The sequence below is a fragment of the Neofelis nebulosa genome, chromosome 1 (assembly GCF_028018385.1).
Source record: "Neofelis nebulosa isolate mNeoNeb1 chromosome 1, mNeoNeb1.pri, whole genome shotgun sequence".
In the NCBI taxonomy this organism is placed as follows: Eukaryota; Metazoa; Chordata; class Mammalia; order Carnivora; family Felidae; genus Neofelis; species Neofelis nebulosa.
This window is the reverse complement of record NC_080782.1, coordinates 14,388,084-14,460,172: the sequence shown is the minus strand read 5'-3', so window position 1 is coordinate 14,460,172 and position 72,089 is coordinate 14,388,084. Positions and strand designations below refer to the sequence as shown.

The window sequence follows — 72,089 nt, the reverse complement described above, 5'->3', positions numbered from 1 at the left end:
AATATATGCACACACACACACACACACACACACACACATGCACATACTCAATGGAGTTTAAATGAATTAGACATTGCCCAAGAAAAGATTAGTGTGCTTCAAGATATAGCGGTTGACACTGTCCAAGATGAAACAGAAACACTCAAAGCAGAGATAAACAGACACTAGAAAGCTGGGGCCTGAGAGATGTGTACCTTAACTTCTCAGAAGAGAGGAGCAAAAAGAAAGGCATACGGATATAAATTAGCACAAAGAAGGATGCCAATATCCGTAGACATTAGGGAAATGCAAAGTAAAACCCCACTAAGGTACGGCTACACACCTAGGGGAATGGCCAAAAGTGCAATGACTGGCTCTTTACCAAGTCCCAGCATGGTTGCGGAGCAAGTGGAATTCTCAGATGCTGCTGTTGGGAATATAAAATGGCACAACCACTTTGGAAAACCGTCGTTACTTCTTATGAAGTTAAACATACCTACATGACCTGGTCATACCACTTTTAGATATTGACCCAGGAGGCATGAAAGCATAGATGCCTGTAAAAAGTCGTATATAAGTGTTCATAGCACTGTTCTTCATCGTCCCCTGACACTGAAACAACCCAAATGAATGGTCATCCTCAGGTGAGTGTATTAACAGAGTGTGGTATAATCCATATGATGGAATCCTATTCGGTAATAGCAAGGAATGGATTATTGATACATACAATATGGATCAATCTCAAAACAAATATGTTGAGTGAAAGAATTCCCCCAACCACCATCGCACATAAAAAAGGTACATAATATGATTCCATACATATAAAGTTAGAAATTGAAACTAATATATAGAGACATAAAAATATCAGTGTTTGCCTATAGATGAAGGGGTAGGGGAACAGGTAGAGGTGGGAAAAAGTATCATGGGGCATGAGGATATTTTTTGTGTGAAAGATGCATTCACTATCTTAATTGTGGTAATGATGTAACGTGGATATACACACGACAAAACCTTATCAACATGTCCACTGTAATAAACTATGAGTAGTTTATTATATGTCTATTATGTTTTAAAAGGCTGTTTACAGTTAAACGGGAATAATAATAAGGAATAAAGTAAGGAATTAATATCCAGAATATGGAAAGAACTTCTACAATTCAACAACAAAGCAAACAACCTGATTTCAAAATGGGTAAAGGACCTGAATAGACATTTCTCCAAAGAAGGCATACAAATGGCAATAAAGACATAAAAAAGATGTTGAACATCGATAATCATTAGGGAAATGCAAATCAAGCCATAAGATACGGCTTCACGTCTACTGTTAATAAAAAAAGAAAAAAGAAAAAAAAAAACAAACGTTACAAGGATATGGAGAAATTGGAACCATGCATTGAAGCGGGGTATGTAAACTATTGCAGAACGGTGGCTCCTCAAAACATGAAACAGAAATACCATAAGGTCTAGCAATCACCCTTCTGGGTACATACTCAAAAGAATTGAAATCAGGGATATGAAGAGCAATCCGCAATTGCTAAACTGTGGAAGCAACCCAAGTGTCCACTGATGACTGAATGAATAAACGTGGTACATACATATAATGGAATCTTAAGCAGCCTTCAAAGAGAATGAGATGCTGACATGCTACGACATGGATGAGCCTTGAAAACATTCTGCTAAATGAAATAAGCCAGTTAATGAAGAAAAAATACCAGTGTTTGAGTCCAGTGAGTTTGACCTCTGTGAGTCGTCAAATTCACAGAGAGAAAGTAGACACCAGAGGCTGGAGGGAGCAGGGGAATGAAGAATTATTGTTGAAAAAGTACAGAATTTCAGTTTTGCAAGATGAAGAACGTTCTGGATGTGGAATTGGTGATGGTTGTCCAACAGCGTGTATGTCCTTAATGTCCTCAACTATACACTTAAAAATGGTTGCAGTGGTGAATTTTATGTTATGTATATTTTACCACAATTTTTTAAAAGCTGTTTAGGGAGAGGAGTCAACATGGCAGAGAAGTAGGGAGACCCAAAGTTCCCTCATCCCTTAAACACAGCAGTATTGAGGCCAGAAGACTTGGAATTCCAGGAGTCCGGGCTGTAAAGTGACAGAAACATCTCCTGGGGCCCACGGGGACAACTTTGTAGTGCCATAGGTGTGTGATTATGAACTGGGAGAGATAAAATGGGCATTGTAGGCATGGAGGGGAGGGGAGTCCCTACCCTTCTCAAGCTGTTCCAAAAATTAAAAATGGAAGGAAAGCTTCTGGACTCATTCTATGAAGCCAGCATCACCTTGATTCCCAAACCAGAGACCCCACGAAAAAGGAGAAGTACAGGCCAATATCCCTGATGAACATGGATGCAAAATTTCTCAACAAGATATTAGCAAATCGGATTCAACAGTACGTCCAAAGAATAATTCACCACGATCAAGTGGGATTCATTCCTGGGCTGCAGGGCTGGTTCAATATTTGCAAATGTAATACATCACATTAATAGAAGAAAGGATAAGAACCATACGAACCTGTCAATAGATGCAGAAAAAAGCATTTGACAAAATACACAATCCTTTCTTAATAAAAACCCTCAAGAAAGTAGGGATAGAAGGAACATACCTTAACATCATAAAAGCCATATATGAGAAAACCATCTAACTCCTAGAAGTAAGTTGCAGTAAAAACTACATTTGAGGGGCGCCTGAGTGGCTCAGTTGGTTGAATGTCCAACTCTTGATCTCAGCTCAGGTCATGATCTCACAGGTCATGAGATCAAGCTCCACATTGGGCTCTGCACTCACAGAGCAGAGCCTGCTTAGGATTTTCTTTCTCCTTCTCTCTCTGCCCCTACCCCGCTCACTTGCTCTCTGTCTCTTTCTTTCAAAATAAACAAATAAACTTAAAAAAAAAAAAGCCATATATGAAAAGCCCACAGCTAATATCATCCTCAATGGGGAAAAACTGAGAGCTTTCCTCCTGAGATCAGGAACAGGACAGGGGATTTCTACTGTCACTACTGTTGTTTAACATAGTGTTGGAAGTCCTAGCCTCAGCAATCAGAAAACAAAATGAAATAAAGGCATCCGCATTGGCAAAGAAGAAGTCAAACTTTCACTTTTCACAGATGACATGATAATCTACATGGGAAACCCGAAAGACTCCACCAAAAAGCTCCTAGAACTGATACATGAATTCAGCAAAGTTGCAGGATACAAAATCAATGTACAGAAATCGGTTGCATTTTTACACACCAATAATGAAGCAACAGCAAGCGAAATAAAGAAACTGAGCCCATTCACAACTGCGCCAAGAATCATAAAATACCTAGGAATAAACCTAACCAAAGATGTGAAAGATCTGGATGCTGAAAACTATAGAAAACTTATGAAGGAAATTGAAGAAGACACAAAGAAATGGAAAAACATTCCATGCTCATGGACTGGAAGAACAAATATTGTTAAAATGTCAATACTACCCAAAGCAATCTACACATTCAATGCAATCCTAATCAAAATTGCACTAACATTCTCAAAGCTGGAACAAACAACCCTAAAATTTGTATGGAACCACAAAAGACCCTGAATAGCCAGAGTTATGTTGAAAAAGAAAACCAAAGATGTAGGCATCACAATCCTGGATTTTAGCCTCTACTACAAAGCTGTAATCATCAAGGCAGTATGGTACTAGCATAATAGACCAATGGAATAGAATAGAGAACCCGTAATTGGACCCACAAATGTATGGCCAACTAATCTTTGAAAAATCTTTTTCCAATGGAAAAAAGACGGTCTTTTTAGCAAATGGTGCTGGGAGAACTGGACAGCAACATGCAGAAGAATGAAACTGGACCACTTTCTTATACAATGCACAAAAATAAAATCAAAATGGATGAAAGACCTAAATGTGAGAGAGGAAGCCATCAAAACCCTAGAGAAGAAAACAGGTAACAACCTCTTTGACCTCAGCTGCAGCAATTTCTTGCTCAACACATCTCCAAAGGCAAAAGAATTAAAAACAAAAATGAATTATTGGGACCTCATCAAGATAAAAAGCTTCTGAACTGCAAAGGAAACAATCAACAAAACTAAATAGCAACCAACAGAATAGGAGGAGATAGTTGCAAATGACATATTGGATAAAAGGTTAGTTTCCAAAATCTATAAAGAACTTACCAAACTCAACACCCAAAAAACAAATAATCCATTGAAGAAATGGGCATAAGACATGAATAGACACTTTTCCAAAGAAGACATCCAGATGGCCAACAGACACGTGAAAAGATGCTCAACATCACTCATCACCAGGGAAATACAAATAAAAACCACACTGAGATACCACCTCACACTGGCCAGAGTGGCTAAAATGAACAACTCAGGAAACTACAGATGCCGGCGAGGATGTGGAGAATAGGGAACCGTCTTGCACTATTGATGGAATGCAAACTGGTGCATCCACTCTGGAAAACAGTGTGGAGGCTCCTCAAAAAAAAAAAAAAAAAAAAAAAAATTAAAAATAAAACTACCCTATGACCCAGCAATAGCACTACTAGGAATTTATCCAAAAGATACAGGATTGCTGAGTCATAGGGACACATGTACCCCAATGTTTATAGCAGCACCTTCAACAATAGCCAAATGATGGAAAGAGCTCAAATGTCCATCAACTGATGAATGGATAAAGAAGATATGGTTTATATACACAACGGAATACTACTTGGCAATGAGAAAGAATGAAATCGTCCCATTTGCAACAACGTGGATGAAACTGGAAGGTATTATGCTGAATGAAATAAGTCAATCAGAGAAAGACAGATATCCTGTTTTCACTCATATGTGCAAACTGAGAAACTTCACAGAAGACCATGGGGGAAGGGAAGGGGAAAAAATAGTTTCAGAGAGGGAGGCAAACCATAAGAGACTCTTAAATACAAAGAACAAACTGAGGGTTGGTGGGGGCGGTGAAGAAGGGGGGAAATGGGTGATGGGCATTGAGGAGGGCACTTGTTGGGATGAGCATTGGGTGGTGTATGTAAGCGATGAATCACGGGAATCTACCCCCAAAACCAAGAGCATCCTGTATACACTGTATGTCAGCAAACTTGACAGTAAATTATATAAAAATTAAAAAAAAAAAAGATAGCACTTTGTCTTAAATAAATAAATAATAAATAACTAGAAAAAGAAAAAAGCCTCCAAAATATACTCTTAAATGAAAAGAACAAAGTTAAGAACAGTGTATATAACATGTCCGCTTGCATTTTTAAAAAGCACAGACGCACACATACACACGCCGATGATTTTCAGCAGTAGCCTCTGGAAGGGCGCACAGTAAACAGCAGCGGTGGTTGTTTCCGGCTGGAAACTTCAGGGACTTGGGGACAGGTGTGGGAAAGAGACTGATGTTTCACTGTACCTACATACTTAGACCCTTTTTGAAACGTCGTGTCATGTGCTTGGATTACCTACTTAAAACAAAGTCAGAATTAAAGAAAAAAAAAAAGGCTGTTCAAAAATAAGGAAGAAAAATACAGTTAGGGCCATTGTCAAGTTGTTACCCATGTCGCTGATATCGTTAAGAATGGGAGAAGGTAGAAGGTGACCCTCAGAAAGAGTCACTGCATGAGGGATGTGAGCCAGTGTTCAGAAGGTAATTGCATCAGAGTGCCGTAGGGAATTCTGTGGTGTATTCTCTCACAACTGCATGGGATTCCAGAAGCAAAGTCATGGCCACCCACAGGCCCAGGAGCAAGGCTGGGAATAAATGTGAAACAAACATTTCCATATTTTTCTCTATTCCCAACAAATCCCGAGATTCTGTTGGTCCTCGGCTGTAGGAAATGTTGACACCAAAGGCAGCAAGAGTGAGATTTATATTATATTTGCTAGTATCTGGGTTCCCACACTATCCAGCTGCACAATGCACATCAAAATAATTTCCTAATGAGCCTTGATCATTTTTGTCTCTCCACGCTGCCTGTTTTCCATAGCCTCTGTCTGAAGCTTCTATGATGACAGATCTGGTCGTGAATTAAAACTCTGGGTAAGACTCACTCTTAGTTCCTCTGTGCTTTTCTGGAAGACGTTTCCGATTTTATTCTGTAAGTTTCTTCGTAGTAAAAATTTGGAAACTAATTAATTTCGGATCTATCAAAAGCATCCAATTTTCAAAGTCACCATATTTATTTTTACCTTCTATGAAAGTTTTATTCCTCCCTAAGGCATCTTTCTTTGAATGATCTCACATCCAACAGAACTTTATTTGTCCCACTTACTGCCTCTTACCTTTCCTCAGAGCCAGTACCCCTCAAAATTTCCCAGGCTTGCCCCCTAAGAGCGCGGACCCTTCTTTTTGCACAGTAGCATTTATGTCATCTTGGAAATTACCAACTCAATGGCTGAAATATCCTCTAGTAATTTTCTTGATGTCTCTTCCTATATCTGTCCAGTTGTATGATTGTTCAGCCAATGAAATCTCTCAATTGTCATTTTGACCTCCTTACCCGCAGCTTTTGGAAGGGGGTTTTTAATGATCTTCATGATTACCAATCAATAACATTTACTGAGTACCCATCATCTGCCAGGCTCTATTCCAAGCACTATGCCTATATTAATTCTATCAATCCACTCAACAATCACCATGGAAATAGATACAATTACTAGCCTCATTTTCTAGGTTAGCATACCGAGAAATAGAGAAGTTAAACACACCAGACTACTCCACAGTTTGGTTCTCATAAGTCCTTTAAAAACATAGTCCTAATAACCAGCAACATATCCCATACCCTCCCTCCCCCTCCCCCACATCCCCTTTAAGCCCCTCTTTTAAAGCAATTAGGGCAAAGGATATATTCTTTTTTGTTATTGTTGTTCCTAGAAATCTCCAAAGGATATCTTTTCTTCACTTACATCCTGGTAATCCTGCAGCGGCTGTCTAACATTTTTAAAGGATTTTTTTAATGTGTTTGTTTGAAACATCTTGTAATCTTTCTTCTGATAGATGGCTTTCCACTGCTGCTCAGACAATGTAATTCCTACAGGAAGAGAACTCTGGTCATTACATGTCTTTAGGGATTTAGGAGAGGAGGCACTCTGAATCTATGATTCATTCTTTCAGAATTTTTCTCTCTCTCTCCATCTAGGTGGTGACCTCAGCATCACCAGGTCCTTTATGCTTGCACGTAAATAAATAAAATGACTCAGGCCCCATAATAAGTGTTGGTCAGAGCTTAAGTTTCTCTTAATTATCTCTAGCTCCAAGCTCTGAGAACTGCCTCTCTTGATTTTGCCAGTTCCCTTTGATCTTTCCTCCAGTAGCCGTACCTTCCCTCTACCCCATGATGACCTAAAGTCATACAGTCTCTTTTCATCTTGATTTCCAGCAAATGCCACCCTCAGAAGGCAATTTTAAGGAACAGGCTTTCATTGAAGATTCAAGAAGTAACACCAGAGTGTTATGTAGAAACCTGAGAGAACCTAAAACTTAAAACTGAGTATTACTTATCTCTTTAACAGCCTCTCAACCATTCCCACTGCGGGGGATTTTTCACTTCCAGAACCGCTACACCTCTAGACCACTCACTCATTCCCTTTCTCAATAACTGCCAAAGTAAGCTCAAATGCTGTCCCTGTGTGTTAGGCAAGGCAACATGTAGTTATCAAAATTTTTGCTAAAATTAATAATGAGAATTTTCGACCTATATAAACTAAAAATCAATGATTACATGTGTGGGGAGAGGGGGATTTTGGCTCAGATAAGGTTGAAAATTGCTTAAAGATACAAAGATCCCTCCCCTGGAAGACGTCTGCCAGCCTTTGCTGTGCCATTGTGAGCTCTGTTCAGTAGGGAGATCTTGTAGGAACAGTACCACTCAGCACGCAATTGGGATACTCTCTTTTTAAGTTTCTTTACCTAGAAGTTTCTTCTAGGTGGTCACTGTGTTTAGATCTTCAGAACTTCAAGGACAATGCCTGATACACGGTGGGTCCTCAATAAATCTTGGATAAATCTAAAAAATATATAATGAATGAATAAATGAATGACAGAAGAATCTGAGTTTCCTGTAACCCACTTCTGTTTTAGATTTATTGGTTCCCTTTAAGAATTATGGATTTTACGCAGGAGAATTATGATTATTGTCTGGTAAGATAACTGGGCCATCACTCTCCAGTTTGAAAAGGAGATGGCCTCTAAAAAAAAAAAAATATATATATATATATATATATATGTGTGTGTATATATATATATATACACACACATATATATATTGCAAAAGCATCATGCTTCCAACTGGCATTATGTGACCCTCCACTTAATGCAAATCTAGGTTGAAATAGAGGATATTTAGTTACAGAAAGGAAAGAATGAAGGATATTTGACTATGGAAGAGAAAGCAATAACTTCCACAAACTGAGACATGGAGAACAAAACAAGCCATCTGACTACACACTTTGCCTCTCAGGTCCTCTTGGGATCGAGGGGCTAAGACTGTTAGTATAAACGCAGGATCCTCAAGCCCAAAGGGAGATTTCTTCTGGTAACGAAGTTAATTGGTAGCGTCTGCCCATGATCGCCGGCCTGCTTACTGATGTATTTACCACAGAACCATGAAGTCATATCCAGATCTGCTTGTTTTTCTCCTCACAAGAGAAACGTATAGATATGCAACCAATTAATTAATGTTATTACACGCAGCTAAGATGAGGGCTTCCTCCTGTATGCATTGACATATGCCAACAAGGTAGATCGGTCTCAGCCCCTTACAAGCTCCCCCTCAGAGAGGGGGAAAAATATTCAAAGTTTCGACCTTATATTTCCTAATCCAAATCACCATAAACACTCACCACGACACTCATCATTTAGGCCAATTGTATATAATAAAATATTTGTTTCGCGAAAGAAAAGAGACTATGGCACGTCGTGAGGACGTTGTGTCTACTTAAGTGTCTGTTGTGGCTAAGTACTACATGTGATCAAATATGTTAATGCCTGAAAGGAATGCACACGACTCCAAGTCCTTCTTCTTCCATTTGATGGAGGACCAGTAGAAGCCAAGGGAGAATGATACTAGACCCAGGGCTAAATCTCAGCTGACTCCATCCAGTGTCTACCGCACACTTTATAGCACAGTGCAAAAACAGCTGTAGAAGAAAGGCAAATTGTAATAGATGCTTAGACAACAATGAGAAAACGCAACATACTAAAAGATTACTAAGACAATAATTTTCCAAAAAGCTTCAGTTTTTCTATGAAGATATTCAAAAAAATTGATGAGGAGTGGAGGTCATGCAAGCATGGATATTGTTTGAGTTTTCTGGGGGTTGAGAGCCCCAGAAACCAACTTCAATGCCAATTACTGCTGAACCCGGTAGGAAATGAAGTTACCAATTTCTTTTAGAAGTCGAAGAAACTAAATGTAGATAGAGAAGGTGAATTGATCACATTTTCCTCGATTGTCATGATAATCCAGATGGACAATACATAAATGTTCAATAGATTTCATTTATTGATTCATTTTGATTGATAGATGGACAGATGGGTAGGTAGATAGATAGATAGATCTCAATGAGAAAATTCAAAAAAAAAAGTGGAAGGTGGATGTTGGCCAACCTAAAGAACAAGATAAAATCATAAAGTAGATTCTTAGAAATGTATGGGACACCTGGGTGGCTCAGTCAGTTAAGTGTCCAACTTCGGCTCAGGTCATGATCTCACAGTTTGTGAGTTTGAGTCCCACATCGGGCTCTGTGCTGACAGTTCAGAGCCTGGAGCCTTCTTTGGATTCTGTGTCTCCCTCTCCCCTGCTCACACCCTGTCTGTCTCTCTCTCTCTCAAAAATAAAAACAGGGGCGCCTGGGTGGCGCAGTCGGTTAAGCGTCCGACTTCAGCCAGGTCACGATCTCGCGGTCCGTGAGTTCGAGCCCCGCGTCGGGCTCTGGGCTGATGGCTCGGAGCCTGGAGCCTGTTTCCGATTCTGTGTCTCCCTCTCTCTGCCCCTCCCCCGTTCATGCTCTGTCTGTCTCTCTCTGTCCCAAAAATAAATAAAAAACGTTGAAAAAAATTTAAAAAAAATAAAATAAAAACAAACATTAAAATTTTTTTAAATAAATTTAATTCATAAAATTGGTTAAACATTGTAAAGTCTTACTTACAATGAACAATCTTGCAGTTTTGATACTGATGTATCACACGTACTGGTATCATTAAAGCTTGGGTGCTTTCTCCCAAATATAGTTTCTTGCTAAAATGAAGTCATTGAGAGACTACGCCAATATATGGAAGATTTTATAAGAACACAAGTGTATCTTTTGTTTGGGGAAATGATTTGGGGGAAAAGTTCTTATCTTATATTCAGGTATACATTACAAATACAAAACTAAACAAAATGCCTTAGCTCCCTATGTTTTGGAGAATATTTTGTTAGGAACCATGATACAAGTGAGCCATATTTCCCAAAGCATTGAAAAGCAAACGGAAGAAGTAATTATGATGTGTTAGGCAACTTGATAAAGTCTGCATTTGAAGGTTTATTGGGTCATAGTCAACACAAATTGGAAGAATTAGAGCCCGAGGGTAGGAAAATCAATTGAAAACCAAATGCACCAGTCCAAGATGAATCCTACAAAAGCCTAAACGAGGAGAGTGAGAAGAAAGAAAAAAAACTAAATGATTAAGTTTAATTCAAAGACTTCAAAGGCAGCAATAATTAGGCAGATAACTTATGCAAAATATGTGAAGAGCAAGGTCTAATATGCATCTGATTATTCTAGCTAGCCCAGGACATTGACAGATTCTGTTTTTAAGAAGAATAGAGAAACTTCTGTAATAACTTATTGCCACCTCTATGAGAGCCAGGAATTGATTGTTGGGATCTGTCACATCCTGGGAAAAATTAGTTTTTTATAGTGAAAACTGGGTAAAGGGGATTTATGGACAGACTCAAAACTTCTCCTTTAAAAGCAGTTGTGGGGGCGCCTGGGTGGCTCAGAGGATTAAGCGACTGACTCTTGATTTTGGCTCAGGTCATGGTCTCATGGTGTGGTTGGGGAGACTGAGCCCAGCAGGGGACTCTGTGCTAACAGCATGGAGCCTGCTTGGGAATCTCTCTCTGTGTCTTTCCCTCCCGTTCTCAAAATAAATAAATAGACATTTGAAAACTAGCCATGTAAAAGTTGAACTCTGAAAGAAATTTTGCGCACGTTTTTCCAGGTCTAATATACATTTAGCGAAGCTCACTGTTTTTCCAAATGTGCCCTGCAAAGAGTTTCGAAGAACATGACGAGTCACATAGTTTCTGATAAAACTGAAATACAGATCATTTCCATTTCTCCAAAAAAGGCCTTTTACATCACTTTTCAATCAGTCCCTTCCCCCATTTTGGCCCTTGGTGACTGACAACGTGATTCTGTCCCTACAGTTTTGGCCTTTTCTAAACTGTCATCTAAATGAAATGACAAGCCATGTAGTTTTGTGCCATTTTTCCTTAGCCTTGGTGATCTCGACCAGCTTCCTGTGGCCGCAGGAATGGTAACTAATCCGTTCAGCAGCTGATAGATATTTGAGCTATTTCCAACTTTTGGCAATTATGAAAAAATCTGCTGTAAACATTCATGTACAGGACTTTTTACAGACGTAGCTTTTCATTTCTTTTGAATAAACACCTAGGACTGAAATTGCTAGATGGATCATATGGTAAAGACATGTTCACCTTACCAGAAACTACAATATATTTTTTCTACATATTGAAATGTTTCATAACCTAATTCTAAAATTATAAAGCCTCTGAAAGTGAAGGTAGGAGAAAGTCTATAGGACTTCAGGTTAAGCAAAGACTTCTTTTAGATAGACGAGGAGAAACACTACCCTTTTGAAAAACATATAAATTGGAGTCAGTCAAAATAGAACTTTCATTCTTTGAAAGACATTGCTAAGAAAATGAAAAGCGCAGCCACAGACTGGGAGAAAATGCTTGCAAAACATCTATCTGATAAGGGATGTGTATCCAAATTATATAAAAAATTCTTATCGCTCAATAATAAGAAGCAGGCCAAATAAAACTTAGGCAGAAGATTTTAATAAACACTCATCGGAGAAAAGATCAGATGGTAAATAAGGACATGAAAAGATGTTCCACATCATTGATCACTAGGGAAATGCAAGTTAAAACCGTGATTAAGTACTGATATACACCTGTTAGAATGCCTAAATTAAAAAAAAAACAAAGTGCAGGTGTAGATAAAAAGCAAATGGAACGTTCATAAAGCTTCTCGGCCTCTTTATATTTTGTCTCTAATGGCAGATTGATTCTTGCGAGAGAAGAATAGTCTTCTTTTGAGAGACAGGGTATTTTCCTCTATAATATTGCTTACGAGTCTTTTGGAATCAAGCAGACAAAATTCTTCCATTTTTAGCAGGCTTGTTTTGCATAAGACACTTCTCTGAAGACCCATTAATTATAATAAGTCTATGTTGGAAATCAAGGTTCTCCTAAGTACTGCTATAATAGATATGTTCAGTTTGAGAGGCAGAGACAGAAAGAGAGGGAAAGAAGAAGGAAGAGAGAGGGAAGGAATAAGGCAGAGAAGGAGGGAAGGAGAAGAAACAGACCGTATTCTAATCCAGAGGTTTTAATAGCACAGAGCTACATGTGCATATTGGGATTTTGAATCTGTGGTTGTGAACCAACCCAATACTACAGGGAAATTTTTAAAATGTTAAACTACTTTACTGCTATAGACGGGCTTATGTTCAGAATAATACCCTTTGACACCTCCTTTTTTTTCCATCTGACTTTTATACAACAAATCTTTGGGCTACAGGTTACATTTTCATTGTATCTCCTCAGTGCACTGGCCAATAAATAAGTACATGCACAAAAAGGCAAAACTAGGGTCCCTTTAATGTGTGGTATATCAGACCCTAAAAGTACCAAAGAGCTCTGATTTAAAAAAAAAATTCTATACACCTAACCCACATCAAAATAGACGTTTCTGCCTGAGTGGAAAATTTGGCGAGAGTTGTTTGGGCATTTATGTAACCTTCCATTTGCTTTACCTACATATGTCCCCACTGATACCTACTGCCGGGCTAAGCAGAATTTAGATCTGGAATTTGCAGAGTCAGTACTAAAGCGCAGAAAGTGAGCAGCAGGTTCAGTTTCTGGTAAAGACCCAGGTCACAAGGGTGGGTGGGGGCAGCCAGGGGTCAAGGAAATTCAGAGCCAAGTGGGGCAGACGCCACGGTCAAGAACTAGAGCCAAGATGTCATCAGGAGCTCAGGATGCATCCACAAGGACACAAGACAGGCAACAGTATCTAGAAAGATCAAATTTTGCAGCGCGCTCTAGGAAACTTTCATAGGTTAACGTGACTGAACGAACTCCTCTAACATCATAAAGATACCATCTTGATGATAAAACCCTAGGCTTGCCGAACATCTTTCCGTTATTGTTTTGGCTGTTTATAATGATTATTATCTCTATCAAGAGCACAACGATACGGCTCATTTTATATCTTCATCACTCCTTTCTTCAACCGGATCCTGGTAAACTCTTGAGATTCAAGTCATATTTACTTTTGCACATCTCGTCTGGGCACGTGGGCACATTACAAGATTAGATAACTGATAAAATACTTGTTGACTGAAACTTTTTTCACTCATAACTAGAAAAGTGATGCTATTTATATGCCGAGGAAGCATAACTACGTGCAAAACATATAGTTTGGATTCTGGCATTTTTCACTAAGTATCTTGGGAATCGCCTACATTTGATGAGCCCCAGTTGCCACATCTGCAAAATACAAACAAACAGTACTTTTCCTCCCTGAACATCAAAACCTAGGCCAAAATGTTATCCGATAGCCACAAAAATGAAACAGACTTCTCGAACACTAGAAGAGATCTACATTAGTTGTTAGGGGAATTGGATTCGAGGTCCTGAACCTTCCACAATGGAGCTGTGTCTCTGTAGAAAATACAGCATGCATTTAAAGGCAATTCCACTGCCAGAGACTGGGGGGGGGGGGGGGGGGAACAGCATCAGAATGGACAGTACCATGAATCCCACCCATTTCAGTGCGATGCCTAACAAATTGCTCTCCATTACTGTGGGGGCCCTAGACCTTGGGCCTCCTTTACCTTAATTCTACAACTTACATGAAAATGGACAAACTGCACTGGTGACATATGAGAGTTTACAATGGCTCAGAAAGAAATTGTTGGAAGAAGGAGCACATATAGAAAGATCAGATTCGTTGGTAAAAGAGACCGATTTCACATTCCACTTTCATGACGACGTGTTGGTCTAAACACATTTCTTCTTCCTAAAGAAATTTCCTTTTGAATCACCAACAAAAGATGGCACGTCAACATGCAAATGGAATGAAATAAAGACATTGCATAGGGACGTGTACTATCCATGGCCAGGAAGGTGAAGAATCTCTGGATGGTACCAAGTGGATATCACTCATCACTAAACTTGAGGCAAGCAAAGTTACCCTAAAGATTAAGTGTAATGTATTTTTTGAATAAAATAGCCCAAAGCTCGGGGTCGATAGAAGAGATGACAAGGACGTCATGTGGAAGATTGCAGAGTAACTTCAAGAATGGTCCCATTCCGCAAACTGGTGCCGCCGCTCTGGAAAACAGCGTGGACGTTCCTCAAAAATTCAAAGCAGAACTACCCTATGACCCAGCCATAGCACTACTAGGAGTTTACCCAAGGGATACAGGAGTGCTGATTCATAGGGGCACAGGTACCACAGTGTTTTAGCCCTTTCGACAGTAGACAAATTATGGAAAGAGCCTACATATCCATCAACTGACGAATGGATAAAGATGTGGTTTATATATGCAATGGAATACTACTCGGCAATGAGAAAGAATGAAATCATGCCATTTGCAGCAACGTGGGTGAAACTGGAAGGTATTATGCTAAGTGAAATAAGTCAGTCAGAAAAGGACAGATATCAGATGTTTTCACTCATATGTGGATCTTGAGAAACTTCACAGAAGTCCATGGGGGAAGGCAAGGGGGCAATAGTTACACACAGAGAGGGAGGGAGGCGAACCACAAGAGACTCTTAAACACAGAGACCTGAGGGTGGGGGAGGGAGGGGAGAGAGGAAAATGGGTGATGGGCATTGAGGGCAGCACTTGTTGGGATGAGCACTGGGTGTTTGTATGTAAGCCAACTGACAATAAATTCTATTTAAACAAAATTATCCCGTTCCCAAATGCACCTGACCAGAGCATTTCCACCAGGCGTGGATGTGGCTTGGGCTGGCCGCTAAGAAAAGTGGGAATTCTGCCAAAGCAGACCTCGGTTATTGGTGTTAGGAGAGAAAGAAAAGATAAACGGTTCTCCAGCTAACTTCCAGCCACAACACACATGCAGGGTAAAATGACTCAGCACAGCAATACCGTCCCCAGAAACGTTCATTTCCAAAGTAAATCCTTCCTTATACTCTTTCCACGGGAAACTAAAATTCTAGCCGGAAGCAAACACCCCTAATATCCTATCATCAGAAGACAAACGTTTGTTTGGTTTAGAGCGTAGACACCAGGAGAAGACTGGTGAAGAACTCTGACGACTGTCCCATAGTCAGGAAAGCAAAATGGCTTCTCCAAGCATTACTGTCTGGTTTTCCTACAGTAAAGAAAAAATATAATGATACTAACAATGGTAATAATAATAGTAATAATAATAATGTTTTAAATAAAAACAAAGAAAACAACACAGACCAAAAAATCCACGTGTTGGTATTGCTAAAACACGCCTCTAGCAAAGCAAATTGATTTCCTACAGAGCTAAGGTAAACATATTCACCTGTTGACACAGGTATATGACTCAGCTCAGAGCTTTTGAAAGAATCCGTGTCAGCTGCAAAATATGGATCCACACCATCAATTCTAAGAATTGGCACTGGTGTTAGATAATGTGACATTGGAGGACATTCGCTATCCTGACAAGAAGCTCAAACAAAGACAATAATCGCCTTTCTGTAATGACACGGTTAACATAGGAAAATAGAAAGAATGTTAGTATTCTCAGTGGAAATTGAAACCATATTGCATCCATAAATCAAGAGCAGAATACTATGACAAATGAATCAAAAAAAAATCAGGGGAATTTTTTAAATGTGACTGCTGACATTTTAAAGCATTCAATCTTAGCCATGGAATACACGGTGGATGCGGACATTTTTTTTTTCTTTCTTTTCCAATAGAAAATGCGTTGCACTGTATTAAAAAATCTACCCACCTGCACGTGCTCTCCTCCCAAGGAAAGTTGGATGACAGTAACAACGAACAAAAAATAAGTTAGTATTTTGAACAAATATAATACATAAAAGCAAACTTTTTTCTTTAAATACTAATACAATTAGAACTTTCTTGCAAACGTTCCCAAGAATAAAGAAATGAATGGAGGAAAAGTAACCATAGAGACAAAAAGGATAAAATGCTGTATGGGAGTAAAGTATAACATTATATTAAGTTTGTGAATACACATTGTTTTTTTTGGAAAATATAAACGACCAACCTCACCTAACAAAAGATTCAGAAAGCCTGAGTCAAAAACAAGGGCACCAGATGCCGTAAGACTTCACCAGTAGGTTTTAGCAAAGCGTCGATTTTGTGTGTGTGTGTGGTTATTCCAGAGCAGATAAACACATGACCCATCAAATTTTTTTTTAAACATTTATTTATTTTTGAGACAGAGAGAAACAGAACATGAATGGCGGAGGGTCAGAGAGAGAGGGAGACACAGAATCTGAAACAGGCTCCAGGCTCTGAGCTGTCAGCACAGAGCCCGACGCGGGGCTCGAACTCACAGACCGCAAGATCATGACCTGAGCTGAAGTCGGCCGCTTAACCGACTGAGCCACCCAGGTGCCCCTCAAATATTTTTTATAAAGTTGCTATGACTCTAATATCCAAGGAACAAAGATGGCATAAAAACTATGACAGATAGAGTCGTCTGTGTGACTCGGTTGAGTGTCCATCTCTTGATTTCGTCCCAGGTCACGACCCCAGGGTTGTAGGATCAAGCCCCACGTCAGGCTCCGTGCTGAGTGTGGAGCCTGCCTGGGATTCTCTCTCCCTCTGCCCTCCTCCCCCCATTTGCAAGCACTTGTGTGCTCTCTCTCTGTCTCTCTAAAAAAATATAATAGATCAATATCACTTGCATATGGATGAGTCATTAATATCCTAAAATTATTAGCTCATAAGTTCCAACAGAAGTAGAAAAATACTTTATCAAGAAAAAGTTGTTCATTTGTTCAAAGAATATAAGGATAGTTCAATATTGAGAAATAGAATGATGTAACTTATTGCACATTAATAGAGAATGCTAAAATAAGGCATTTAATAAAATTAAGCATTCATTACAAACCAACACCTCACACTTATCATTTCTATTGTTAACTAATGTGCTGTAAGTCCTTGTCAATGCAATTTGTTAACAAAAATAGGTTAGATGTGTAAATATTGAAGTGATACACAAAAACTATCTACCTGGAAAGCCAAAAAGCATGAGGTGGAAAATATGAGAACAGCAAGGTTGTACAATGTTGTCAGATTTTTTAAAGAAAATATATAAAAATCAATAGCACTTAAGTAATAATGATCAATTATAGCATATTAAAATTGTTTGTAAATATTATATAAGGTTAGCGCTAACATGAAATACAGCCAAAAGGTAAAAAAAAAAAAAAAAAAAAAAAAGATAAAATAAAATACAAAAGGAGGTTGAATAAGCAAAAGGGTAGATTTTGTACAATGGAAAGACTCAATGTTATAACGATTGAATTTGCCAAGTATTTGTACATATTCAGTGTGGGTTCAATCAAAATCGCTGCTGTATTTTCTGGAAGTATTTTTATCTTTTTTTGTTCTAGAGTTCACCTCCAGTAAGAAATGATTGGCATAAACAATAAAACACTGATTTTTAAAAGTCATTTAAAAGCTCATAGCCAGGGGCACCCGTGTGGCTCAGTCAGTTAAGCATCTGACTCTTGGTTTTGGCTCAGGTCGTGATCTCACGGCTGGTGGATTGGAGGCCAACATCGGGCTCCCTGCTGACGGCACAGAGCCTGCTTGGGATTCTCCCTTTGTCCCTCTCTCTTCCTCTCCTGTGGTTTCTCTCTCTCAAAATAAATAACCAAACTTACAAAAAGAATGTAAAAGCTCCTATCGCATCATGGCACGTCCCTCTTGAAATACTCCAAAGGCTGGTTTTTGTTTAAATCCGTGGTAAAGAAGACCCTAGCTTTCCATCCATCTTCTGCATTTTCATCCCGGTGCTGCTGTGCAGTCACACAACACTGCCATGTGAGCTCCTGTAGGACGCAGAATAATGAGTCCCCAGATATGTTCCTACCCTCATCCCTGGAACCTATCAATGTGTTTGATTATGTGACAAAGGGGATTAAGACTGCAGTTGGAATTTAGGTTGTTAATCAGCTGACCTCTTCCAAAGCGTCCTGTCTAAATCGACAGCCTTTTGACACTCCACCTTATCTCGTTTCCGGAAGTTGGTACAAATTGTGATTGTATTTCATCCTTGTTTGTTATCATCATCCCTCTTCACTAAGTTCCACGTAAGGGCCTTATCTGTCTTGCTCCATGCTATATCCCCGATTCTTCATGCTGTGCTTAAAACATATGTAAAACTGAGTAAATAAATGAATATACAAGGAACACACAGTAGTAAAATCATATGATAATGGCACACAAAAATCTGTAGAAATCCACAGACAAGATAAGAGCCCAGAGGCAGCAGGACAGATTTATGAATCTCCAGGATACAATAAAAATTTTACTTTAAAACTGTGAGTAAAAAATGCACTCGCTAATAATATATTGGGTACAGAATAACTATCCTTTAAAAGTATTATACGCTCTTGCTACGCTCTAGATGGATTTAAGACTTAAATGTAAAAACAAAAGAATACTTTTATAGCTTTAGAATAAAAAAGGCCTTTTTCATTATTTTCTTAACGTTTATTTATTTTTGAGACAGATAGAGAGACAGAGAGACAGAGAGAGAGAGACAGAGTGCGAGCCAGGGAGGGGCAGAGACAGAGGGAGACAGAGTCTGAAGCAGGCTCCAGGCTCTGAGCTGTCAGCACAGAGCCCCACACGGGGCTCAAACTCACAGGCCATGACATCATGACCTGAGCCGAAGTTGGACGCCTAACCGACCGAGCTACCCAGATACCCTTAAAAAATAATCACATGAAACTCAGAAACAATTAAGAGAAAAGGTTAATACATTTGAAAATCTAATAACTTAAATGCTCAAACAGCAAATAGGCCCCTAAGCCAAACTGGCAAATACCAGAAAGAAAATTTAAAAGCAGTGGAAAAATTTTTGCGATGCATTTTACAGACGTTACAATAAGAAAATATTGAAAAAGCCTACAAATTAGTAAATACATGTACTAATAGTCTTAGGTTCAAAAATGGAAAAGAACAGGAGCAAACAATTTATAGACTTTCTAGTAAACCTGAGAAGACAAGGAAAAACAATTCACAGAATTGACCAACAAGGAAATAATAAGATGCTAACCCTTAAACAATAATCAAATAAATGCAGCTAAGAACAAGGAGGTAGTTGTCATGCACCAGACTGACAAATATCAAAATAGTTTATACCCAGTTAAATGTGGGAAAGCCCAAGCCCTCACCACCATGTAAAGAGGGTCATTTCGTACAAAATACTTCACAGTACTTCTCATGCCTTTCAAAAACAAGGAATATTTTTAACCACACTAACACGTTGATTTTTTGCTCTGTGTTGTTTTATTTGTTTTTATTTAAAACACTATTTATTTATTTATTTATTTACTTACTTACTTATTTACTTATTTATTTTTTACCGTGGGAAAACCAGACAGTAATGCTTGGAGAAGCCATTTTGCTTTCCTGACTATGGGACAGTCGTCAGAGTTCTTCACCAGTCCTCTCCTGGTGTCTATGTTCTAAACCAAACAAACGTTTGTCTTCTGATGATAGGATATTAGGGGTGTTTGCTTCCGGCTAGAATTTTAGTTTCCCGTGGAAAGAGTATAAGGAAGGATTTACTTTGGAAATGAACGTTTCTGGGGACGGTATTGCTGTGCTGAGTCATTTTACCCTGCGTGTGTGTTGTGGCTGGAAGTTAGCTGGAGAACCGTTTATCTTTTCTTTCTCTCCTAACACCAATAACCGAGGTCTGCTTTGGCAGAATTCCCACTTTTCTTAGCGGCCAGCCCAAGCCACATCCACGCCTGGTGGAAATGCTCTGGTCAGGTGCATTTGGGAACGGGATAATTTTGTTTAAATAGAATTTATTGTCAGTTGGCTTACATACAAACACCCAGTGCTCATCCCAACAAGTGCTGCCCTCAATGCCCATCACCCATTTTCCTCTCTCCCCTCCCTCCCCCACCCTCAGGTCTCTGTGTTTAAGAGTCTCTTGTGGTTCGCCTCCCTCCCTCTCTGTGTGTAACTATTGCCCCCTTGCCTCCCCCCATGGACTTCTGTGAAGTTTCTCAAGATCCACGTATGAGTGAAAACATCTGATATCTGTCCTTTTCTGACTGACTTATTTCACTTAGCATAATACCTTCCAGTTTCACCCACGTTGCTGCAAATGGCATGATTTCATTCTTTCTCATTGCCGAGTAGTATTCCATTGCATATATAAACCACATCTTCTTTATCCATTCGTCGGTTGATGGATATGTAGGCTCTTTCCATAATTTGTCTACTGTCGAAAGGGCTAAAACACTGTGGTACCTGTGCCCCTATGAATCAGCACTCCTGTATCCCTTGGGTAAACTCCTAGTAGTGCTATGGCTGGGTCATAGGGTAGTTCTGCTTTGAATTTTTGAGGAACGTCCACGCTGTTTTCCAGAGCGGCGGCACCAGTTTGCGGAATGGGACCATTCTTGAAGTTACTCTGCAATCTTCCACATGACGTCCTTGTCATCTCTTCTATCGACCCCGAGCTTTGGGCTATTTTATTCAAAAAATACATTACACTTAATCTTTAGGGTAACTTTGCTTGCCTCAAGTTTAGTGATGAGTGATATCCACTTGGTACCATCCAGAGATTCTTCACCTTCCTGGCCATGGATAGTACACGTCCCTATGCAATGTCTTTATTTCATTCCATTTGCATGTTGACGTGCCATCTTTTGTTGGTGATTCAAAAGGAAATTTCTTTAGGAAGAAGAAATGTGTTTAGACCAACACGTCATCATGAAAGTGGAATGTGAAATCGGTCTCTTTTACCAACGAATCTGATCTTTCTATATGTGCTCCTTCTTCCAACAATTTCTTTCTGAGCCATTGTAAACTCTCATATGTCACCAGTGCAGTTTGTCCATTTTCATGTAAGTTGTAGAATTAAGGTAAAGGAGGCCCAAGGTCTAGGGCCCCCACAGTAATGGAGAGCAATTTGTTAGGCATCGCACTGAAATGGGTGGGATTCATGGTACTGTCCATTCTGATGCTGTCCCCACCCCCTCAGTCTCTGGCAGTGGAATTGCCTTTAAATGCATGCTGTATTTTCTACAGAGACACAGCTCCATTGTGGAAGGTTCAGGACCTCGAATCCAATTCCCCTAACAACTAATGTAGATCTCTTCTAGTGTTCGAGAAGTCTGTTTCATTTTTGTGGCTATCGGATAACATTTTGGCCTAGGTTTTGATGTTCAGGGAGGAAAAGTACTGTTTGTTTGTATTTTGCAGATGTGGCAACTGGGGCTCATCAAATGTAGGCGATTCCCAAGATACTTAGTGAAAAATGCCAGAATCCAAACTATATGTTTTGCACATAGTTGTGCTTCTTCGGCATATATATACCATCACTTTTCTAGTTATGAGTAAAAAAGTTTCAGTCAACAAGTATTTTATCAGTTATCTAATCTTGTAATGTGCCCACGTGTCCAGATGAGATGTGCAAAAGTAAATATGACTTGAATCTCAAGAGTTTACCATGATCCGGTTGAAGAAAGGAGTGATGAAGATATAAAATGAGCCGTATCATTGTGCTCTTGATAGAGATAATAATCATTATAAACAGCCAAAACAATAACGGAAAGATATTCGGCAAGCCTAGGGTTTTATCGTCAAGATGGTATCTTTATGATGTTAGAGGAGTTCCTTCAGGCTTGTTAACCTACATAGATAGATCTCTACTGGTTATAGCTTATAGGATTAGTTTATGAAAATTCTGAAAGAATGTGTAATATTTAGTTTAGAAACCATTAGGAAGAGTATTCTAAGCAAAGATATTAAGGGGGAAAACAGCTCCCAAAGAAATGTTTGTGATTGCAGAAGCAAAAACTCACAGAGCCAGACGTGAGTAATAAAGAGACAATAGTGAACAAGGCTGGCTTGTCCAAGATTGGACTCTGCCTCTTGAAAGTGACAGAGAGGCAATAAGGAATTCCAAGTAGACAAATGACATGGTTGCATTAATCATTTTTGAACATTCTTTCTAACTCAAATTCTATGACTCTATAACCCTATTGTTCTAAATTTCTTAATAATGGAGAGGTTAAATTTGGCATTTGGTTTAAGGTATATAGATTCTACAATAGTGTTAATAACAGTGTATTAAATAAAAAAATGTTAATCATTTGATAATGTAAGATTAATTCCATACACATGATTTCATCAGACCGCTCTGGAGTGCTGTTTTCACTTTCACGTTCCAGGAAAAATGTTGTTAATCTGACAATATTTACAAAGTGTCCAGTGTTATAGGAATGATTTAGTAAACCATATCTGGGGAAGAAAGTACTTTCTGTCTTCAAATTTTAAACAGCTGTCATATGAAAGAAAAAACGACGTAAGGGATGTAACTTTAAAGCCTGTAGATTTAAGATATATTTGTTATGTGTGAGCAACTTATAGGAAGCAAAATTCCAGTTTAGTCTACAAAAACAGAACGCGACAAAACTTAAGATTTTCGGGGGGAGTAAATTACCTTCTGACATACAACCTCAAGCAGAGGTTAAAAATACTCTCTTCTTCAGGAAGTAGTGCTGCCTTCTAGATAAGACATAAAGAAGGAACTTGCCCTCTCCCCATAAAAACAAAACAAAACAACCATGCGCTCTTGTCACAGAAAAATGGAGTCGACATATGAAAAAGTTGAGTTTAGACGCCTATATTTGACTTTTGTATATATATATATATATATGAAAACTTCTTAAAATAATGGAAATAACTCCATTTTTCCAAGCATGTGCTCTTTCATGCTAGTTTTGAAATAAATACAATAAATGCATTGCTGTCAGATAAATTCTCTTTTTATTTATTTTTTTAAGTGTTTATTTTATTTTTGAGAGAGAGAAAGAGAGTGAGTGGGAGTGCATGAGCAGGGGAGGGGCAGAGAGAAAGGGGATTCGAAGCAGACTTTACACTGACAGCAGAAGGCCTGATGTGGGGCTCGAACTCATGGATCCATGAGATCATGACCTGAGCCGAAGTCAGACATTCCACTGACTGAGTCACCCAGGCGCTCCTAATTCTCTTTTTAAACATTTTGCTTGGTGCTTCAGATTCTGTGTCTCCCTCTCTCTCTGGCCCTCCCCCGTTCATGCTCTGTCTCTCTCTGTCTCAAAAATAAATAAATATTAAAAAAATTTTTTAAAATCGGGGCACCTGGGTGGCTTAGTCGGTTAAGCATCCGACCTTGGCTCAGGTCATAGTATCACGGTCTGTGAGTTCGAGCCCCGCGTCGGGCTCTGTGCTGACAGCTCAGAGCCTGGAACCTGCTTCGGATTCTGTGTCTCCCTTTCTCTCTGCCTCTCCTCCGTTCATGTTCTGTCTCTCTCTGTCTCAAAAATAAATAAACATTAAAAAAAATTAAATATTTTGCTTGGAAAACTGCATTGATGTGAATAGAAATAAAATCTACAAATGCTTTGTATTACTAGGAAATAAGGGGAAAGGACCAAGAAATCCAAAATCAATATATTGCATGATTATCAATGGAGGACATGATACTGATGATAACAATTAAATAATTGGTATTACACACTTCCAAATTACTTTAACAATGATAATGAGAGATATCAATAGGTTTTAGAAATTCTACCAAAGTGAGCCTTTGAAACCTTATATTCCTTAATTATGCTTACTGACGTTTTCTTTGCACTTAGAATTTTCACTCACTTCTCAGTTAATTTTTTGTCATGATTCTCTAATGAACCACCTTTTAAGGTGGAGAACAGTGTAACAGGAGAAGAATAACTTACAATTCAATTTATTATACATAATGAGTTACAGTATCATAAATCATTTCCCAAGGCTAATGATACCAAGCTAAACTCTCTTAACCCTAGTTAGACATATTCACAAAATATTCCCATCCCTTTTACATTTCCTGAGTTGCACCAACTATGGATTTTATGCTCTAAGTTGAGAAAGGATTAATAAATACTCAGCACCCACATGGGTTCAAGGTATGTCATATATTTTGATATGGTTTATCTATAAACCAAGAAAATGTATTCAGGTGCACTTTACTTGTATTTATGTAATTCACTTGAAAAATTCTTTTATTTAAGTTTATTTATTTATTTTGAGAGAGAGAGAGAGAGAGAGCAGGTGAGGAGTGGTGGGGCTCATACTCACCAACCATGAGATTGAGACCTGAGCAGAAATCAAGAGTCAGGCACTTAACTAAGCCATCCAGGAACCCCTGTAAATTTCTTATACAGTCCTCACGGAAAAGATGAAGAAATGCTCTAAGAATGGTAATATTGTTGGGCAAATGTAATTACCTACCCAAAGGTAATGATTGATTTAATGTGAAGATAAATTCCTTATGGCTTCTTCTCAGTCATGGCTGTGTATTTTGAAAGATAGCTTTTTTTTTTTGGCAGGGGTGGGGGAGCGTAAGCGGGAGAGGGTCAGATAGAGAGCGATAGAGGATCTGAAGCAGGCTCTGTATTAACAGGCTGACAGCAGCAAGCCCGATGTGGGGCTCGAACTCACAAACTGCAAGATCATGACCTGAGCCGAGGTAGGGCATTCAATCGACTGAGCCACCCAGGCACCCCAAAGATAGCTTTGATTTAAATATTGTTATGCTTATGGAATTCCAAGACGGTGGGAGGTACAAAGAATAGCCAATATAATAGATAGCAAGATGATCTGAATTGATTGAATAACATAAACTTGGAACAGATATAAATACCCATGCCTAGATTTTTGTCTGCATATGACAGGGGTACAGGAATTTGAATTATAAAAAGTGAATGTGCAAAAGTCTCAGTGGATTCAAGTCCCAAAGAGCTTGAAAACTGAATAGCTAAAGTACCCTTGAATTTTATTTAACTGAATCCAAAGTCTTTATTTGATTTTCTACAAGCTCATTATGAATCAACGGAGTGATAGAGCTGACCAAAATGTTAATGTCATCCTGAAATGCATTTGTCAAAACATTGTGCACAGAATACAGGAACCCAGAACAAGTGAAGCCCTCGTCTGCATTGTTCAGATGGTTTGAGATGCTTGTTCTACATGGGTGCCTCTCTTAGAGGAACATTGAGAAACTGGAATGCATCTAGAAGATAAAGATCTGCAAAGCACTACATATGTATTAAGAGACTGATGAACTGAGAACATTTATCTTAAAAGGAAAACACTTGGCATGTCTATTTAAGTCCCCCGAGAACTAGAGTCAAGATGGAATTGCATATACAAGAGATTTATTGGAAAATGTCTATGAAGAATAAAGACGGAGAGACCAGGAATAGGTAGGAAGAGTCTTAAGACTATGATTCAGCCTTGACACCTGGGAAGGACAGAAGAAAGAAACAATTATATAGGAAGAGCCTCAGTACAGCATGCAGTTCTAGAAAGGTCTTGGCCAGACCTATGGGAAGTCCCTAAGGCAAACTTGCCTCTTAACAAATCCTCTATAGGCAGAAGTGGCTTCATTCCAGTATGGCAGGTGTGTTCAGTCATTGGGTAGGAGCAGTCCAGAGAAAGCACGCCCTCTCATCAGTGACCCAGTGAATCCCAAGGTGCGGCCATTGGAGACTGTCAACCAGATAAGATCTTGCAGCAGGTGCTTCAAAGGCACACTTCCATGGCCGCTACACTTGGGAAGGCATAATGGCTATTTTTAGTTTTACCAAAAAGCTTTAAAACGAACAAAGGTCTAGGTTTCTTCTGCATGACATCGAAGCACAGAAGTAGAACAAAGAGATAAATAGGGCACTCAGATGTATACTACATATAGCATATAAAACATAATTTTTAATAATTAGAGCTCAGAAAGGGAATGAACAGTTTCATGAGATAATGAATCAGAAGTTAGACCAGAAGATCTGTTAAGCTCCTTCTCAATCCTGAAGTCTAATAAGATTTAGGAATAAAGACAGTAAGGATAGGAGAAACTCAATTAAGGAGTATGATTTGTTCAAACGAGCCTGGATTCAGAAGCATTGATTTTTTTCTTTTATAATAATGGCACATCTTTCATTTTGGTAGAAAACTGTAAGAAATATACTGAAAATCCACTGCGTCTTATTAGTGTGAACTGATTCTCTCCCTGCATGGGATTAGAACCAGAGAACTGTAAGCTGGGATGTAAATCATAACCCTTCTGATCCCTGATGTTCTGAAAACCATTAATAATATTTGTCTTCCCTTTAGTTATTTCCTAAAAAAACAGTCTACTTTCCTTGTCGATACAGCTTATGTCCCTGCAAAAGAGTTCTCTAGATTTCAGTCACGTGATAGCTTCTGCTTCCTTTGGGGGATAAAAAATTAAAAAGCTTTCGTGCTGTGTATTTTCTCAGCCTAATCGCAGAGTTAAGTAAGCAAGCTACCATAGAGTCCTGAACTTGAGAATTGAAAATCTGGCAACCAGCCCAGAGCCGGTTTCCAAAAAGAAGCAGCTATCCTGGGCCCGTACAAAGGAGATGGTTGCCCCAGCAACAGTTTCTGATAAAAGAAAATATGGCCGACAGGTACACATCCAGATTGCTCCAGAAAGAGGAAAATGGCTTGGCTGCTGCAGCACTCACGAGTAAGGAGTCCTTTAGCAAATCTCGGCTTTTAAAATCGAATCCCTTCATTTCCAATTGCAGACATTTTCCGTGTAACCTAGATCAAGGTCATGATCAATGTATTTCAGAATTCGGCATTTTGTGGTGATTACTGAGAATGAACGTGCCTCCCAACGTAAACGCAGCCACCACAAATGATTGCCAAGACACATCAGCTAACTCAAAAGGCCACTTTCCAAACAGATTTGCTCAAAATAAGCATTGATTTGTTTTTTTATCCAGTCTTTAATTAAATTCTCTGAGTATGCCCTGGTTTCTTTTTTATTATTGCACAGAACTGTGACTTTCATGTGAAACCTTCAAACTGCTCAGAGCTTTCATTATTTTAGTTTACATAATGCTTTGCAATTTATGCTGTCGTATTTTTTTTTATAAAAGACTAAACATTGCTCAGTGTCCTGTTCTTTTCGCTGAATATTTCCTGATAGAATATTTTGCAGAAATAACCTTAGAGATTTTTGTCAGAGGCCCTAAAATGGTTGTGGTCAGTAATACCGTTTCTTTGATTTGATTTTATGTTGTTTTTTTTTTTAAGTTCATTTATTTTGAGAGAGAGGGGAAAAAAAAACACGAGTGGGGGAGGGGCAGAGAAAGGGAGAGACAGAAATCCCAAGTAGGCTCAACACCACCAGTGCAGACCCCGCTGATGTGAGGCTCGATCTCACAAATCGTGAGATCATGACAGGAGCCGAGATCACGAGTCAGATGCTGCACCCACCGAGGCACCCAGCCACCCCTGATTCCTTGATTTTAAAGCATTTTTCCTGAAAAGCCTGCAAAGCTTGCTTACTGGAGAATCAGATTCCCTAAATGTACACTTCAGATTGATCTATGTATAGATTTACTATAATTTCTTAGTATAGACCTGGGTATTCACTCCTATAGCAATCAGAATCTCAGTAAGAAGGGCACACATAAGCCACTGCTCAGTGAACCGGTTTGTAATATATGTCCTTTCGCTCTGCACTCCCTCCCTTAAATAGCCAGTTTTATTTCCAAAGTTCTATGACATAAGGAAAGAGACCCATATTCTTTTAGGACATCCAGGTCCTGGTGCTCATGTTTCTATTAGCTTATGAAATGGCATTAGTAGGGCTCTCAGTCTCTTGACGTTTTGGAGACAGCACGATGCACTCCATGCAAATGACCTCTACAATCCCTGGTTGTGCTGTTCCAGGAAAGTAAGCTCACATTGTACTGTGAGCACAGAACAAGGTTCCATTTGGATCTATCCATTAAATTTTGATTCAGGTTTCTTTATCAAGTTTTCTTTACAATTTTTTTCCTGCATAAACACTCCACCTTTTCCTCAGCAGATTAAATTACGACCAGCTTTAAAATTCTACGTAAACGGTTCATTTTATACACTGAATGAAGAACTCCAGTCGACCCTATTCAGGGGCATTTAATGCTTTTCTATCTGGCTGTTACTTGGATTGGAGTATAAAATCCCTGGGACAAATCTAAAAACGCACAGAAAGAATGTATCGATTGCCTCTTAAAAATGTGGAATAGCAAAGGGTAGGATAGAGCAAAAATAAACATAAATAGTTATTCTTGACAAGGGGGCATACTAGGGTGATTTCAGGGTTTTTCATGACTAACTTGAAGGGTCCTCGAACACAGTGTTTCTAAAATCTGAACAGAAACATTTTAAAGGAAAAAAATATGAATCCATTCACTTGCTATTGATTTGCAATACTTTGATCAGACCATGTTTATAATGTGTAAATGTGTATAAATATAAAACTAGGTATAAACGTCTTATGTTCAGAGGACGTAGTTATAGAAACAAATCTACAATTTCAAGAGGAACCCAAACTAGAAAGCCAATAAAATTAAAATTAATCTTGTTAATTTAATGTGGTGAATCATCTTGTGTAGAAACTTGACGTTTGAAATTTGAATAATGTACTACTATCCTATCATGGTTTTAAAAACATCTGGCATGCTTACGCTACCCTGGCCATCTGCTAATTCAGTTCACCTACCATTTTTCTCTACTCGTGTGAAAACTGTATTTGCGTAGCGCTTCATGACATCACTTGGCCTTTACTTCTGGGAAACCATGGTGTATTTTCATGGCCTATTGTCTTTGGTTTGTTTTTGTTTGTGTTTTTTGTTTTTGGGGGGTTTTTGTGCTGGCTGATGACCATCATAGATGTGATCGGTGCCAGTGCGATCCAAACCTCAACAAAACATGAAGGGCGGTTCTCGAGCAGTCATCCATGTGACCCAACCTATGCTCATATGATCCAACATTAGTTTTTTTTTTTTTCTCTGTAATCATAAAATTAAAAACAGAAAATCTGGAAATCACTGTAGAATATTCACAAAACCCCAGCTGGATAGATAGAAGCCTACTGGGTGATTATGTCCAAAATAAGTTACGCCTTTCTTGGTTTCCAAGGTAAATATTCCCATAACCCAATCTCTTCACATCCTTGCACTGTTGACTGAATCAGCAAGCAGTCCCCCTCTATTCTTCCCTTCTGGCCTCCCCCTGAGGGTCAGAGAAGAGCCAAATTCTCATTTTTGCAGACTCCTAGGTAGGGATAGCAACATGATGCTCTTGTTGACCAATGCAATGGGATTTGGATTTGCTGGGAATGTGTCTTGCTTTCCTGATAGAAGTGATGGATAGGAATGAGAAATTGTTTTTACACCCTCCTCCTCCTTGGTTCTGCCATGATAAGGACTTTTTTAAGGAAAAAATTCCTGGAGATACCCCAGACATCTCATAGCCATGATGGGCCAAGACATGAAGTGTGGCAGAGAAGAAAAATAAAGAGATTCTGTGTCCTTGGTGATTTCTAGGGTTTTTAGATTTCTTGTTAGGCAAACAACATATGCCCATGTGTTTTAAGCCACTGTTAATCTGCAGTTCTATTTCTCACACCCAGAAGCACCTCTGCTCCAGAGATACTAATCATAGGGCATGGTGTTGGAAACCTGATGAAATATACCCTATTTATTCCATGGGGTGTTTCACATGACATTTTATGTTTTATGTTTCAAAAGTTTATGTTGCATTTGCTAGTTTTCTTGGTCCCGATATTACTTACTTGTACTAGTGTATAATGTTGATAGTAACTTGCAGTAGGAAAAATGGCTCTTTTTTGCAGAAGTTGTTGGAATGGTTTGTCATTTGTCCAGTCCCTGCATACACTTCCACCCCAACCCATAGAACTTTCTATTGTATCTTGACACTGTAATTACACAATTGCCTTCTCTCATGTCTTAGGTGTGACAAACTCTCTTCTTCCTGGGCTTTGCATATGCTGTTCCTCTACCTGGAGTGCTCCTTCTGATCCGCTCCTCCTACCCCTCCATCACCTCCAATTTAGCCTTCAGATCTAACCTAAAGATTTACCTTCTCCAGGAACCTTCCCAAAACCCTGCATCTAAACCAGGTCTTTTGGTGTAACTCACAAAAGCCGTGTTCCTTTCCTCCTGAGCACTTGTATCAACACGAAAGTCATATTTGTTACTGTATGTGAGTGTCAGACTCGCCCACCAGACTCTTGACTTGAAACCTGTTGGTTTTTTGCTCGTGAATGCATCACTATCCTCAGTACAGTGTTGGGTACCTGCTAGGCACAGAGGAAGTATTTGTTAAATAAATGTGTAACTCAATGAATGAATAAATAGACAAATGGAAAACCATGGGAGTAAATTAATGAGATTTCAAAAGCAGTAGGTATTGAAAACTGATAGCCTCTACTGGTCACCAGAAATCTTTATTTCTGTGTGTGCATATTAGCACTACTAAGTTTCAGATCTGTTACATGGATACATGCATTTTTATTTGTTTGGCAATCCAATGTGAGTGCCGTGGCAATTCAGCAAGGCACATAAATGAAATTATGATTCTGTACCTGAATGTACAGAAAATTAGGTTCTCTGTGAAGCATGTTAACTTGTCTATTACTTACCAATTAAATTTATTTTCTTCGTGCTGTCCTTTGCTACAACTAACCATGTTTACTTTAGATGCATCAGTGTCACCGGCAGGGATTGTTTTAGAGGTCGTATGCTTTACAAAATAAAAACTAAATATCCTACCTAATATAATTTAAATGCCACAGGAAATTTTATTTCTGTTGAGAGTCTGAATCCCATGAAAAGAATGAAGATTTTAAAATTTACAGTTACCAGTGCAAAGAATTCTCACTGAAAATTCTTTTGTAAATTTATTCAATGTGACTCTTTCTTCCAGTATACCAGTTTGCTGTCTTAAATGAAAGTCAAATACATCATTGTTGAACTTGTCCCTTTTACAGATAACTCTGAGACCCTTTACCTAATTCTTGGAATGAAAAGAACATTGTGATTACTTCTTCTAATCTCTTTTTAATATAAAAATCAGGAAGGATAAGAGGTAAACTAAAAATTGAAGAACAGAAAAGTTAAGATGTAAAGTTGAAAAAGTAATGCTTGCAAACTATATATTTTTAAAATTAGCAGTTTATGTTTTATTCAATATTAAGCTACACGTGTAGGGAGATAATTCAAATGGATATGAAGAAAATATTTGGCATAATAATTGGTACAGGAAAACAGAACACAGTTGTTTCATTTTTTATTTTATTTATTTACTTACTTACTTACTACTTACTTATTTACTTCTATGTCTCCACATAAATTTGCCACTGGCTTAGTTTTTGTGACATAAATTAAGGCCATATTTAAGGACCACATATTGCAAGCTAATAAATCTCCTTTTCATTTCATAATTGTAAACTTTTTTCTGTTTGTCCTTATTTTAAAGACCATCCAACTGGCTGGGTATTTTTGTTGTAAAAGCAACCCATTATTTAACACTGGTCAGATATCCCCATATTAATAAAGTTAGTTCCTGTCAATATAGCACTAAATTATCAAATTGTATAAAAAGTAACTCCTGCCACCCAGGAAATAGAACTGATCCATCAAAATAAATAACCACTAACTCAGATTAAGTCAACTGTACATATTGACTCGGTAGAAAGTGGAACCGTTAGGGCATGTTATCTTACAAGATGATGTAGTGGTGGAGGTGATTGAAGGATGTACCCTTGAGAACATGGGTGTTATGAGCTTTATTATAGAAAAAAAATAATAGGTTTTAAGAAAGCTGGATTTAATATGAAAAGCATGGGGATTACGAGCTGGATAATGGGGGGGAAAAGAATTCATATTTATTCCAACTCAGTTGCAGACCAACCATCTCATTGGCATTTTACTGCCATTAAAGGGCAGGTGCATCTGTGGTGGGATAAAAACACGTCATTTTAAGAAACTAAAACAAAGCTCATGTGTCTGGAGGGCAGAGTCGGGGAAAGGGAAAGGCATTAGATTAGGAGAGCAAGAACAGCAGACTCCAGAAATTTCAGGGCTTTGTTAGGCCCTGATGTGGCTCTCATGATGCTTAAAATAATAGGGTGTCATTGAAAGGATTTAAACAGGTGAGGGACCCAATCAAATGCATTTATAAGAGATTATCTGTGCAATTACCATGCTGTTCAACAGTTGCACTTTTAGGCATCTGATTCCAGAGAAATGGATATTTCAGTTCATACAAAAACCTGTACCTGGACATTAATTGCGGATGTATTTGAAATAGCCAGAAACTGAAAACAGCACAAATGGCCCTCAAAGCTTGAAGGGTTAAACAAACTCTGGTCCATCCATATCATGGAATACCGCAGAGTAGTATTCAACAACAATAACAAGAAATGAACTCTTGATACAAGTAATAACTCGGGTGAATCTCAAGGAAATGATGCTAAATGAAAGAGCCAGTCTCAAGAGGTTACACACTATATGATTCCATTTACATGATTTTATTAAAATGACAAAATTATGGACATGACAACAGATTAGTGGCTGCTGAGGTTTAGGGAAAGGGAGAAGTGGGTAAGGAAAAGAAGTGAGTGGTTATAAAAGAGCAAAGATAAGGATTGTGTGGTGATGGAACTGTTCGGCATCATGAATATGATGGTGGGTAAGAAACCTACAGATGTAAGGTTGCAGAGAACTAGACACACACACACACACACACACACACACACACTCACACACCCTAGTTGAAGTAAAACTGGGAAAATCTGAATACTGGTGGATTGTATCAATGTCAATATACTGGTTCTGATATTGTACTATAGTTTTGCAAGTTTCGTAAATTACCATTAGTGGAAACTGGATAAATGGTGTGTGGGGTCCCTCTGTATTATTTCTTACAATGGCATGTGAGTCTACAGTTATCTCAAAAAATAGCTTTTCAAAGGTTAGAGTGATTGCAATGGCAAGAACGGGTGCTGGGAGAGTTGCTGGAGGACTTTTCATTTGCTCAGGATTCTCTACATCTCATGCTCGTTTCAGTTTCCCTGAAACTGCTAAGATTAGCATGTACCAATCTCAGACTTGTGACTCTGTATTTTCTGTTCTGTGTACCTGTCTTAGCTCCCTAATAAAATATAGGGAACTTCTAAAGACCAGGACCTGTGTCTGATAAAACAGTATAACTCCTATGACGGCCAGCTTCAGGCCTTAGATGTTGTCAGTTCTGTATTTTTAAAGGAATTGCTCTATGTATGTGCACATACTAGGTGTCCACAGCCCTTCATAACAACAAGGCTTGGCTATAATTAGCTGTACAGAAAAATCTATCCCGATCCTTTATTATACCTTTGTTATATAATAAACTGGTAAACATAAGTGAAAATAAATAAATAAATTGATTGATTGATTAAAATTACAGAAAAGACGAAGGCTATTCTTCTTGCTGTTAGGTTTGAATAATGTTCACTGGGCTGCCAATTGAAGTGTTTATTTGGATCATAGTTCATTGACCCTAAAGTTAAAAGGGTATCTTGGAGGGGCGCCTGGGTGGCTCAGTGAGTTGAGTGACCAACTCTTGGTTTTGGCTCAGGTCATGATCTCATGGTTCGTGGGTTCCAGCCCTACACTGGGCTCTGTGCTGATGGTGCAGAGCCTGCTTGAGATTCTCTCTCTCCCTCTCTCTGCCCCTCCCATGTGTTCTCTCTCTCTCTCTCAAAATAAATAAATAAACTTTAAATAAAAGTGTCTTGGAAAGCCCCCATCATCTCTCTCTCTCTCATTTTTACAGAGAAGAAAGGTCACGTGGCCTTCCCAAAGACCCACAGGCCAAATGCAGCTGAGAAGCAGACAGTGACTAGGTAACACAAGAGGTGATTGATTTTGAAGAGCATCGGGTTAGGAGAAACTCATCTCAGCAAGGGATTAAAGTTGTTTCTCGCTGGCTAAAAGCAGATCGCTGAGTTGGCATCTCCTGAGCAAGACTGCATATATTTATCAGCAGATAATTGCTAGGTTTCACAGTGTCTGAGGACCTCTGTACAAGGCCTTGAGAAAACCAGAGAAACCAAAGAAATCATTGCATTCCCCACATACTTGAGTGACGGTCAGTTCACCTCTTGAAAACCTATTCTGAGAGAAAATGTATAGCAACAATAAAATTTCTACTTTATAATTATAAGCAATTTTCTTATTTTAGCATAAAGGAGATTTGAGAGATGCAATGTCACAAATGCTTCAGGAAACTAAGAAAACCAGCACAGAATTGTTACAGAAATAGTAAAAGACAGAATCAGAATATAGGGGGGTATTGTTACACAGATAAATGGTTTTCATCAAACTGCATACTAGAATCACTTAAGGGTTTTAAAAATATCAGTGTCCATCCCCCAAATTGAATCAGAATATTTGGCTTGGATCTTAGCCTTGTTATTTATCATTTTATTATTATTATTATTATTATTATTACTATTATCATTATTATTAAAGCACCTTAGGGGTTTCTGATGTTCACACAGGTCTGAGAACCACTGACATAAACCAAAGGTATGATTATACATTCAAAATATCCCATTATGTCCAGAAAAACACTTTGTTCTATGTATCTTTCTCTAATTTTTATGAAGTAATAGACTTCCTGTAGATCAAATTTCATGAGTTATTACCTCTAGTCGTTGCCTGGAATTCCAGAATCAAGATGGAAAAAAGTAGGTATCAATCCACAATTGTTATTTGGTGCAAGGCAAGGAAATGATTACAAATATAAATATTCCAACAAAGGCTGTATTGTCAAAGGCACGAAGAGAAAAATAAACCCAGCCCTCATTTTTTTTCTGCTCATGGTTCTGGACCCCAAACTGAATGAATCCTTTCAAGTGGACCTGGTTCAAAGGTGATAACATAGTCTTAAGACTAGACGTCATCTTGACCTTCTTCTTTTGAAAATGGTTCTAAACCCAAGACTATTTAAGAGGGTACTAAATGTGTTTTCCAGGGAAAATAAATTATATAAACTATTCTAGCACTCTTTCATGACATCCCCAGGTAATATTACAAAGAGCACTCTATCAAATAGTACCTTGAATACGTACTTGCCTCCAAATGGGGGAAGGGACCAAACCTTTGAAACAAAAGAATGCATCAGCATCATGGCACGGTGAGGCCATAACCAAAGAACCAGAACACTCCCGAGATAGAAGGAAAAATGACATCTTTGAATCACTGGATACCAGATGCATTCTGAGCATCACCAACTTTCTGGGATGTAAAATGGACTTATGCCCTGGGGAATGATGGCCAGGGCTTGTCATGTTTTCCTTCTATGCTGTTTGGGAAAGCTTTGAGGTATAAGAAAATGGAAAGTAGTCTGAATATGCTTGATGACAATAAAATGAGAAAAAGCTTAGAAATCTGTTATACCTTTGATATGCCTGCATTTCTCCTTAGAAGCATGAGTCACAGTTAAAAGTTAATTCATTCAGTATCTCTTGAATCCCAAATAAGTCCTTCGGGAGTGTGGGAAATATGAAGATCATTTACAAAGATTTGGTGACCTTAAATAGCTCACATTCTAACGAAGAAATGAGAGTAATGATTGCAGAGGTATCTGTCTGATTAAACGCTGGATGTCGAGAGGATTCCAGGTGTCAGCAGCAGTGGAATGAGGAGGTAGAAACCACGAAAAATGCACAAGTCTCGGAACTAGCCCACCCATTCCTTGTGATGTCATTTTCCCCGGAGTAATGCCAGTCAGTGGTACGCAGTTCAACTTCATGGCAGAGACGTCTCTATACCAGAAGCTAACGATGGAACAGAAACTTGGCCTATATTGCATGGGTTCTCTCAACAAAATGCTGGATAGCGGGATTCAAAAACAAAGTCCCACGTGTTAGTTCATCTTTACGGGCTGGAAGTCAAGCCACGGAATCTGGTCCTATGCCTTGTCCAAAAAAGTCTACCTTCCAATTGCCTTGCACTCTTATCACCATCAATTTGGAAGAGTCTCCCGCTCTAGTTGTCCAGGATGCAGACCACTATGGAGACCCAAGCAGTAAGACCTAAACATCTTTTTAAGTAATAAGAAATGCCCTTGAGAAAGACAACGGGGTTTTAAAGTCTTTATTATTATAACACCAGATTCATGAGAAGCCACACAAGAGCCCTGGATATGGATCAAGACCTGGAGAGCCAGGCAATGAATGGTTAAGGGTCTGATAACTCATCAAACTAGCAAAGACTTCTAAAAAAATTGTATTCAATCCACCGTTGGCAACAATTCAGGAGAAAAAGCAATAGCTTCTTAAGCTATCACCAGAAGTTTGGCAAGATCCATCAAAATGCTAATGCCCATACCTTTGACCAGAAATTCTGTTCCTGGAAACAGAATCCTAAGAAAGTCTTGAGAAAGCAATGAGCAAATGTCTGAAGATGACTGTGGAATTTTACCCATCTTGATCTATATGTGATGTTCATAAAACCTTGGTTTGTGAGCATAATTCGTTCCAGAAACTTGCTTGTAATCCAAAACACTTGTATATCAAAGCAAATTTCCCCATAAGAAATAATGGAAACGCAGATGATTCATTCTACAACCCAAATATATTCACATAAAAATAATCATAGTACTGTAATATAATACAAAATAATAAAGAAAATACAAAGTAAAATAAACAAAGGAACCTACACTTACCTTTGAAAACCTTCGTGGCAGGTGCGAGGTAGACAAGAGAGAGGAGGGTTATTGTGTAGGACGACTTTCACGATCACTAATGGGATCACTGCCATCTATTGAAATCTTCTGCTTGGGGGCCATCATATACGATTGCACGAATGTTGACTAAAGTACAGTACTAATAAACTCTTATCATATACTGTATTTAATGTCACTGGCAATAAGGCATCAGAGGAAAGGGTCTATACCTACAGGCAGCCTGATCTAGAATGAAGCAAAGTATTCCTAAGCTCACTCTTGTATGGAAAAGCAAAGGACTGTCCATAGGTGCTTTGAAGTGACAAATAATACACCCATGCCAGTTGTGGGCACCTTCCAGTGTTCTAAAAAAATCACTGATTTCTGCCAAACACCACAGCCTTAGATTGAGCATCTGAGCATAGGATACAATCACTCACAATCCTGCAGTGAGAGAGAGAGAGAGAGAACCATTGGCTCAGTTGTGATCATGTGACTTTTGGCATCACATACTATCTGTACTGCAAGACATAATCATTTATCAAGTTAAAAATTGTTAGAAATATTTGCTCATCTTGTAGAACACTCACAGAACAAGTTACTTGCAATCCAAGGTTTTACTGTACTTTAACGCCCATCAGGAGGACATGAGTTGTATAAATTACGAGAAAGAGAACAGAATCTTAGGTAACCAGTTAAAAGCATGTTTGTAATTTGGAGCTCTTGTATACATGCGAAGATGTAAATGACACTTTTTGTGATCAAGTTATGCTGACAAAGAACAGAATGCATAGTAAAATTTCATTTTTAGTTCATTAATGTATATACACAGAAAATCTCCAGCGAGCATAAAATTAAATATTTAAGAATATATAATAAATGATTAGCAATAATTATCATCGGGCATGCATTTCACCTTGCGATATTTTACACCCGTCAGTCCACATTTCTAGTTTTACATCTTTTATTTTATATTTCTATATTTTCTGAAAATTTTTAATAATGACACAGTATTTTATTGTGATAAAATTAAAAAAGATTGAATTCTGTGTTTGTTTGTTTGTTTTTTTTTAACTCTTAAGTTAACAGGCTTTAGTAGTGTGTGGTTGTCAGGGGTCAAGAACAAGAAAAACGTCAAGAATCCCGGGTGCCATGTTGGCTAGGAACCGGCAACCAGATAGTGGGGTCATGAATTTTATAGTAAAGCAAAGGCTGCCAGCCTTGACCAGGGGTTACATACATTCTGGGGAGAAGCTAAATATTAAAGTACTTTCCACAAGTGAGGTACGTTTAGTGATCATCTAGCTTTACCTGAATTATGCCTTATTCTACTTACTCTCCCTGTAACTTTTGACACTGTTAATCATACCCTTCTTCCAGAAGTCCGTTCTTCCTTAACTTTCAATTCATCACACTCTCCTGCAGAGTGAAAAGGTCACTCCAGTGTCTGAATTTTTTTTAGATTCTTCCCTGGTTCCTTTTTGTTTTCAAAAATATGTGAAAATAAATATTCCCTAGAATTTTCTCCTTAACCTATGTGTTATTTTATTTGATTTTTTTTTTTTTGGCACTGTTCCTGAATAATCTACTTCACTGAATCTACTTCACATTCGGTTTCATGAGCTTTTCAGTAGCTTTGTCCCCTGACTTTAGGATCCAGACCAACATCTCGGTTTTGAGCTCCTATCCCACATACACATCTGCTCTTTGGACGTTTCCAATTACATGGCCCACAGACTCTTAAACCAAAGTAAATACATTACCCACCTACACCCTTACACATGCACACACACAAACACACACACTCCAGCCACACGTTATGTTTCTATGTTTTCTTATTGATGAACAATACTGTCATCAACCTCTCCAAATACGAGACTTCAGAGTCCACCTCAAATTTTTCTCCCTTACTATTTCACAAAGTCCTATAAATTCTACCTCCTAAACATCTCACCCATTTGTTCTCTGCTTTCCACCTCCACTGCCACTGCCTTGGTGGAGACTTTCTTTATACTTATTTGTTCTAAGAACCCTTAAATGGCCTCCAACCCTTCCGCGAAAATAGGCTTTCTCCCCAGATACATATCGAATCATGTCATTCCCCTATTTAAATTCTTCATGGGCTCCTTGCTAACTTCACTTTGTCATGACCTTTTCTTACCTTTTCAGACTCACCTACCCTTCTTTCCACAAATAACGTCGTGCCCTTAATGTCCCCTAAAAGTATTGGACTTCCAATGCTTCCATACATCTTTTATGCCATCTACTTTCACGATTGAACTTGTCAGGGGCCCGTGGAGCCCCTAGAAAGTTAACCATGAGCGCTCTACACAGGCACCATTCTGTATCAAGGGAGTTATTATTTGGGAAGCTTGAAATGACATAAGCAGGTGGGGAACCAGAATTCTTTTCAAGAAAGAACAAGATCAGTGTAATTAAGGAAGCCCATGACAAAGCGATATTGCCCATGAGGAAGGGAAAAGAAAAGAGGCAAATAGAAGAGGTTAATTTGTGGTCAGGATACTTCAAAGAAAGAAGAAATAAGGTTCAGAAAATAAACATTGGCTAGTAGTTCAGACTTGAGACCATAAATTGACAGTCGGTGTTGGCAAGGCACTTTTATTTGGAAGCTGGGTCCTTTCAAGAAAATGAGGAGGGGCGCGTGGGTGTCTCAGTCAGTTAACCATCAGACTCTTGATTTCGGCTCAGGTCATGATCTCACGGTTCCCGAGATGGAGCCCTGTGTCTGGCTCAGTGCTGCCAGTGCAGAGCCTGCTTGGGATTCTCCCTGCGTCTCTCTCTGTCTCTGTCTCTGTCTCTGTCTCTCTCTCTCTCTCTCAAAATAAATAAATAAATAAACTTTAAACCTATTTTTAAAAAAGAAAATGAGGAAAAGACAAGTGTAATCGCAGAACACAGGCTGGGGGCACTGGAACCCTTGTAATCACCCTCCATTGGTTAATGCCACCAGTCTCTTTGGCCATGGTTGACTGAGTCAAGTGTAGAGACACATGACCCACGCTCTCTCTTAGGAATGTATAAAGTGGAGCGGGGAACCACCAGAGACAAGTAGCAGTGTGAGTAGGGTTCCATGGTGGCAAGAGTCTGTCAGCCTTCTGATTCCCCCCAGAACAACCATGGTTTTCCTCCTTTTGCACGTTTGGTTTGGACCGTCCAGAGTATGTCACCGTATTTCCTTTTTGAGAAGAATATGCTCAAAGTTCTGCCAATTATTTGGGAACAAAAGAATTTATGTCCAGTATGATTTCTCACGCTTGACATTTAGATTTCAAACAACAACAAAATAAATCTGGACCCCAAGAATATGTTGATTTCCAGGGTTCGTGGAAAGTGCCTGCTGACTTGGGTGACTATAAGCTGACTGCTCTCCTGGTTGGTGTTGTGGCCTCTGGCTGGGATCATGCAACTTGATTCCTGTATTACAAAAACACTCAACAGAGAGGGGCAGATACCAGTGACGAGTAGCATTTAATTAAGAACAAGGTGTGCCTTCGGTGAAGCTATTGTCCAAGCACTCCCCTTGAGAGGATCCCTCAGGAAGAAATGTTTCCTACACACCCTATCGCTTGGGGCTAACGGACAGGTCAATAGTCTTGAAGTCTGCTTTCCAGAAGGTAAGTCATTAAAGTACAATGTTGGAAGAATTGTGGCAGGATTATCCTACTGAGAGAAGTAGCCATACCATCGTAGCAATTAAAATTATTCCAGAAGAGCCATGTTCAAATTGACTTGCTCAGCACAGGCGGACAGGAAAATCAGAACTGAGATAAACCAAGGTTATAACCAAGAAGCGACGCTCTGTGACACATCCAAAGACTGGGGTGAAAACAGGAAAGAAAGTATAAGATAAGGGCAGTGGTCAGCATACAAGACACCGAGGCTGACTCAGGATGAAGAGTGGGAAAGTATTGGAAAAATCTCTTTGTTCCGCCAACCCACAAGTTCATTACTCTATGACAGCATTCACTATACTGCCTTGGAGATGTCCCTTGCCACACAAAGCTTAATTCACAGAAGAGAGAGACTGCAGGTTCCTCTCTGGCCCCCAGCACTTGACAGAGTACCTGCCACAGGGGAGAACCTGAGTGGTTGCTAAAAGCCTGTTAAATGAACTGGGACATTAACATACTATTTGGAGCGCAGAATAGCATTTTAATCTAATCTAGGAAACTGTGCAAGAGAATAGCAGAAGCAATACATTTAAATAAAGGTTTTCTAAAAGTGCAAATAGACTGCCTTTGTATCACATTGGTTTTCAGATTGTAAATAATTGCCTTGTTCTTCAGAGAAACTTTCAAATTATATTGATGCCAGAAATAGGAGCAAGAGGAGGGAGGAGAAAATCCACCTTGCTTGTAACAAATTAAAGCATGCGTTTTCTTCTTGTGGCAAGTTCCCTGATGCTCCCCGCTTGTTTATGATCGGCTAATGAAGTGTTTGTTAATCTTTTACCATAGCAGGGACTGGTCACAATCTGCTTAACAAAGGACACCTTTGCCTTCACACCTAGTAAAATAGTTGAACACTGCGAACTATATATACCTTTTTAAAAACAGCCCCTTCGTGGCGTGGTCCTAACGTAAGATGTTCCTGTGTCTCTTAAAGAACTGTTTATTTGAAAATATCAACTCCAGCTTTGAAATCTCAGAATGCAGAATCAAAATCTGTAGAAAAGGAAAAAAAGCAGAGTAAATCGAATTGCATTAAGGCTTGTCCATGATCAAAATACGAGCCTAACTTCTTGCAGAGATGATCCTCACTGAAAAGAACAACAAATTAGAAACAACATAAGCACGTAACGTTCCTTGTTTATCAGTGTCTCTAATATTTATAGAAAGATAATAAAAAGAAGTGTCAAAGGAATTGCTATGTGTGATAAAGCCTTCCCGCTTCCTAAATATATACAAAAGCTTTATTTAGCACTTAGTAAATTAGGCAAAGCCCAGAGTTGCATTCTACTCATGAAAAATTTCGAAATAAGAGAACACGAAGCCTTTGAAGGGGCTTAATTTAAATGTTTTAATAGTCCATTTGTTTCTTCTCCTCAGGATTTCAATGTTCAGAAAGGACATTAGTATTACTGCAGAACTTTGGAGACACGATAGCATAGGGAAAAGCATGGCTTTGGACGAGCTAGAATCCAAATGAAGGCCAACTCCGCTACCTTGAGCAGGCTACGTAATCCACTGGAGTCGCAGTCCCCTCTGTCGTGGACAGGATCAATGACCTCTGCCTCAATGAGTTAACATAAGGAATGGGGCACATGGGATAAGATGTGGCATTCCTAGTACAAGGTAAGTGCTGGAGGAGTTTACCTGTTTGGGGATCCCTACTGTTTTTGTTTTGTTTTTTAATGCATGAAGGTTTAGAATATAAAGACATAGCACACAGAGTTGGAGAGGAAAGACAAATATGAATTACAAAATAGAAGAAAACCAGTATGCTGAGGTCAACATGTGACGTGTGGGTGAAACCCAGTGTTTGTTTCTGAGGGCGTTGCCATGGTTTGGGGTCAGCCATCCACAACCCCCCCCCCCTGCCCCGCAACAGTCCTCTCAGCCCTTTGGCATTGAGAAAATGATCACTGAGTTCCTGGAATTTATGGTTTGATGAGTCTGATAAAACCTTGCTGCATTATCGCTCTTTCATGTCTCATCACCTCTGCAAAGTAAGAAAACCCTGATGGAAATAAGAGCTGGAATAATTTGGGGAAAATAGCCTTTCATCCACCGTCCTTTGGACTAAATTCGGAGTTTGTTTTCATATATATCACCTTAGACAAGCTCCTCTAGAGACTGAAAATATTATTTTCAATTTGTTTGAAACTGCTTAGCATTAGCTGCCCTCCTTTTAGCTGTTATTTCTGCGCCTTTACGTTGGGACCTAAGGTTTTCAAACATCTGGAAAATGTGGTGTCGGAATAAACAATACAGCAAGAGTATCTGTTCGATTCCACTAATCCCAACATCTTGACCCGAAATTTATAAATGAAATGGAAGAAAGGTAGAAAGGCAAGAGAAGAAAAAAAGAAATGTTCTCTTGTTCCTGCTCAGAGGAGCAGTAATGGGTTATGAACCCTTTCAGAGACATGGAGCAGAGAGAAAAATGGTTGCCTTGGTAACAAGGCGGTCCAATCAGCTGCATACTCTCTCCCCAGAGCATCTAATTTATTCAGCAAATGCAGGCTAGAACAGGTGGCTAACCTAAATGATGCCAAAAAGCTTTAGCTCTCAAACATACCCACCCTCCAAATTTTCTTATACACAAAGTTTCATTCTTGTCCCTCATAAAGGAAGACTTAATGAGGTCCATTTCAGTGGGAAACATGACACGTTCGTAGGCAAAAGAGCCCTCTGCGTTTGTCACTTTTGAATCTTGTGACAAGAAGAAAGATATGCGATTTTAAGAAATGACTGCTACTGACAGCTTAATTCTACCAGTCACTTTGAAAGTGGAGGGCATCCTAACTCCTATTATAAAACTCCATGACTTGTATTTTAATAAATCTAATATTATTGTGAGCTCCAATAGCAAGAGAGTTTATCCCTAGATTTCACAATTCTTGCTTTAGATAGCAAACAGTCACGGAAGTTTCCAGTGCCTGAAGCCTTCCAGAAAATCATACCAAGCTACTTAAAGCTCCATTTATGATAGGGTTAAGCAATCCCAGTAGCTATACCTAAAGTTAGAAAGGAAAAATCTGGAAAACTAACATTAAGGCATAAACTTTTTTTTTATATCATATAAAGATTTTTTTGTGATCCGGCCCATTTTCCTCTTTGAACTTCTGTCGATGGCAGATCGACAGAACTCCTCACATCTCTGCCCTCTGCGTTTGCTGTTGTCTCTGTCTTAGAATGTCCTTCCAGCGCTGGGCTCCCAGCTCAACGTTTTTCCATCCTCCAAGGCAAAAATAAAGCATTTTATTTTAAAAGCTTTTCCTCACGTTCCCGGGAGAAATCACAAGGATCCCTCTCTGTTCCCTCTGCAAGGGATCCCATTGTTGCTACGTCTGCCTTCTTCACCCGATTGAATCCCCCAAGCCTTCAACGTAGGGACTGTGTTCTATTCAGTTCTCATCTCCAGAGTAGCCCCTGGCTCTTAGTGCAAAATCATAAATATTTGGTAAAAGAACAAATGGATGAATGAATGAATAAGTGAGATTGTAAATTATTGACACAAAAACTGCACAAGCCAAAAACGTGACAAAATATTTTCAGAAATTAAAATTAAAATGTCACCAATTTAGACAAAGTGTAATCCAGGGTGCTTGTCTGAGTAAAGAATCTCAGTAAGAATCTGAGTAAAAAATCTGAAATCTGTTTTGTCACTGAGCTGAACCTTTGCTTCAAATAAAGTGTAACTTGCAGCTCCTGTCTTTCAACTTGAAAGTCAGTTCATCACATAGGCTGCTGATCCTGTGGGTTCCTCCCCCTCCCTCCCCCCCCCTCCCCCGGCAGCTCTGAAAACATCTCTACCCAGACGCCAGGCTTCCAAGAGCACAGCTCAGAAATACTGGGCTGGACTTATTACGCATTCAGTGTTGCCTCCCGACTTCTCAGTACATGGTAATCACATAAGCAAGTGTTGGTTGAAAATGACATTTAAAATAGGAGACAACATTAGAGAGGAAGTTCAGGTCTTGGCGTTTCTCTATTATTGATCTGCTTTTGAAGTCTTCCAATTGTCACCAAAGGTGACCCTTGCCGCCTGAGGATGTTTCCTTGGCAACAGGGATGACTGCTTCCAGCCTGTGAGAAAAGGCATCTCTGTTTGTTTGATACTCAACTACCACCCAGAGATGCTATGTGGCTTCAAAGAAACCGAGAACCCCAAATTTTTAAGTACGAGATGGGCTCTCCAGTTCATGGGCTGCATATTACTCTGGAAAACAAGAGGTGGTGATAATTATCTGGCAATGGTTTCCTCGGCTCATGAAAAGAACACATCCTCTATACTGATGCATTTTCATTCTCCTTCCCTAATTATTCCATACGCCTGCCTATGCACACATGTGCACACACACACACACACACAAATACAAACACATCTTTCTCTTTCTTTCTTTCTTTCTTTCTTTCTTTCTTTCTTTCTTTCTTTTCTATATTTAAAACCTTTTGCTTGTTATCAGTTCTCTGCTTTCTGTGTGGTCTCTGTTTTACCTCTTTCCTGTTTCTAATAGCAGCTTCTTTGTACATCTCAGCTTCTAATACCTACCAAATTATAAATCAGACTTAAATGTCAACCTATTGTGGCCAAAACAATCTTGCTGAGAGCAACTGATGGTCGATCAGCTCTCATAACCCCATATTATCGTAAGATGAAATGGAAAACTGAAATAGACCTTGAAATTAGTGTTGTTTATGATCAACCCACCTTTAATTCACATTGCTCATATATTCTTTTAAATGGTATGGTAACATTTTATTTGTCATGCTTTAGGCCTCCCGAAAGCAATTTGGAAACATTTGTCTTGCAATCAATGAAACTTTCTAATGCTTGTTTCATACAATTGCATAATCATGCCATGAGAATTCTAGAAAAGCAGTGTGTCAGACATACCTTCATATTAGTGGAATTATTTTGCCTGGATTGTGTACTCACAAAAGGGGGGAGATTAATGAGGTTGTATAGAATCGTGCAGGAAATAATTCTTCCCAAAAGATGCTTCCAAATATTTTTGTGCTAATTTCAGTAGGTAAGTAACTAAATAAAGTAGATTTGTAGATGGGATAATGGCATAGCAAAAGGTTCAGACTCAGAGCCCGCATTTTTCTGCGTAAAATGTACAGAATGCTAAGTATGAACAGTAAAAGTATATCTCCTTTCATGTCCACAGTATCCAAGGAAAATACCAATTTGAAAATATCATTCAACAGGTAGTGTTATAAATCCATCGATTCAAAACATGTTTTATTTTAATTTTTTTACTTATTTTAAGACAGAGAGAGACAGAGCATGAGTAGGGGTGGGGGGCAGAGAGAGAGAGAGAGAGAGAGAGAGAGAGAATTTGAAGCAGGCTCCAGGCTCTGAGCTGTGAGCACAGAGCCGGACGTGGGGCTTGAACTCACAAACTGTGAGATCGTGATCCGAGCCGAAGTCGGACGCCTAACTGACTGAGCCACCCAGGTGCCCCAAAACATGTTTTATTTTAATAAAGTTACTAATTGTGCCTCCAATGAAACTTAGAAGTAATGCAATTCCTTATTTTACATATGAGAAAATGAACACCAAGGGGGAAAGAAAGCCTATACAAATTGGTCTCAGACCTTGGATGGATATCAGAAAGTCTTTTGATTGCTTTTTGCTTACCACATAAAATGTTCACTATAAAATTCTTGAAGATGAGAATTGCATGTTGTCTTTATGGTTAAGTATTCCATTTTACAGCACAATGCTCAACTTTCAACATCTCTAATACATTATTTATGCATGTGATATTCAGTTAAGAATGCTTCTACTAAAAATAACAGAAAACACCATTTAGGTTGACTTAATAGATATTGGTTTATTCTTCTGACGTGACAAGGGTCTCAAGGGAAGCAACTGGCATTGGTTTCGCCATGGTTGTTTCAGCATGGCAGGACGAGCATGCCTAAATTCCCCTGGTGTTCCCTCACGTCTGCCTCCTCTGGTCACAAAGTAACAGTGCATCCTTTCAGCATCCCGTTCTGCCTTCAAGAAAGAATGGAGAAGGAGCCATGCCAGACATGTCTTTCCCTTATATGAGGTAAACAAAATATTTCATAGACCTCTTTGAAAGTCTGTGCTCAGATCACAGTGCCCAGAACTAACCAATATGGCCACTCTCCTGGCAAGGGAGCCTGGGAATGTAAAAACTTGGTTTTTCCAACTGTTAGAGTTAACAACAGACAAGTGGACTTGGAACAAGTCAGGGTGAGGTACAAAAGATTACATGCTTATTTCTGGGTTGATAGATGACAGATAGATGATTGATAAATAGACAGATGAGAAAGAGAGAGAGAGAGAGAGAGAGAGAGAGAGAGAGAGAGAGAGATGACATAGAAATCAGGAAAGAAACAAAAATAAATACCAAGAAAGATATTAAGAAAGAAAGTAGGGAAAACATGTCCCACTGCGATCTTTTCTTTTAAGTTTATTTATTTATTTTGAGAGAATGTGTGCATATGCACGCATGCACAGGTGAAAGAAAGCAGAGAGAGAGGGAGAGAGAGGATCCCAAGAAGACTCCATGCTGTCAGCACACAGCCCAACACAGAGTTCAATCTTTTGAGCCACGAGATCATGACCTGAGCCAAGATCGAGGCAGATGCTAAACCGACTGAGCCACCCAGGTGCCCCACCACTACAATCTTAAAATAGAAAAAGAGGGTATCCAAACTGAGAAAAAGAGAGGATAGAAATGTTTTCCAAATGCCTTCCATAGTGGGATCCCAGATACATGCTCAGGGAACGGTGTCGCTAGTTACCAAAGCAAGCCAACAGAGAGGATACCGCAATTTCAGGAGACATTAAGAATCTGTATATTTTGCTAGTTGTCGTTCAAGAGTAAACATCAGAGAAATTATTGCTAAGAAACTTAATCACTTGCAAGCATGAAATTTAAAATCACTGCCCTGGGGGAGGTGGGGGACGCCTGGGCGGCTCAGTCGGTTAAGTGTCCCACTTCAGCTCAGGTCGTGGTCTCGCGGTTTGTGAGTTCAAGCCCCACCTTGGGCTCTGTGCTGACAGCTCAGAGCCTGGAACCTGCTTCGGATTCTGTGTCTCCCTCTCTCTCTGCTCCTCCCCTGCTCACTCTCTGTCTCTCAATAAATAAATAAACAAACAAACAAAAACATTAAAAAATAGTAATAAAAATCACCATACTGTGTGAATAGTGTAAGAATATTTTTGCATAGTCTTCTTAACACAGAATTTAGAAGAACAATATTGTAGCAAACAATTTGCTGTCTGATTTTAAAGCCATTACCACATATTATGAAGGTACATGTGAACATTTGTAGGAGCTCTGCCTTTGCCTTTGGGTCATCGTAGTCCAATATGAAAAACAAGTGGGCCAGATGAATGTTTAAGGTATGAAGTCAGTAAATTCAAGCTCTAGGTCACCCTTGCCCTTTCACTTTTCTGATAACAAGTGTGGAAGTTTATGCTACGTCTTTATCCGTGGTCCCTGCTAGAAGGCAAGCCCCGTGGTAAAGGCTGTGCTCGTCTTGTTTGTATCTCCTGAGCATTTCCAACACTGCCTGCACAGTACTGTCGGCCAAAAAACAGCCGTTGCTTTCATAGGTGAAAACGAGTCCTTCCATTTACCTACCAGGCAAGTATTCTACTCCGAGTGGCATTCAGTAGATTTTGCAAGCTTCCCTTCCAACAGGAGATTTACAGCAATATAATGAAATATTAGATCCTTGTTGAGAAAATAGCTCATTGATCCAGAGGATTGGAATATAAATGTCTTGAGAGTGAGAACCCCCTGCTTATCTTTTTGCCTCTGTTGCCAAGCCCAGTGCCTGGCACATAATAAATGTTTATAAAATGAGTTGCTGAGCAGCTTTTATAGTGAGTGATTACTAAAGTGGTAGCAATCGATATTTGGGTTCAAACCTTAAGATAAAACTAACTTGACATGTTTCCAACGAACATCTGACCCCTGAACTTTCTTCTTAAGAACATCATTCAAGCTCAACAGTGTTGATCTTTCTAACCAGAAGGCTAATATAAATCTGAGAGGAAATTCATAAGACCCAAGGCAGCGTTAAGCACACACTCACACACGCATGCACAGGTACACGTGTCACATAGCTTTTTTTTTTTTTTTTTCAAATCACCGTGGGCTTAAAAAACAAATTGCTCTCAAAGAGAAAAGAAGAGCACAACTCAGAACCCTTGTGGGCTTGTCTGTAAGAACATAGAACAAAATAACCCTGTGGAGAGTGAGACTCTACCAAATCGTGTTGGTTACTTTCTATCTATGCAATTGCAAACGCAACCTGTAACAAGAAGAGAATGTATCTCTCTGTGGCTGGAAATTGAAAGCATTGCTTTATTGCGATTAACCCCTTGTTGTTGCTGTTGTTGTTGTTGTTATTGTTGCTGTTGTTGTTGCTGCAAGGAACCCAACCAGCCTTAAAGCAGACTCCCGTTAACAAACACTGTGGTGTGCACCATTCCACAATACGGCAGAAGGTAAAGTAATGTAGGTGTTCTCAACAAATCAAATGTTGCATTTATGAAAATACTTCTAAAACAGGCTCAACTCTTTCCACTGTGATGGTTTTACTGTTACACGCAAGCATAGCTAAGTGAGCGCGATCATACCTTAATATCCTGTGGGTGGGAATGTATACATTTTCTTAAATGTATACTTTCTCCAACTCTTACTGATGTCAGCACAGCCACAAGAAGTTCAGTTCTCCCATAACTGCAAGCACAGATATGTTTAGTTTAAGCATTTTATCCCACGGAATGAAAAGGAACACCACCACCACCACCAAAAAAAAAAAAAAAAAAAAAAAGATCCAAAGCAAAACATACAAACAAAAGACAGAAATAAATCCGTTGGAAAACAGAAGACTGAAGCGTTAATTGAACATTACCTTTTTCTCATAGGGAGGAAGATGCATCATGGCCATTGCTATCTTTTCTCACTGTGCTGATTTAAAAACCCCCAGCTGAGAAGGCAGCTGTGCAGAGCAAGGAACTGGTGAGCTCAGCAGGAGCCCTGTATCCTAATGCTACTCCCAGAAATTCATGCTCGCTTTCAGTGGCTGTGTTGTCGTTAGTAATGCCAGAAATGTGAAATGCTGTCCTCTTTTCTGCACCGTGGTACAAAGATCACAGTGGTAGTGTCTTTAAAGACTTCAAAAGCCTGCATCTCCCCGTTTTTATCGTTGTTTATTTTCAACATAGCCTCCAAAGACCAGGCGTTGGCTCCCTTTCAAGGTATTTAAAATTCTGGAGACTTTCATTAATCATAAGGTTAATGGAATAGATGGCAAAACAGACATAAAAGTTGGAGCATATGGGAGAGGGAATGGTAACGTTGCTTTTCCTCCCTCCCATGCCAAATTAAAAAAAAAGAGAGAGAGAGAGAGACTTCACTGGTATAGGCATTTTTTCCTAGATTGCAACAATGAAATCCTTATCTTCAAAAGATAAAAAGTACTACCTTGTATGCCTCTGACAAAGGTAGCAATACAAAATTAACTTCAACTTAAAATAAAGCTACATTTCTTAAAAGCCCTGGAAAATGGAATTAATTTATTTTCTGATTCCCCATAGTGGCATTAAAAACATTTAATGAAGTACTCTGGAAATGACTTGAAAAATAATTACAGGGAAAGTACCGGGCAACATAATGGCTGCAGCCCCTACTGCAGGACATGATTGATGTCACAACATTGTCGTAAGTGAATAAAACGCATCGTATTCACAGGGAGGATTTCTGGGAGGCATAGCCTTCAAAATCAGGGGAAATAAAATGTTTATGCTTCTGAAAGCATAGACATTAAATATGTATCTTATATAATATATTCTGAAGGTATAAATGTTAAATATATATATAAACCTATACGTGCTTCATGCATAAAATTACATTTATATGTATGAAATACACATGCGTTTCGGTATGTATATGCAGGGACATTAGGATTCAGTATTTAAAGTGACATGTACCAGAAATGCCTCAACACTTAAAATAATTATGAAAACATTTAAAATAAAACCTGAACATCAATTTAAAACATATGCTTCCTTGGGTACATTTCCTTTTTTTACCTGAAGCTACAACCAGATACAAAAGTCAGCACAAAAGAACTGATAAAGGGGAAAATGCTCTAAGCCGTTTGAGGGGTTTTCTTCTATTTATATTCAGTTAATTTTGTAAGTCCACTTGGGGAGAGACAAAGAGCTGAAATATCAACATTTAATTTTTTTTTTCTTTACCTATGGATTATGTGATTCAATAAGCATTTGTGAAGGCACACTTGGTGTCTAGGATTTTGCCATGTTAACCGAAACCAAGGTGACAAAAACAAAAAGTCGAATGCGTGGATCGCTGAAGTACGTTCTTTTTTCAGGAAGCGTCTTTCTCTTGATTTTCAAATGGTGTTCCCAGGAACAATATTTGGGAAAATCACAAACTAATACATTCTTCACTGCTGCAAACCAAATGACCACAAGTTTAGCAGCTTAAAGTGAAACGCCGTTGTCTTATTTGGGGAATTTAAACTCACTAACTTTGTAAAGAAGCATACAACTCCAAAATGTTGCCTTGGCCTCTTGTTGCAGATTGATAGTAATTTCCTTTTTTGTGCTCGTTCGTTCATTCATTCATTCATTCACAGTATCTATTGTTGTGATTTCTGCCAACAGTTGCAATTTTTGCCCTGAAGAAACTATTCAAGTATTTTGCCTACGAATACACTGTTTCTAAAAATATCAAATATTTAGTTTTAGTCTCAACACATATGAAAGGTGGACCAAAGATGCTACTCTGTATAGGAAAATAACAAGATGCAAGATGGGAAATTAAGTAGATAATATTCTAGGAATGCAGTTTTCCCCATTTTTCCAAATAATGATGGGTAGATTGAAGAATTCAATTTGATAGTAGAATCAAATTTGGAAGCATGGAATGATGTATGAAAATAAGAAGGGCATGGTAACAAGTACAAAGGAAGAATACTGACCAATTGGATCATATCTAATTTTTGATATGCTAAAAATTGTTTTTAGACTAGACTACAAAAATTATTTTCAGCTTATTACTTGAAGATATAATATAGATTCAATAAGAAATGTAAGGTTTAGGGGCACCTGGGTGGGTCAGTCAGTTGAGAGTCCAGCTTCGGCTCAGGTCATGATCTCGTGGTTTGTGAGTTTAAGCCCCACGTTGGGCTCTGTGCTGGCAGCTCAGAGCCTGGAACCTGTTTCTGATTCTGTGTCTTCTTCTATCTCTGCCCCTCTCCCTGCTTGCAGTCTGCCTCTCTCTCTCTCTCTCAAAAATAAACAAGCATTAAAAAATTTTTTTTAAGAAATGTAAGGCCTATGCGGCACCTGGGTGGCTCAGTCGGTTAAGCATCCGACTCTTGATTTCAGCTTAGGTCATGATCTCACAGTCATGAGATTGAGACCCATGTCAGGATCCATGTTGGGTGTGAAGCCTGCTTAAGATACTCTGTCTCCCTCTCCTTCTTCCTCTCCCCCATACAAGCATTCTTTCTCTCTCTCTCTCTCTCTCTCTCTCTCTCTCTCTCTCTCTCTCTCAGAAAGAAAATAAAAGAAAGAAGAGAAGAGAAGACAAAAGAAAGAAAAGAAAAGAAAAAATATAAGGACTCAACTTATTGACAAAGAACATGAACAGATAATTTGAAAAAAGTAAATACAACTCATAAAGACACATGGAAAATAAATTCAATCTTATAGAACTCAAGTAAGTTAAAAATCATCTTCCATTTTTGCCTATTAAGTCATGTTTAAAGTATGCAATCCATAATAATGATAGAGGAAGAGTATCATCGATTAGTGTTGCTGGTTCAAACTGGAATGGTGGGAATTTGGCAGGAGAATAATGGTAACAGAGAGAGATCAAAAGAAAAACGAGCACAAACTGATGCTAACAGACATCTCTGGGAGCCTATTCAAAAAAAGGAAAAAACACTATATATATAATGCTGCTCAGCATATCACATCACAGAATTGAAGAAGTGGAAAACCGAAGTGTCCAACAATAAGTAAGTATTTTCAGAAAGTGAAAATCACCCCTACCAGCCGACAGTTAGAACTAGGCTATCATAAACAGCATACATGAAACATCAACACTCATCGGGACGACATGGCGGTGACAGAGTCTGAGACGACAGAGGCAAGGACACTCAGCAACCACAGAACATAACTAAACAACCCCCTTTGTACTAGTTATTTACCTCTGACATCCAGCGTTGTTTCGATTTCCTGACCTCCTAGAAAGAATCGCCAACGTAGCCAATTCCTGAATTGCCACTGAATTCTGACCGTATCCAATTCAGAAATGGCCTACCTCTTCTTTAAGCCCTGCTTCGAATCACCCCAAAGAAGCCCTCATCCTTTAATAGACCTTTGCCAAAATTGTCTGCTGAGACTTCTACAGTTCCTCTGGAGACAACTCTCCCTGGTGGTGAGCTAAATAACCTTTTTTTGCTCTACTCAGATGTGTTATGGTCTTTGGCTGGTGGATTTCAACAAGTGAAACTGGGACCACCTGTTACATTGAGACTAGTACGGCCATTCTAATGATGGCATATAAAATGGTAAAGCATAATTATAACTACATGAAAAATGTATAAAAAATATATCAGGTACAGCACTGGGTTTATCAATACTTTTCCTCCCAATAATTTCTTGCTTACTTTCTTCTCTATTTTCCTGTCTTGACGTTGAGTAAATTATATTTCTAATAAAACTCATTTTGTTGAACACAGGCAAACTGTGTCTTCATCCATTTGAGCTACTGTAGCAAAAATACCATAGACTGGATGGCTCAGAAACAACAGAAATGTATTTCTCCCCATCTTGGAGGTTGAGAAGTCCAAGATCAAAGCACTGGCAGGTTCGGTGTCTGATGAGATCTCACCTCCTAGAGCAAGAGAGCTCTCTGGAGTCTCATTTATAAGGGCATTAATAGCGTTCATGAGGGTGCTCTCAGAGGCCTCCCTCCAAATGCCCTCATATTGGGGATTAGGTTTCAAAATGTGAATTTTTAAGGGATATGAACATCCAGTCGATACCAGGGAAGAAAACAAAATCCCCTCAGTTAGACGGGAGAGTTTATATGTGCATCTTATACACTTGTTTTTTTTTTTCTCCTTGATTTATTCAGTAAGAAATAAATGTGCACGTAATCTATTAATTGATATCTATTACTTACTGATTTGATGGTCTTAAGTTGATAAACTTGATTGATTCGTTCATGTACATAATTAGTTGACTAATTAATACATGTAATGAGTTCATTTATATGCACTGGACATTATTTGATATACATAACAATGCAATGATTCCTTCCCTTATATGTTCATTAATTTATTTCGTGTGTTCATTCAATTATTATTTCATCAAATGTATGTTGAACCTCTTTATTTGTCCAGACCCAGGGCTAGGTGTCAGTGAGACAGAGTTGAACATTATTAACTGCTTGTGAGACAGGAACTCACTCTATGGTGGAGAGGTAGAGAGAACAAATATATTATCAAACAGAGGGATGATGCTCTATTCTCATACAGAAGATGCTATGGGAGCAGAGTCATGGGGACCCTTACTTCCTTCGGCGGTAGGAGGTAAGAGTGTTCGGGGATGACTTTAAGGAGGAGATGAGGTTTACCGGGAGTCTTGAATAACAAGTATGTGTTTGTCAGGCAAAGGAGATAAGGAACAGTATTCTAAGCTGTGTAATTAGAAAATGGATAAGGTATAGAGATGGACAAAGAAGGTTCAACTGCAGTAACCACATAAACCATTCCCCTAGTCTGGAACTTAATGGGAGGTACAAACTGGGACAGGAGAGTTTGCTTGCATCCACAGAGAGTCTTCAGATAAATTAGGCAACAAACTTTCAGTTCTGAGGCAATCACTCCAAGGACCCTTGTATTAATTACATATTAAGTCAGATCTCCCGTGTGACAAACCGTTATTAAGTAGAAAATGGTCACTGGTGGCAATATCTTTCTTGACCCGAGGGAGATTCATGCACAAAGAATCAGCTGGAAAGTTTAGACGAGAACTTTCTGATCTAACCCAGTTGTCCTATGAAAACAGAATCAACCTATCAGGATCGCCTTCCCACTGCTACAAAGAGATTTCTTTAAAAAAAAAAAAAAGTTCACTTAATTACTTTGAGAGAAAGAGAGAGAGCATGAGCTGGGGAGGGGCAGAGGGAGAGGGAGAGAGAGGATCCCAAGCAGGCTCCATGACCAACAGAGAACCAGACACGGGGCTCTAGCTCCTGACCTTGAGATCACAACCTGTGCCAAAGTCAAGAGTCAGAAGCCAAAGTAAGTGAGCCACTCAGGCGTCCTGAAAGAGATTTCTGACACACTGCTACATTTTTGTATTCTCTGAACTCAGAGTAGGCCCCAAAATGATAAAAAGTAGGAGGAAACTCTTCTTTGAAAATTCACTAGCTAAAAAAAAAAAAAAGGAAAAAAGAAGATCAGTCAGATTTTCATAGAGAAAACTTATGCAAAGTTTCAAAGGCATAAAAATGCAGAATACAGAGAAGGATATTTTTCAAACTTCAAATCGGGTCTGGAAATGTTGCAGGGATGGTTACATATGGCAGGCAAACAGAACACATGCCAAAAAAGGCAAAATGAGTGTGAGAACGTGTGAAGATTGATCTGTGCATGTGAGGGAACATTAGCAAAAGAAAATATCTATATACGAAATGGGCCACATTTGTAGGGGAAAAAAGAGTCCAATAGAGGGAGACGTTTTGAACGTTACATGAGCGAGAGGAACCAGACAAATTACAGCTTGACATTTTAAACTCAGACTCTATTTGATTTTTATTTCCCCCTCTGAGTTTAAATAACGCTCTTTGATTTCTTTATCTAGAATCACCTCTTTCTTCCCTTCCAATCCATTACCATCATGTGAAAAAAGCCTGTTCCTGTTGTAGGGTTAAAATGCAGACACATTTAGGAGTAATCAGAAGGCAGAACCAAACATTTATTCTGCCCTATTGCATGTTAAGGACGCATCTTTTTTTTTTTTTCTTATTAATGGTTGGAGAGTCAGCACTAATTTGGGCGGAAATAAGGAATTCTCTTTGAAATACAGTCCATATAGAAAAGTATTATTATTCTGAAAGAGCAGAAGGCCTAACATACTTTATGTCTAGTTTCAACACTCCTGTTTCCAGAGATAACTCTGTTAACATGTATTAACCCAGGACAAAAGCATTTTCACAACATTTTAATATCATCTTTCCTATTTGAAAGCAAAAGCTTATCTTGTGACTTGGTTTTAATGTTACATACAATATATGCAACTGGACTATGTAAAGTTGCGTAACAAATCACCCTCAAATTTAGTGTTTTAAAACAGCAAACACTTATTGTATCACAATTTCTGTGGGTCAGACACCCTGGGTACAGTTTAGCTGGCTCACGGTGTCTCACAAGCCTGCCATCCTGCCAAGACTTGAATGATAGCAGACATGCTTCCTTGGCAATGACTGATTTGGCTTCCGTTTCTTCAGGGTTTCCTCTTCCAGAATCTCATATAACTGACTCATAAAGTGCATAGCACTCTAACACTGGCTTCTTTCATTTACTGTATTCATTTAAGAGTCGCCTATGTCTTCACATGGCTTGACAGTACATTCCTTTTATTGGTGAATAGCATTCCACTGTATGGATGTACCACAATCTGTATCTCCATTCATCATTTGAAAGACATACTGACTCCTTCCAGGTTTTGTCCATTATGAATAGAACCCCTAAGGACATTCATGTGCAGGTGTTAAGGCTTTTGTGTGGGCATAAGTTCTCAGGTCAACTGGGTCAATATCTAGAAGTACAAAATGATGGGCTATAAGGTGAGTCGAGGTTTGGCTTTATGTCAGCTTTGGAATCAATGATGTGTATGTATGCTGAGTTATACAAACTTTTAGCATGATGTGCTTTATGCAGTTTTTATCACTACCCCCCCAAATGCTTTCTAGTGAACCATAAGAAAGTTGGGAGAGAATAAGGTCAATCATTACTGTAAGTAGCATTTCTTATGTTGAATTCTACCAGGGAGGGGAGTCGCGGAGGAGAAAGATTCATCGTAAATAGAAAACATCAGTTAGGTTGTAAAGATGAAAGGAGTATTTGAGGAAGTAGCTGTCAGGAATGACAGGATGTGTTTCATATCTGAATTTGGGTTTTAAAATGCAGCCTGGGAAGGAAATAGCAGAGAGTCTATAAAAAAAAAAAAAAAAAAATCAGTCCCGGGAAAAGAATGATGTATGAGAAGAGAGAGACACAAAGTAAATAACCAGGGAGATAAAGAGCAGAATGAGGAAAACATGACAGTCATCATGATGACTGAGGAGGTGAGCTTTAGAATCATTAGAAGGGAAAGAAAAATAAAATAAGATGGAAACAGAGAGGGAGGCAAACCATAAGAGACCCTAAACTACAGAGAACAAACTGAGGGTTGCTGGAGGGCAGGGGTGGGGCGATGGGCTAAATGGGTGATAGACATCTAGGAGGGCACTCGTCGGGATGAGCACTGGGTGTTGCGTGTAAGTGATGAATCACTACATTCTACTCCTATATGTTAACTGACTTGTATTTAAATAAAATCTTGGGAGAAGTTATAAAAAAAAAAAAAAAGGATGCGGATTTTGGTGTGATGTACCTCCTTGATCGCCAGCCTAATAGCAATCTCAATTTCTTTGATTGACAGGAGACTTCACTGAGTATTTTTAAGAACTGTTCTTCCCTGTGCCTTAACCCCTTTTGATGCCAATGGCTTTTATAGGCATGTTTAACAAGTGTTCCCTGAATCGCCTCGCCCTCCACCCACAACCACTTCTCGTATAGGTAGGGACTTACTATAAAAGTTGTAAATGTAATAAAAAATGAAAAGCGTCCAAAAAGTTGTTCCATAAGCCAATCTTTATGCAGAAATGTGATGCGTAGAATAATTTACTGTAGCTTCTGAAATGTTCCTTCTAAGAGCATGCGAGTGAATGGTGAATGGATATGTGGGCCCTTAAATAATCAAATGATCATATAAGGAAATAGGGCACAGAAATGCTTTGTCACCAAATGCTGTATCACTGCTGTCACCATCTCACACAGGAAAATACATGCCTTCCTGGGTCTCGTTTCTACATTTGGAGCAAGGGAGGCTCCTGGCTCACCCCTTTGAACTCTGAAATAATGGTAAGACTATTTGCTTCTTATAAGGTGTTCTGATAGCCAGGAGGGCAAATTAAGATGCTCATAATGGATGCATGATTAAGATTTTTTTTTAAATACATATGTCCCTTCTAAACTTCTATAATATTCTCATGAGGCGTGGTTTCTGTTTTCAGTTAGCCTCCCTGAAACACGATCCGAAGTCTCAATTTTCACCAATATTTCTTCAGAACTCTGAAATACGAAGAACCAAAATCGTCAGCTGCGAAATATATGCATAGTTGAGGTAACTCGTAATTCTAGCATTGAAAAAAATATAACGAACCATTTAATTTCATTTATAATCTTCTAATTAAGTGGCAATAACCTTTTTTTTTAAGGATGAGTCAGTGTGTTCTGTTTTAACTATTTTTCTACGTCCACCATTTCTATTCTAGGATTATCTATATAGAAAATGTGGGAGTCAAAACCTAGGTTTAGTCCTTTTGTAATGGCTGTCTTATGATATATCCCTGATATATTTCTATTGACTCGTCATCGTTTCTTGATTTCTACTCTATTGGCTTCATATTCAAAAGGCTTACAAAGTTATCATTGATAGGAGAGACAGAAAAGCATATACACTTTAAATAACCAAACGATATAAGAAGCTGAGTCTAAAGGTAGTTCTCCATTTCACTGGGCAGTGAAAATCAGTGGGACGTTAAGCAGGCAGCATTCACTGCATTAGCAAGGCGGGGCTGTTCTCTCATTAGGCAGCGACACTAGATCATGTAAGACAGGACCGCAGACTTGCAGGGACCCTCAGTAGAAACTCGTCAATATTTTCAAAACACATCACATTCTTCTTGCCCTCCTTTGAGATACATTAGCAACCTTATGAGGTCCTCTGTTCTGAATTATCTCCCTGTCTTAATCCTTGACCTACTAATGTCTCAAAATGCATTAAGGCAACAATTAGTTCCTTCTCTTTATGCTGATTGGGCATTTGGCATTCTCAAAAGCCTAATACAACTCATTTTTCTTCTCCTGCTTGGTGTGATAAGGTTTTTATTTTAAGTAAGTGAGTATAAATTGCAGCACAATGTCAAGCAACTTAAGTGAGAAGACTATGGGACAAAGGAAGCAGCGAGAAGAAAATATGGAATCAGGTGAATGTTGATGAGTCAAAATAATGCCATGTTATACCTATTAAATAGAACAATTAAATAGAACGACTTCTAACCATTTTGTTTTCTGTTTGAGAAACTGAAGTCTACAGTTTGCTTTATTTTCACTATTTTTTTTTCCTTCAGCTGCTTTTCCAGCAAATAAGTTCCCTAACTCCTGCCACCACCCAAAAGCCCCTTTTACGCTTTCGTGAGAGTCTTACATAGTGGTAGCTGATACGACCTCCCACCAGAACTGTGGTTACTAATGACATGAATTTTCTTGATGGATTTGTGCTCATACCAAGCAGAAAGTGATTGATTGTCAAAAATGAGATGTTTACTGATTCAGCTGAACACAAAAGCCTAGAACGAAAGGTAGCAACCAAGCACTTCCCCTTTAAAAGTGAGCTATTGGATCGTCCATGGATTACTTGACAAGGTTAGGGCCCCACAGAGTTCTGCCTCTACCATGGAACCTATGGGGGGGGGGGGGGGGCGGGGATTGAGGTCATCAGCTTGGATAGGGTTGCCAGTGAAGAGGGAAGTGGGAGGGTAGTCAGTCAAGGGACCGCCAAGGAGCTTGACGCACGTCTCTGCAAGTTTGCAGATGCGGTTTGGTTCAGCAGTGATATTTGAAATAGTTCGCAACTGTCATCCACTGCTGCTGACAGATGTTGGAGTAGGATCCTAGAGCCCGGTGGTCCTGCAAAATACCTTTCAGCTACTGGGTGGTGGGAAGGTGAGCGGAGTTATGGAGAAAGGGGAACTGGGCAGGGGCCATTGACCTGACTGAAGAATTCAGGGTTACCTATATATACCAAAGCTAGAGGCATATTTTCACATGTGAACCATTCTAAGGCTCTAGCACTGACAAAACCTCAGCCTTGAGGAATACCTGATTTGTCTGGGCAAAATAGAAGGTCAAGAGAATCTGAGGCTATTGACCTTAGCCAATAGCCAAGAGAGGGACAGAGACAGACTTATACCCAGACACACACAGAAAGAGAGAGAGAGAGAGAGAGAGAGAAGAGAGAGAGAGCTGAATCTAGAATGAGAAATATTTTCACACTGGAGCCAGGCAGAAAGAAGCATTAATTTTCAATCTTGGAATTTGATTATTACTCCGGTCTAGACGTTTTAATGACCGAAGTGAGACTGTTCTCTGGAGTTTTATTTGAGGTCTTTATTAACGAAGTGTAATTGAGTAAAACTCTGAGGCAAACCTGAGAGTCACCCAGGGGCAAGGAGAGAACTATCCCACAGTCCGAATAAAAAGGTTAGTGGCAGGAAAAATAAAGTTTATTTTCTATTCAGATCTCAACATTCACTCGGTAAAAAAAAAATGACAACAGCAAGATGTTCCTCTGAGCGTCCACTGCCCTTTGGACAGGGCTGGGCTTGTCTGATCAACTGGCAGGAGGGGTCAAGGGCACTCATTTAGCATGATGGTTTGTTGTGATATATTTGGTTGGTTTGGGCTTTGTTTGGGGTCAGCACCAGAGAAGAAAAGGGTACAGAAAACCAGAACTGCTCCATGATCAGTTGCCTGTGCTCCTGACTGAGGCTTTAGGAAAACGCTTCTGCAGGAGCAAGAGAATCTTGTTTTCACAAAAGTCCACCTGAGAAGAGGGGCAGCTGTAGCACTAGCTGTAACCCTCTGAACATGAGGGGGGTGTCCCTCCTGATATATACACTGTCATGGGCTTTGTAGAGTGAAGATTCCAAGAGATTAGCACATCAGAACCTCAGACCTCATACTTGGACATGAATTGGTGTCTCAGACTCGGGGCAGTCCCAGCAGACCCTGGCACCTGTGCAGTGTCATCCATGTGACAGGAAGCCAGGGTGACAGAACAAAGAGAAAGTGAACCCATAGGACAGGCGACATCAGCAGTCACTACACTTATGGGCCCAGGGACCCCTCAGCACTCTTATTTTATTATACACTATCAAAAATCTCATTCATTGGTATCACTACTGTCTCAGTCAGCTCAGGATGCTGTAACAAAATATCACACACTGAATGCCTTAAACAATAGACCCTTATCTCTCATAACTATGAAGGCCGAGAAGTCCAAGATCAAAGTGCCAATTAATTTCGTTTCAGATGAGAGGGCTCTTGCTGGCTTGTGAACAGCACCCTTTTTACTGTGTCCTCACAAAAATGACAGCCAGGGAAAGAGACAGAGAGGGGGAGAGACAGAGAGAGAAAGAGAGCGAGAGAGATGTCTACAGTCCTTCAAATAATAGCCTCAGTGTCTCTGTTTATCTCTGTCTTTGCGATTGGCTTAGGTCAAAGGCATCAGACTCCGTTGACCTCCTATTCTGCCCAGATAAATCAGGTGCTAATTGAGACTGAACTTTCGTCAGCGGCAGAATCTAAAAATGGTTCACATTTGAAAATACTTCCCTACCGTTGGGACATAGCCCTGAGATCTCTAGTCAAGTCACGGGCCCCTGCTCCAGCCCCCTCCCACAGGGGCTCTCACTTGTCCACCATGCAGAGCACAGTCTGGTCTCTTCCTCTTCTTCTAAAGGCTCCAAATCAACCACAGAGACCCCATCCCCACACCTCATCCAAACTTCATCTAACTTTGTCTGTTGGATGTTCTTTAAGGTAGAATGAGTGTTCCGTGAACAAGCAACCAGTTCAGCTCGTCATTCAAACCATTGTATAAGCGGGTTTTTCTTTTTCCCTCAGATACCATCATACGTCGTCACCAGCATATCAAAAAGACAAATACAAAGAATAGATGTATTCAAATGAATAATTTTCCAGCTTCATCAAAGACATGCTCAAGCGAAACTAGCATTTTGTTTATCCTGTGAGTGGGTGGCGGAGAAGAACAGTATGGCTGCTAGGACGTTTTGGTGCCACTGCCTTGGCTCACGCTAAGTTCCATAAGTTTCACACTCCATTGCTTCTGCACCTGCAGTGAAACAGACACATTACATCTATTTCCCTATCACCGCAGAAGTCGTGTTTGACCTTTCGGTCCTTCTGAGAGAGTGTTGAGAAACCCAAAGGATCCGTATACGACATTTGGGATCTCTTGGACTAGATTATAGAGGTGTCAAGGGGGACAAATTTAGTGGCTTATAGGAGGGAAAGATGGCATCCCGGTATCATGAGGAGAATTGGCAGAAGCAAAGTCACACAGCTGTAAGCGACGAAGCCAGCACTGGAACCCAGGCACCCTGGCTGCAGGGATCGTCCCGAATCTCTCACACCACATTACATTCATGATGAATTGCTCCATTTATTGTCTTGTGAGCCTTAGTTAAAGCTACACAAGCATCATCTTCCACCCTGAGAATTTTTTCAACACCCTACCAAAAAAACAGAGAAAGACAAAGGGTGTCGATTAAAATTATTATACTGATTTAAAGCATAGAATAAAATGCCTGTCCTGTGAGCCCTGTTTATAAATGCATTCAAGTAGAGAACTCGGTTCTTCAGGAGAGAATTTGTGCTGTTACAGCCACAGTCTCTGTCACCAGCTTAGTGACACCGTCTTACGAGAGTGTAATGTCCACCAAGTGACAGGAAATGCACAGAAAGGCAGACTGGGTTTCTTGAAGAGCAGATTTCTAAAAGAGTTGATTGCTTTGTTTTATCAGAAAGCATCCTCCTATGCCTGGAAGTGACAGTGTGTCGAGCAGAGTTGTGCCATTTGTAAGCGGCGGAATCGCGTCCCTCCCGACGGCGGCCACTAAAACAAAAATCTCTCTCTCACCTCTCTTTTTTATAAAGGAAAACAAGAAGAAATCTAGAGCAATTTAGTACCAGGAATAGAAAATAGTGTAAAGATGTGGGGGCGGAGTGGGGGCGGGGGCACAGTGGCAATAGGTTTTGAACCCAGGAGGTGCTTGGGATCAACGTATTAACACTTAGCTGACGAAATGTTGCAAAAAACAGTCTGCTTTGCCTAATGATCATGCAGCTTGGGTTGTCAGCACCGTTTGGGCCTGAAAATATTCCCTGCTGGTTGGAGATGAAAGATGTGAGTAACAGAAAGGAAGCTTTCAAGGCAAAAACAATGACGGTTATGTGTAAAGAATGCATCAAATACCAAGGGTACAAAGAAGTAAGGTACAAAGGTACAAAGAAGTACCCTTCTATGTAAGGGTACTTACAAAGTAAGAAATATCTCTAAGTAAGACTTTTAGAGAACATGTTCGGTCTACAGGATGAAACAAAAGTCAACTCTGAGTATCATATATATATATATATATATATATATATAATCATATATATATTATATCATATATCATATATCATATAAACATGTATATATGTTTATATACATACATACATATATATGTATACATATATATGTATGTATGTATTTATTATATAATAGGGAACAATCTAATATAACCCAAAGCTTAAGAGATAACATAAAAAGATGGATATCCGTTATTTAAAATGTCTTTTAAACTTACTGTGTGAATGTTATTTCTTACTCCAATTTCTCTCACCCGTCTGATTATTAAAAATTTAGAAGAGCCATATAATATATTTGATTAGATTTATAAGTACTGACGTGATGCCCTGCTAATACATTTGCCCTACAGTTTGGGAGCTATTGATGATGTCTGGTATATAGTTATTTGTGAGAATTTATTAAAAGATGGTACATAATGATTTTTGATGTCACTATCCACTTTCGCTCCCTAAAATAATTTTTACTTACTAAAAATGGACTGTATCAAGACACAGCGTGGGTCAACAGCATTATTTGCTTAAACAGAATTCAAACCATTTTCAGGACCACTGTGATTCTGTTTGACAGGTTTTGTAGAGTTGTTTCCTAAAGCAGTATTTGCTGTGTTTCTAAACATAGAAGAGATCAACAAGGGGTCTATAATCCTTCAGTAAGTTCAATGGCTTGTGTTAGGGTCAGTGTCTGTGTCTTTCAGAATGAGCCATTTTGCCTCACACAAAAGCAGTAACTGTTATACATCATGTATATGTGTTATAAGTAAGTTTGCACCGTGACATAGGCACGTAGCTGGGCACATCTCCTTCTATGAAACAGGTGTAGCTATGAAATTCTGTGATGTTCACAAAAGTAAAAAAAAAAAAAAAAAAAAAGAATTATTTTTTATTAATGTCGTTTATTTCAGAGCAATGTTTTAATAAACCTCTATGCTTTATTTTCTCCCATGCGTGCAGATTAACTCTAGAACTCTTATATATCAACTAGACTAAGTGTCAGACAATGCTTTCCAAAAGACAGTGAAAGAATTGAAGGTGATACTCAAATGAACAGATGATACACGAACACTAAGTAAGGTCCTATTTAAACAGTGGCAAACAAAATGGAACTGGACTTTCTACTCTTCGTTCGACACGTATGATAAACTGATGAAAATAATTGGTATTCAATGCAAATGTGGAAGAGAAAAGAAGCACTGATGAGTTTCTCAGTGCGCTCTTTATGCAATCTTTATGTTGTTCCAATAGTCCAAAACTCAAAATAGTTTTGTATTGACACCCACGAAAGGGGGAAAGGAACAGTTTTGCTTTCTTCTGGGATGTTTAGAAACAATGCTTACGCAGCTACACTCAAGAATAAACCTGTCAATCAAATTAAGAGGAGAAAAGAGGATCGCTCCCTCACCTGCTAATTGCAGAATTAAGCTAATTTATACAATATAACACTAAATGCCTCCGGCTGCCACTCTTGCTTCTTCCACTGCCTTCTTCCTTCCAAGTACAAGAATCGGCTTCCCGTAATAACATACGTGCGCACAAAACACAATGTTTATCCTCCCACAGCCTATAACTTAGCAAATAAGTTTACACTCTACAGACCATTAGTTTCCCATACGACAAGCTTTAAAGATACACTCCTGTTATCATTTCAACAAGTTCTTTCTTAGAGCCTGCTACATGCTTGGTATTGTCAGAGACACCAATCCTGATATTTCTGGCCAGGAACTTTCCACTTTTCTGACAAGGTCTGTCTCGGGGAGACCTGAGATTCGTGACATCACGACAATTAGCTGGCATTATTAGGACAGGTACAGGTGTATCACACTCTCATTGTTAAAATGGTAACAAATTCAAAGTAGAAATGGTGTTTGCTTTCTTTTTTCTTTTTTTTTCTTTTTTTTTTTTCTGCTAGATAGGCAAGCCCATGTTAGCTCTTATTTTAATTTTTTTTTTAACTTTTATTTCTTTTCGAGAGACAGAAAGACAGAGCGTGAGCAGGGGAAGGGCAGAAAGAGAGGAAGACACAGAATCCGAAGCAGGCTCCAGGCTCCGAGCTGCCGGCACAGCTGAGATCATGACCTGAGCTGAAGTTGGGCGCTAACCGACGGAGCCACCCAGGCGTCCCCCGTGTTAGATCTTTACAGACCTTCTATCTGTCTGATAAAAGTTCTACCTTTGATCAACCAATTACTAAAGAAGCAGCGGTACCACCACCCACTTCCTATCATTAGAGGTAGCACATTTCAAAATGGCAATTAAAGTCCTTCCAGTTAGGACACCCGAGTGGCTGAGTTGGTTGAGCGTCTGACTTGGTTTTGGTTTGGTCATGATCCCGGGGTCCTGGGATCGAGCCCCACATCAGGCTCCATGCTTAAGACTCTCTCTCTCTCTTTCTCTCTGCACTTCTCCCCATCTTGTGCATTCTCTCTCTCTCTCTCTCTCTCTCCCTCCCCCTCCTCTAAAAATAAAAAATAAATAAAGTCCTTCGGATCACTACTATCTAAAATCTGAAATGGATGGTATCATTCTACACTGTTAAAATATTTCTCCTAGCATGATTAGAAAGCCTTTCATTTTAGTAGAAAATTTCCCTCATTGAGTATTTCTGTGGTCCAAAACTGCACATTTCAGGAAGATAAAACCTTTCTGCCACGTTCTCTGGCTTTGACTTCTCTATCCCAGTACAAAGAAGGGGGAAAAATTCCACAAGATCCAGGTTCTCCATCTACCTTTCAGATTCTGTGACTTCTTTCATGTGAAAATTCAAAATGTCTAAAAATATACATTCTAGGCATGGCTTTAACCAATACATCATGTAAAATTCTGCATAGGACAGAACATTGAAGAATAAAAAGATCCATTTTGTTCTCTAAAATATTTTTTTTTATTTTTATGTTTATTTTTGAGAGAAAGAGGGCATAAATAGGGAGGGGAAGAGAGAGGGAGACACAGAATCCGAAGAAGGCTCCAGGCTCTGAGCTGTCAGGACAGAGCCCGACAGGGGGCTCGAACTCACAAACCAGGAGATCATGACCTGAGCCGAAATCAGACACCTAACCAACTGAGAGCCACCCAGGCATCTCAATCTCTAAAATAATTTTTAAAGGATAAACATTTTGATCTAAGAAAATTGAAACAAACTAATATAAATTCCTATCCATCTGATTTGGGAGTAATCTACATAAGCAAGAAGATGATTAACTTTGAGAACTACCTTGGGTTAAAACATTACTATTTTTTCAAACCTGTACTTACTTTTCCTGGAGAAAGTATAGAGAAAGATCCTGTGCTAAATGTTAGAAAGTTATCCTTACAGAATAGAAACGTAGTTTCTGTCAATATTGAGGCCAAGACTTTGGTACTTTCTTTCTACCCAAACAAACAAAGAAAATACATTACTCTTACAGACTGAATGTTTGTGTTTTCCCAAAATCCATACATTGAACCCTATCCTCATACGTGACGGTATTAAGAGGAGCAGCCTTCAGGGGTTACGATTCAATAAGGTCATGAGATTGGAAGCTCCACGAAGGGGAAGAGTGCCCTTGTATGAGTCACAAGAGAGGTTGCTTCACTTTCCAGTCTCTGGCTTATGAAGATACACTGGGAAGTCATCTGTCTGCAACCTTGAAGAGTGCCCTCACTGGAATCTGACCATGTGATGATCTTAATTCGGACTCCCAGCCTCCAGAACTGTAAGAAATATATTTCTGTTGTTTATAAGTTCCCCCATCCACCACCCCCAGTCTATGATTGCTATTGTTGTCACAGCACCTCAAGCTAAGACAGTTACCTTAAGAGATATTCATTCATGCATACATTGCTCTGTCCAAAACTATTTAGAGGGCACCTACTATGAATATTAGTTTGTTCATCATTAGTTATACTGGGATCCTTCTGACTATACTATTCAGTGAACCAGGATACTGTAGACTTGATCCACTCATGATGCCAACCTCTCAATGAGAAACTCATTGTTTTCTGCAGCAGGGTTGATACCCTTAAATGACTTTTTGTTTTGTTTTGTTTTTGAAAAATGATACACATCACTGTGCTCACATTTTGTGGCCAAAAGAAGGCACTTGGCCATGCCTGACCTTAAAGGTCAGGGAAGTGTAATCCTCTAGGGGGTCAGGAATTAAGAGGAACTAGGGATATTGGTATGCAAGAATAATGTTTGTCAGGAAACTCAAATTTAGCCAGCCCCGCCAAAAGATACTTTGGCAATTGATTATTTTCTATCAAACACTTCATAATGTGCAGCTTAATTGTCAGAGAGCATGTCATGTACTCCTGTCTATTTCCCAAAGTGTTGGACAGATATTGGGAACTGAAAATTACCAGAAAAATTAAGTAATTACTGAGCAAATAAGTAATGAACATTTCATTGTCATCTGGGCACGCAATTGCTACAGGGAGATGAGGTTTTCTCTAACAAAGAATAACAGGAACAACATGAGGTCAAGTTGTGCTAACCAAGGTTGGCTGCATGCCTAGGTTGAGTACAAGAAACATATGGAGTGAATTGAGGGGTGAAATCCTGTCTCTCCAAAAGAAAGTCTGCCATTGCCCTGTCGGGACACCTTTCCCCTTCCTACGGCACCTGAAATTCCCATTCCTAGCTAGCAGATTTATGCCTCTTTCTCCAAACTTTAAAAGCTAAGGGGATTGCCTTGAAAAGGACAGTGTTACCTATCACACAGGGCTGTTGTATTGAATTTTTGTATAATGATGAAGTTACTAAAAAGAAACAAAAATGCAAGCTTTGGCTATGTGAACAGACATTGTATAATCAGAATTAGGAAGACAACAGGCCCACTTCTCAATGTTAACCAGGACCCATCTAGAATAGTGTGCTTGGGGAACTCTGCATTTAATAAAATTGTCAATACACTAAAGCTTATTGAAAGATGAAAAATGGGGAATCTATGTTGTAAAAGTTATAAAGGCAGCCTTTAAATTTTGAGCATTTTTATGCCCAAAAGGCCTGGAGCCATCATCTTCTAGGTCATATGGTCTGTCTCAGACAGTCTGGGATGCTATAACAAACTAACTTAGATTAGTTGGCTTAAACAACAGGTATTAATTTTTTAAAGTTCTGGAGGCTGAGAAGTACGACATGCTGATTAATCAGGATCCTGGTGAAAGATTTGCACATTGCCACCTTTTCACTGCGTGGTCACATGTCCCAGAAAGCACTAGTCTCTTTCCTTTCCATAAGGGTACTAATCCCATCATGGCAGATCCAATCTCATGACCTCATCTGAAGTTAATTACCTTCCAAAGGCCTTACCTCCTAACACCATCCCATTAGGGGTAGGGTTTCAACTTACGAAATTCTGGGGAGACACAACCATTGCATCCATAATATGGCCCGATACCTTTTTTCTGGGGCAAAACAACAGCTCTGTAACCCAGCCAACTTTCACCCATTAGCAACTGTTTCAGTGGGATCAAACTCAGAGCAGCTGAGGACACAACAACCCACCACAGGAGTGTGTTCAGGTCAAGAATTAAGAACCTGACTACCGATTTGTTTGAAGCTGAAACCTAGTACCGATTTCAACCAAAACAGAGTATCAGACTTCAATCTTTTTTGCTTTTTAAGTTTGTTTATTTATTTTGAGAGGGAAAGTACACAGAGGAGGGACAGCGAGAGAGGGAGACAGAGAATTCCAAGTAGACTCTGAGCTGTCAGCACAGAGCCTGATATGGGGCTCGATCTCAAGACCCGTGAGATCATGACTTGAGCCGAGATCAAGAACCAAATGCTTAACCAGCTGAGCCACCCAGGCGCCCCCGGGGGTTTGATCTTAATATACATGCTTCATTAGTGCTACGGTGATGTGCCAACACTAATTCCTTGTTTTTGACATGACTTTCATTTTCATAATTCTGAAAAGCAGACATTACGGGCAAATTGAAATTGGAAAAGAGAAAATTGTGTTTGACTATGTCATCACCCTATATACACAGGCCAGACTAGAGTGTTCCCTTTTTGTATAAGATGCTAGTTTTCTGCTAAGCACCGAATTGATAATGAATGGAGGAAATGCCATGTCAGATTTGTAAAATCACTATCTTTATAAGTGAAAAGAAGTGCTTACATCTAAAGTGCCCAGAAACAGAGGAACATGCAAATAAATGTTAATACCTCAATTTAATGGACTATCATTCCACATTTAAAATAATTACGATGACTAGGAATCAGTATTCTATAATGTTAAGATTAATGGCATACTTTGTAAAATGATGGCACATTAAGTACAATGATGTTTGCATATGTAAAATTATTAGAAGGGAATTTAGATTAAAACAATTACATTGAAACAGTGGATATTTTAATTAAAGGAAATTGAATGTTTTAATCTAGTTCTGAGTTTCACTCATTCACTTAAAAGCCATCATGCTGGATTTGAGAAACACTAAGAAACAATCGCTTTTCTCGGAGCACTGAAAGGTCTCTGTAAGTAAAGACAAAAAGATGAATAAAAGCAGGCATTTACAGTACAGTTTGGTAAGAACAATGATAGAAACAGACATGGCCGGTGTCCTAAGAGAACCTACAAGAGACACCTAACCTAGTCTGGTGTGAGATGGGTAGAGAAGACAGGGAGAAGACTTCACAGAAGTCAAGATGCCTGGGATTGAAGTCTTAAGGAAGAATTAGGAGCTACCCAGGATGAGACACGGCAGTGGGGATGAATAATGTTGGGGTAAGTGGCAATCACAAGCAGAGACTTAAAGGGACAGTTGTATGTGTTCAGCACACTTGGGACTCAGAGTGGGAAAGGGCAGAGGAAGTACCAAGTGTGAGGAGAAGCTGGCAGGCACCTGACCACAAAGAGCTCTCAGAGCTTGTCATTCTTCTAGGGATATAGGGACTCATCCCAAACAGAAATCAAATCTACAAAGGGCATCCTGATGTACCATGGAAAGTGATTTTAGACTTGCAGTAGTTCAAGAGGGAAATCATAAGAGCCTGAATGAAGCCAGCAGCAGTGAGGATAGAGACAAAGAGCCCAAGGCAGTAACACTGTGGATAAGTGGAGCTTAAGAAGAGGCCGAATTTGGGGGTGAGAAAAAAGTGCATCCAGAATGATCCCCAGTGGAGGCTCCAGTCAACTTGACTCCTCAAGGTGGGAAGTACAAGAGATGCAGGGTAGGGTGGAGACGAGTTCTGTTTGGGTTTGTTATAGGTCGGTGACCATTAAGAGGCAGGATAGATGATCTAAAGTGCAGGGAATGATCAACAGTTTGAGAGCCGTTGGCATATAGAAGATGTTTGAAGACATAACAAAAGATAAGATCTCTCAAGGAAGTTTGGTTGTGCTAAGAAGGACATCAGCACATCTTGGAGGAGCAATACCATTTAAAGACAGAGTGGAGGGAGACAGGTCCATGGGAGACTGGGAAGGAACAACCATAGAAGTAGAAGGAGAAGCTGGAGAAGGAGCTTTATTGATTAATCAAATAAAGACAGATTGTCAAAACTGAGGGATGGAAAACAGGGACAAATACAGCAAAGAAGATATTGTAAAATGCTTGTTGGCCTCAGAACCCAGAGAACGTGGAAGCAGCCACAGGTAGTTCACCAGAGTGGTGTGACAGAAGCCAGTGCTCAGGGGATCCCAGGATAAATAAGGGGACAGGAGGAAATGGGAAGTAGGAAGGGCGACAGTGATCAATATTCTCATAAACTTAGACGTGAAACAAAAAGAGACAAAGCGGCGAGGCAGAGGAGTGATGGATGACACTGGGTGAAGAAATAGGAAAAGAGTAGCATAATCAGATTTACTTGCCAGTTAAAAGGGAAACTGTTTAACATATCTTACGACCATTCCCTTTTCTCTACCCTCAGTGGCTCCGTCTTACATCAACTTTCTTCATTTGAGGCCAGGGTTATGATAACGAGCCTCCGTTCCCCTCTTGTGCATTAAATGGCTATAGAGGGACATCTGTTTGGATTTCTTTCTCTATGTACGTTTTGTAAAGATGAGAGACTGTTGAGAAGGTGAAGGGTCGGGGGTGGGGGTGGGGGTGGCGGAAATCCAAACACTGAAGCATGGAAAGACTAAACATTCTAGAAAAGGGGGACAACAGACAGGGGGAATCTGTAGCAGAGGCAAATAATTCACTTCAAAGGAAGGACATTTCTATCTCTGAGCGAAAGCAAAGTGTGCAAGGACGGGTACAGATATAGATAGGCTTACTGGGAGGGGAGGAATAACAAAAGTTGAAAACTTCTCCTTCTTTTCTGTATTTAATTTCTTTGTCAAGCAGCAAGTATTTAGTCTTTATTGATGGATGCTTACTTAGGGCATGGCCCTGTAATCAAAAGGTTTAGTCTGGTGGTTGAAGGAAAACCTCAACAAAGCACTACCCAGCATGGAATCTACTGTCACCAAGGCATCAGTGGAACCGAGAGCTGTAAGACGGCATTTACGGCTGGATTGATCAAGGGTATCCTTGAAATGGAATCCTTAAATCATTTGTGAAAATTATTTAAAAGAAAATATGGTAAATGGAGAAACTATTATTTTTTTCTATTTCACAAACATTTGTCTTATTATTAATTCATTTTCAAGTTAGTTAACAGAGAGTGTAGTCTTGGCTTCAGGAATAGTACCTAGTGATTCATCTCTTGCATAAGACACCCAGTGCTCATCCCAAAAAGTGCCCTCCTTAATGTCTGCCACCCATTTACCCCTACTACCCCATCTCCATCCCACTGCCAGCAACCCTCAGTTTTTTCTCT

General features: G+C 39.3%; 1 long non-coding RNA gene across 1 annotated transcript; it reads right to left on the bottom strand.

Moving 5' to 3' along the window:
• Positions 1–32,861: 32,861 nt before the first annotated feature.
• LOC131504158 (uncharacterized) lies at positions 32,862–49,477 on the bottom strand. Its single transcript, XR_009257821.1, has 3 exons — positions 49,386–49,477; positions 41,628–41,749; positions 32,862–37,508 (listed from the first exon to the last, which is right to left on the bottom strand). It is a non-coding gene; the product is annotated as an uncharacterized LOC131504158 (long non-coding RNA).
• Positions 49,478–72,089: the final 22,612 nt, after the last annotated feature.